Source organism: Lotus japonicus, chromosome 5 (assembly GCF_012489685.1).
Source record: "Lotus japonicus ecotype B-129 chromosome 5, LjGifu_v1.2".
Classification (NCBI taxonomy): domain Eukaryota; kingdom Viridiplantae; phylum Streptophyta; class Magnoliopsida; order Fabales; family Fabaceae; genus Lotus; species Lotus japonicus.
The window spans coordinates 49,373,813-49,445,503 of record NC_080045.1 but is presented as its reverse complement, the minus strand read 5'-3'; the positions used below and the strand labels follow the sequence as shown (position 1 = coordinate 49,445,503).

General features: G+C 36.1%; 4 protein-coding genes and 5 long non-coding RNA genes across 27 annotated transcripts in view; 4 read left to right on the top strand and 5 right to left on the bottom strand.

Annotated features, from left to right (window-relative positions):
• Positions 1-484, top strand: part of LOC130720090 (uncharacterized) — a 4,189-nt gene extending 3,705 nt beyond the window's left edge. Inside the window, exon 2 of the long non-coding RNA XR_009012920.1 lies at positions 1-484. This exon is cut by the window's left edge and continues 75 nt beyond it. This is a non-coding gene — a long non-coding RNA (uncharacterized LOC130720090).
• LOC130720089 (probable mitochondrial import inner membrane translocase subunit TIM21) overlaps positions 1-2,591 on the top strand; it is a 7,457-nt gene extending 4,866 nt beyond the window's left edge. For both annotated transcript variants that reach the window (XM_057570693.1, XM_057570692.1), the window contains exons 5-7: positions 967-1,086; positions 1,403-1,588; positions 2,174-2,591. In XM_057570693.1, coding sequence (XP_057426676.1) covers positions 967-1,086; positions 1,403-1,573 — 291 coding nt within the window. In that variant the 3' untranslated portion in view covers positions 1,574-1,588; positions 2,174-2,591. The remainder of the gene's footprint in view (positions 1-966; positions 1,087-1,402; positions 1,589-2,173) is intronic.
• A 4,295-nt stretch (positions 2,592-6,886) lies between these two features.
• On the top strand, positions 6,887-10,672 carry LOC130720136 (uncharacterized). 5 transcript variants are annotated; one of them, XR_009012950.1, is made up of 7 exons: positions 6,887-7,382; positions 7,606-7,654; positions 7,961-8,041; positions 8,542-8,580; positions 8,695-8,779; positions 9,135-9,301; positions 9,529-10,672. It is a non-coding gene; the product is annotated as an uncharacterized LOC130720136 (long non-coding RNA). The 5 variants fall into 5 exon arrangements; XR_009012948.1 differs by having other exon boundaries at positions 6,889-7,382; positions 8,695-8,756; XR_009012947.1 differs by lacking the exon at positions 8,542-8,580 and having other exon boundaries at positions 6,890-7,382.
• Positions 10,673-15,019: 4,347 nt separating this feature from the next.
• LOC130720836 (uncharacterized) lies at positions 15,020-16,509 on the bottom strand. Its single transcript, XR_009013248.1, has 3 exons — positions 15,565-16,509; positions 15,342-15,406; positions 15,020-15,172 (listed from the first exon to the last, which is right to left on the bottom strand). It is a non-coding gene; the product is annotated as an uncharacterized LOC130720836 (long non-coding RNA).
• A 6,864-nt stretch (positions 16,510-23,373) lies between these two features.
• On the bottom strand, positions 23,374-23,930 carry LOC130721304 (uncharacterized). The gene is made up of 2 exons (XR_009013405.1): positions 23,797-23,930; positions 23,374-23,704 (listed from the first exon to the last, which is right to left on the bottom strand). It is a non-coding gene; the product is annotated as an uncharacterized LOC130721304 (long non-coding RNA).
• Positions 23,931-29,336: 5,406 nt separating this feature from the next.
• On the top strand, positions 29,337-35,604 carry LOC130716795 (uncharacterized). 14 transcript variants are annotated; one of them, XM_057566800.1, is made up of 5 exons: positions 29,337-29,853; positions 30,253-30,310; positions 30,828-30,907; positions 30,970-31,056; positions 32,352-35,604. In XM_057566800.1, exons 1-5 carry the CDS (start codon positions 29,710-29,712, stop codon positions 32,382-32,384), a joined length of 402 nt encoding a protein of 133 aa, XP_057422783.1. In that variant the 5' UTR covers positions 29,337-29,709; the 3' UTR covers positions 32,385-35,604. The 14 variants fall into 14 exon arrangements, 3 of the variants coding, with proteins under 3 accessions (XP_057422783.1, XP_057422785.1, XP_057422784.1); XM_057566802.1 differs by having other exon boundaries at positions 31,968-35,604; XM_057566801.1 differs by having other exon boundaries at positions 31,446-35,604.
• On the bottom strand, positions 34,404-41,902 carry LOC130716794 (uncharacterized). Its single transcript, XM_057566799.1, has 2 exons — positions 41,542-41,902; positions 34,404-35,520 (listed from the first exon to the last, which is right to left on the bottom strand). Exons 1-2 carry the CDS (start codon positions 41,707-41,709, stop codon positions 34,978-34,980), a joined length of 711 nt encoding a protein of 236 aa, XP_057422782.1. The 5' UTR covers positions 41,710-41,902; the 3' UTR covers positions 34,404-34,977.
• Positions 41,903-47,409: 5,507 nt separating this feature from the next.
• LOC130719704 (uncharacterized) lies at positions 47,410-49,659 on the bottom strand. Its single transcript, XM_057570317.1, has one exon. It carries the CDS (start codon positions 49,657-49,659, stop codon positions 47,410-47,412), a length of 2,250 nt encoding a protein of 749 aa, XP_057426300.1.
• Position 49,660: 1 nt separating this feature from the next.
• Positions 49,661-52,061, bottom strand: LOC130718922 (uncharacterized). The gene is made up of 4 exons (XR_009012885.1): positions 51,719-52,061; positions 50,796-50,931; positions 49,841-49,960; positions 49,661-49,689 (listed from the first exon to the last, which is right to left on the bottom strand). It is a non-coding gene; the product is annotated as an uncharacterized LOC130718922 (long non-coding RNA).
• Positions 52,062-71,691: the final 19,630 nt, after the last annotated feature.

Here is a 71,691-nt window from a genome sequence, read left to right as displayed (position 1 = left end):
GTATAGGCCCAAGCTACGCGGACACAACTGCCTCCTCCAATGCCGCCAAACATGGACAGTGGCGCACTTGCTGATTTGGGCATTCACCCTGTTTGCCGCTCACAATGAGATCTGGGAGGAGATTTTATCTACCATGAAGCGTGCATAAATTTACTAACTCCAACCTTGAGGACATGGTTGAATTTTTTGTGGGAAGTATTGTTAGGGCTCTAAATTATAGTCATTGGGCCCGTTGTGTTTGGGCCTAGGTTTGATTTTATCTATCTGTATTAGTTAGTTTTAGTATGACTTGGTATTGGGTTCGTTTTTATTATTTGAGTTGGGCCTATGATGGGCCAGAGTCATTTGCTTAGTAGGGTTAGTTTAGTACAAAAAAAAAAGAATACTCTCCTTAGGTTAGAGTGTGATTTGAGTATTAGATTTGTAAAAGGGTTTCACCCTTGGAAGGGATTTTCTCTTGAAAGAAGGTTCTCATTCTTGTGAATCCATTATGTTGTTTTTCGTATCCCTTTTTCTATCTCTTTTCTCTTCTTGTTTTATTTTCCCGTTTATGTATTGAAAAAATACCAACAAATATTCCTTTTCTCCTCCTTTTACCTTGTGGCTGTTGTTAGGGTTTCTAAATTATAACAAAATGATAGATATTTTGAAGACTTGTAAGATTTTATAATTAACCATGGTGACTTTCATGTCTACCTCTTGTGTGCTAAAGTTACCAAAGTTCCATATTTAATTTGAGCATCTCACAATATACAATAAGGCACTATATCCTTACACTTTTTAGAAATTTAAATGATAGTGGAGAGAATGCTTGCATTCTTTTAATCCTGTTGGATAAATAAATTGCGAATACCAAAGCACTAAATCTAAGAATGATTCACAATTTTATTTTCATATTGAATAGTTATTGATTCTCTACCTGCTCATTGTTTTTGTTATACTTATACTGGATTTACTTTTCACCAGGTCAGAGTGAGGATTGGAAACCCAATTACAGGTTACGGTCAAGAGAGTAGAAATCGTGCTGCTCGCCAAAGAATTCCTCACAGGGTATGGACTGATGAAGACAATGTTGAGCATGTAGAGGTAATTTTTTTGGCATTCAGTCAATTTTATTTGCAGATGGCCAGATGTACACTCATTTTGTCAGAACTATTTTGAATATGCCCCTGGGGTCAACAATCTTTAAAAAAGGGGGGAGGGGGTAGGGGGTAAAGATGAGAGAGAAAATGAGAAGGGAAGGTATAGGGAACTTCATTGGGTACATTATTGTATTGTTTCAATGTGATATTCAAATTCTTAAAATTTCTTTTGTGGTGGAAGATACTTCTTCTTGGCAGTCGTCATTCCTACTGATAATATGGTTCTACTTCTCACTAAAATATGTTTGTTTGGGTTACAGGTGAATTTCTATATTCGGGGCCCTCATGGACATGGAAAAATATTCGCAGAGATGTTCAAACCAGCTGACAATGAATGGCAATTCACATACTTGATTGTTGAGATTAAAGCACCCTCTCCAGCACAACTAATTCTAGAGTCATATATTCCAGCTTACAATGCAAACAAGTAGCATAGATGAGAAAAGGTTTTATTCTGCTCCATTGATTATTCTGTCAGTAGATACCAGATAGTTATCAGTGTCTGTTTGACGTTGAGGTCGTACTTTTCTTGACACAAAATTGTTGGTGGTAACTCTCTACTGCACTCTTCTTCTCACCTCCCTCAACCCTGGATAAGAAAAAGTTAGAACATAAAGAAAATGAAGGAAGTCCGAAGTGGCAGAGCTTCATGTTAGCAACTTAATGACCTTATGTTCTGCACTTGCAATTGGCTTGTTGATCTGCTATAAATTTTAGGCATGCAATATCATTTTTTTCGACATTGCACTCAATCCTTTTCCTTCATGAATGGCCCACAATCCCAAATATTTTCACTAATGCTCTAGCTTAGATTTGCTTGTTCATGAATATTGGATTATAGATAGGCTCTGGTCAATACTTGTGTGTTGTACGGTTGTACCTGTCAATGTTGCAAAATATAGTCTGGATTGTTTTTGCTGTCAGGACTAAGGAGAAATTCGTTTTCCTTGGCGGTAATCTAATTATATTTTCATGCACATAAATGGAGCTGGATTAATAGAAAAAAAAATCTAATTGATTACTTAATGCAGGTCTTTGATATTGGTCCACTACTGGAGGCTGCATTTTTCAGCTATCAGCATTGACCACCTAAGCCGGTCCGTGTTCCAAAAGGGATGAAAATTGAGAGAAAGAAAGACAATTGAAGAAATAACATAATATGGGAACCTGGATCCCAAATCTCAGGTTCAGTTCCTTTTTTTTTTTCTTTCATTTAAAACCTGCAGATGTGAGGAACAGTTTTGGGCTAGGATCTTAGTAACGATGACCGCTGCGATTTGTTTGTCTTTCAGAGCAATTGAGAATGCCATGTACTTCTAAATAATTTATTATTATTAATGACTTCCATACAGCTTGGTTTGTGAAGCACATTGAATAGCTGGAAGTTGGATGCTAATTTGTTGAGGATGAATACGGGATTGTAGCCAAAACGAAAATTGATTTGGATCATGAGTTTTTTTTTTGTTATTTTGTTTTTAAAAAATTGAAAGATCATATAAGGTTAGCATGCACTTGATGACTTTAGACAGATGAGTGTTTGCATTGGTAAATGATTAACAGTAAGTGGAGTGTTGATAACACTTCCTTTAAACTCAAGTTGGTCATTTCAAAGTTATATATATTTTTTATTATATTAGTTCTTTGAGGTTCAGCTCTGGGTGATTTTCACTTTTCAATTTTTAATAATTAAAGTAAATTTACTTTTTTAAATTTCAGTTTCAGTTTCGTGGTTTTCAATTTTAAAAAGTAGTAAATTCACTAGTATTGCTCTGGCTGTCAAGCACTCAACAATAGAAAAATTCCCAACCTTCCCTCTCTCCTTTTTTTTCCTTCCTTTTTTTCCTCCTTTCTCTCTTCTTCCTAAGCACCAGACTCAGTAAAAACAGAGGAATGTCCTCACTTATATCTTGCATAAGAAAATGATGATACTCACCAAACTGGGAAGCTATCACATGGACACCCAACATAAATCTTAAAGAAGCCCTAACTAGTCAATCTGCTACTAAATTATGCTCTCTAGGAGCAAACACCAGCAAAATACGCCCATGAGCGGAAATGCAGGTGAATCATCTCCGCGTAAGGATTACAAGGATAATCACTCTCGATAATTACCCACCACTGTACAAATAGCCCAAAGCTTTGCTATAAGAGGGTTTGATGTGCCTAAATTGTGACAAAAACTAGATATCCAACTTTCCTCTTCATCTCTAAAAACTCCCCCACACTTAGTTGAGTTGAACTTCACCGAACCCTTGCTCTGGGATGTTGCCACTGCCGTGACACTCGTGCAATGTGGTTAGAATCGTTGTCGACCTGACATTGCTTCCCAGTACCATCTCTGAGGGATGTTGCAGCAAAATTCTGGGTAGAAATGAACATATGCCCACACATGATTTTCATCATGGGCGAGATTTTGGAAGACAAAATTATTAGAGTCCCCATCTCAAAGACCAGTGGCAAAAAGACTTAAAAGACCGGTTTAGTTCAACAGTGCCTGCAAGGAGTGCCCAATAAAATCCGTTTGTTTGATATGACGAATCCGTGTGCGTTTGGATTTCTGTAGAACTCAAACTGTATTAACGTTCAAGCCCAAATGTCAAATTCTGCTTCTCCGAACCACGTTAAAGTCAACGTGACAAATTCTAACTTCTTTATTGATGCATCAAAATACATGAAATCACGTTAACTTTGATTCTAACGCCAAAACACACATACACAAATATTTCAAAATTTTAAGAAGCCTAATTTGATTTTTCAAAAACATTGTCAGCTCATAATAATTTACTCTTTAAAAAATATTACTTTACCTTGGCAGCCCTCTTTCTTTTGTTCATGAACGAGTTTATGTCTAGGCATGAGTAATTACCCACAAAACAACGAAGGATAGAAAATATTATTTCTACTCATAAAATGAGTTTATGTCTGGACATGAGTAATTACAATTTTTTTTTATAAGTATGTGTCTGAGAGCATGTAATATAGTTTTCAACTCTACTTACAAGTTAATTAAAGTGTGGGTAATAGGTCCGCGCGAGATCTAGTTTACAGGTATCTAGAATGTAAGTATACCGAAAATAAAGTTGCTAGTATGAGGATGAACACACATATTTTCACAAAATGTGAATATGAGGACGGTTATTATAATACTCTACTATACTCAAATCATATCTATTGTCATTCCTTCATACAACATCGTGAGTTTAATATATAGTAGTGTAATAAGATTTCCGTTTAAGCTTGACCAATACTTTTCAATTGCATGTCACACTCAACATACTTTTCGTGAAATGTGATCAAGCATTGTACTACTAGCGTAATAGTCCATTAAATATAGAGAATACCAATTTAAATCACAAGTCTCATATTCATAACCTCTTTCTAAACCAAAAGAGTATCTATAGAAAATGATATAGAAATATTGGAAATTAACTTTGCTTCAAGCATAATGAAGTGTGAAAAAGTCTACTACTCCATGATGAGTGTGTTAAAAAATTAGACTTCACTATGCTCAAAATTTCAATTAATTATAATTTCAAAGAGATTCCAATATTGACACTCTCCATTAGAAAAGTATTTTAGAACAGCTAGAAGATATTTACTACCTAGCTGACATTAATAACATTAAATAGATGACATTGAGAGAAAGTGAGCACTCAATGCGAGAAAGAAAGCACTTATAAAAAATCTGTTACATGTTACCCGAAAAAATCTTGAGGATGATGTACTGATTTTACATTAGCGAGGACGAATGAAGATCAACTATGATCCCTCTTGTCCATGCAATGTCCTAAACGAAGAACCGTTCATAGTGTAGGAACTTAACTTAGGAGCCATTTTCACTCAATTCTCTACTAGTAAGAGAAATGGTACACATTCAGATAACATATGCAAGTCACAAGCTCACTAAATTTCAATTCGTTGCATACAAAACATAAAAAGGATAGAAGGGATCATAAATTTTTCAATGCAAATTCATCTTCTTGGTAAATTTGTGTGAAAACCTCTTAATGGGTATCATTTGTACATGCCCAATTGTTAATGAAACAACTACTTAGGAGGTTTTGATAAGTTTCTTCAATGGAACATCAAAGTGAAGGAAAAGAAACCAGAAAAAGAGTGGAAACACCTTGTTTAAAAAATATCGCAAATCCAAGTCTCCCAAGGAAGGTTTTATTGGCATCAAATTGGTCCATTTAATGTAGCATAGCTGGATCACAAAGATGCCGCTTTCCAAGTTTTGAATTCTCGGATCGCTTCTTTGTCAGGAAGCGAACATGATTTTTGCTGAAGCTTTTCATGGTGAGAGAGTTGAATGAACATTGACTTAGAGTGTGCAAAACAATTTGCCCAGCTTTGCCTTATACGGTTTTTCCGGAGATATTTGTGAACGATTTATTTTTCAAACGACATAAAAGACAAGATTTGAATTCTCTCATGCAGTGTTTTAAAACTCGGCTCAGTCATCGACATGGTGGGGTACTGAGTTGATGGGTCACAGGTCGGACCGGCGAGTCATTGGTTTGATTGCTTGACTCGGTGTATATGTTAAAAAATTAGAAAAAAAGTTAAAGTTAAGATCTATATGGTGGTGTAGTGGTAACAGTTTTGCATATCTTCCTTTAGGTCATGTGTTCGAGTCCGTCCCACCAATTTTTTTTGAAATAATTTCACTTTTTTGGAATTAAAATAATCGCTGGACAATTAATCAAGCCAAATTTGGCCCAATATATTAAATAAGTTGGACATCTCTACTCTAAGTCAAATTGAGCTACTTCAAGACCTATTCTCAACAGGAAAAAAAAGGAAATGAGTGGCTCGCCAGTCTGATAAAAAAATGACCAAGTCACCGAGTCAACATTGAGCTGGTTGAGTCAAACTGGTTCTCATCGGGCTGCATGAAAAATCGATCCGATGTGAAGCTGGGACCGGTCAGGTGATCGAGTCCCGATCCAACCGATCAGATTGGTCGGTCCGAGTCGAGTTTTAAAACTATGCTCTCATGTGACGTATATTGTCAAGTGGAACATTATGTTTATCTTTTTCGTCATCTTAATAATATATAAAGCCCATCCACCAAAGTGGGCAATAATGCTTTCTAATTTCCACATGTCATGTTTTTATTTGGTGTTTTCATTGAATTTCCACATGTCTATTTCTCATTGGTCCAAATCCTTAATTTTTGATTGGTCGACATTAATTACAACATTAAACAATAAATAAGTAAATACATAAATCAAACAATTTGAAATTTGGTCGAAATTAATTGGCCAGTAAACATTTCTTATGATTGTTTGACTATTTCAAGCATTGAATGTCGATTACATTTTTTTAAAAAATTAATTTACGTTGCAATTAAGCCAAACAAGAAACTTGATTTCTTTTGAGACAATTAAGCCAAACTTGACTATTTTGATTGGTCCACATTGTTTAATTTTCATTGGTCGAATTTAATGAGTCAATAAATAAATTAATAAATAAAAAAGTCATTAAATCATTCACCATAAATGTTGACATTCAAAGTTATTTTCATGTGGAAACGGTTAATAAAATTAGTAAGATACCAACCTGTTTTTTCCTTTTTTATTTTTTCCACACGTTTTTTATTTATTACTTACAATTCACCTTCATCTCAAATTTCCTTAAAAAAAAACCTTTCATCTCAAATTTGGAATCTAACCTGTCAAGAGTAATGACTTGTGTGTTGAAATTCAATATTCAAGTATAATAATAACTGGAAATAAAATTGATTTATTTCTTACAATTGACCTTCATCTCAAATTTGGAATATACCAATAATGAGAGGATTCTGCCGCTGCTGCCATAGCCGATTTATTTGATAAGCTTTGTTTGAAGTCTAAACCTACCCATAACTAGAACCCAATTCCAAGAAAAACAACTCCAAATTCATTTCACCTCCACACAGAGGAAAGAGGCGCTGAGAAAGAGAAGAAATTGTTCCTCTACCCATAGCCGATTTATCTGTTTGCATTCAATTGAAATCCATCCTCTACTGACCCTTTCCCAATCTAAAAATTGGAGATGTTGTGTATGGTATCGAAACAATAAGCAGCAATCAATTTTCATCTGGAGGGTTCCATTTCATATCAAAGGAATTAGTAGCAACCCAACCATCTCAAATCACAAAATGTTTGAAAACGCACAGGATTCCCTTGGCTGGAACGAATCCCTAACCCTCCGCTGGCTTCTATTGCGCTGGTTGTAGAGCTTCAAGCTTTGAAGGTATTTTCTGGGTTTTCTTCAAACGGGATCACGAGTTACTGAGATATTTTCTTCTATCGATTTTAACTATTGAGCTTTGTATCATTTTCTTCATCTGTTTTGTTTCAATAAAACTTGAATATTTTTTCTAAATTAAAAACAAACTGATTCATGATTTTCATTGTATATGGTTGTTCAAGAGAGAAAGTTGTTCTCTTCTAATGTAGATCTCTGGTTTATGCAGATGTTCAGAGTTGTACAGGCTTCATGTTAGGGTTTATTGGCAGAACTATGTGAGTTCAAAGAATTGTTTTCACTTCTTTTATTTGAATCCAAAGTATGTGGCCAGTAATGTGCTATATACCAATATGCACACATTCTTTATGAGGTTATAGTATCAGTAATTAGTTCATGGGTGCATGTAAATTTTCTCTTCTCACTGACTGACTGAGAAATTTTTTGGCACAGCATACTTTTGTTCTATGGTTCTGGGAAGTGTAAATGTTGACATTCTAAAGTTGTAATATATCTGTGACAATCAATATATATAATAGAATCTGTTTAGCTCATTTGAAGTTTTTAAATATTTTGTGGTGCAGTTACCCCAAATTAAAGAGTATCAAAATGTAAAGCTTATGTGGAACAAGCTTTATAATCCAGAGGATGTTAGCTGGTTCAAGGTGAGAAAACGTTATCCAGTTTCTTGAATCATTTTTGTTGCTGGTGTAACATGTAATTCAAATTATTAACTAAACCTTAATTACCATTTTATATTTTTTTATTTGAATACTAGAATTGATTGTTCTTTCTATTTGAAACCAAATTCAAATTATTAATTAACCCTTAATTACCATTTAATATTTTTTATTTGAATTCTAGAAATGAGACCTTTGTATATGAATTTCAAAATTTAACATGCAGATTTGAACCTTATCTCATTTCTCAGTTCTGATTTTCTCTCTCTATCTACCATTTTCATAAGTCATAATGCGCCTGATCTAATGAACACAGACAGAGCAAAGTCGAACCTTTGAGAGCTGACCTTTTAGGGTTATGGTTTATACATTATTTTGACACGAATTAATATATAATTTTTTGTGTATGTGTATTGTCTTCTAGATTTATTATTCTACTGCATTCTTTTTTTTCTTCAAATGAATGTACATGGATTTTCTGCTAGATCTGCTTGGAATAGCTTTAGTAAGGATAAGAAATTGAGGTATTTTTAGCTGGCTTTTAGGACTTTCAAACTTTCTAATAGATTGATAAGAATTTGTTGCAGTTACATTTCATGACTTATTTTTTTTGTGAAATTTGTTTGTGGCTTTTGTAGGTTAGCCTTCATAGAAGATTTAGTGGACCATTTGACTTTAATTGGTGAAGGTCTCAAGTGGGGTACTGACTTAGCTAAATCCAAAGTTTGTAATTCCTTTAATTGTTTCTAATGAAGTGATTTAGCTTATAAAGTTACTCACAAATGCATGAATAATTTCATTTTTTTTTATTCTAACTAGATTCAGATGTTTTTTTAACTTTTTCTTTAACCATTTCAAAATGTTGATCTTTAACCTGTGTCAGCGACTCTTCAATGGAGTGATGTAAAGCAAGAAATTCTTGAGTAATTGACATTTAAATTCCTTTTGTTTCAGTGAATTTAATCATGCTTCCTCAGCTGCTAACTGAACTTCTAGAGCTTCTAATGCTTTAAGGAAGCTGCAATTTCATTAATTTGTTTAGCAAGTTGAGTTTACTTATTATGGATTTTTCTAATAGGGAATATTCTTGGAGAAATTGCTGGTATCTTCAAGGTACTCTTGGCGTGGAAGATGAATGCAACAGTGTGTTAAAGGCCTTGGGATTTTGGGAAACAATTACTCACTCGAGAAAACATTAGTAGAGAGGCTTGAAGGCAGAGTTATCTCACTGAAATTGAACTACAGGTACATGATTTTGTTCGTTGCCCAGTAGCTTAATGTTATCTATGATGTTATGTTGGTATTTATCTATATATTACGAGCATGGATGGAGCGATGTAGAGTCAATGACTTTTAAGATGGACTGAATTATAGTCTTTGCATTGATATCTATAAATGAAGTTGCTCGAAAGTCTAAAGTTGTATTCTTGAATTTTGGTCTATAAGTCTTATTTCCTGATATCTCTTTTTAGTTAGCTTTCTACAACTGCTCCATCAAACTGCATGGCTTCAAGTGTTGATAAAGTAGCTGATCTGAATGCCTGTATAAAACAAGGTATCCATTCTTACTCTTTAATGAACAACGAAAATATTGTTGTCTCTTTTCTTCTTTTTGTAACATAAATGGCTAGATTGTATAATTTATAACTTATGGACCACTTTACATGGTGCAAGGTGTTGTTGGCAAGATAGCCATTCATTTAAACTAGACTAATACCCTTGCGATGCGCGGTTGTTGAGATGATATTATTTCTTAATAGAGTTGATAATGTTGCATTTAGCTTTATTAAAAATACAAATGAGTCATGAATATGTACATAATGCTCTAGCCTTTACGTCCCTTATCTGTATGCCAATTTTTTATCAATATAACTTGAGTTTTTCTTCATATATTTTCATAACTTTCTGATGAATTTTAATTTATAACTGAGTTTTTTTTCTATTTTTATCTGAAAACAAATATCAGAAGTGTTTATAGTTTCATGCAAATCCTTCTTTTATTTCTTAGCTTAAAATATTTTAGCTCATGGGCTTGAACGTCCATCCCAAGATGCAGAAATTGTTGAATTTCACCATATAATGTCAGATTAAGAATAACTGAGATTATGTGGGATTTTTTATATTTAACATCCAAAAGTTCAGTCTCTAGAAATCCTTTTCATCTTGCTTCTTATATAGCTGCTCCCTTTAAAAGCATGATTTTCTTACATATAATGAAATTATTTATCTCCTTAATTGCATGACTCACAACACTGATCAAACATATACTTCCAATTTTCTGGCATATAAACCTTTTTCGAAGCTCACCTGTAGACTCTAAAATCTGATCCACCAGCTGAAGTTTCTTATCATATTCTGATGACACAAGTCAAGCCTGCCAATCTCAGCAACTATGCAGGTTTTGTATATGGTTCCTATGGCACAGTCCAAGCATTTGTTCCAGCAATATTTGATGATGGATGGTATACACGCAATAAGATTGAAGTCACCTGCATGATTATTTTGTATACACACATTAAAATTGAAGTCATAAGTGACTATGTTTATCATTCAATTATCTATGCATCAATTTTTTTTGTGCATATGATACAATGCAAGTTAGTTTAATTTTTATAATTTCATATTATATGTAAGGACACTTAGGTCTAGATCCTAAACTAATTTCTATTAACTTAAAAAGATGAAGAAGATCATGTAATCAACAAATGTTTTATAGCTGCTTCCCCATATGTAAAAGTAATTGGTTTTCCATGTTTTAGATGTTTCTTAATGAATTAAAGTTTAGATCAGTTGGATCAGGACAATCATATATGAAAAAGTCTGAAGGGCCATCAAAACACACTCACAATATGAAACATTCTCATTAACCTAGAAAGGGAGGCAAATATGTCAATGTCAAAACACAAAATTGTATTTTACCACTTTAATTTACATCAATACTTTTTTTTTGATAAGCTACGGATATCACTCAAAAGTAAACATTGGTCGTAAATTTATAAGTCATGAGAATAATGTGAAGAAACTAACATTCCATATACTAAATTGATGCCTTAGAAACCAAAATTATGACCCTCAACTCTTCTCTTGAGGTAAGGAAAAGTAAATCTATGAGAAATAAGGCATGGAAGTTTCACAAGTCTCTTACTAAGCAAACATAGGAGAACATGCAAGCATCTATATTCTATATCATTTACGTATTCCTATCAGAATATGATGAAGTCCTGCAATTTGACAATAGATTTATTGTCGATGAACTTAACTATGACAAAGATGCATTAAAGGTACAATATGAAGAATTGTTTAGTATGTTTACACCTAAGCAAAAGTCTGTATATGAGAAGGTTATCACATTTGTGTTGTTAAACTCATGAGGCTTCTACTTTTTATATGGCTATAGTGGAGCCGAAAAGACTTTTGTTTGGAACACTTTATCCGCGTCACCTAGATCCAGGGGACTAATTGTGCTTAATGTTGCTTCCAGTGGCATAGCATCATTACTCTTTCCTAGAGGCATAACGGCTCATTCTAAATTTTGCATTCCATTAGATGCTACAGAGACCTCAACATGTAATATAAAGTAGGGCAGGGAAGTCTACGAGCAAAGCTTCTGCTTGAAACAAGCCTTATTATATGGGATGAAGCTCCAATGTTGAAAAAGTTTTGTTTCGAAGAAGCTGTAGACGTTACACTCCGAGATTTAATAGGTTGAAAAATGAAGACAACGTACATAAACCTTTTGGAGGAAAAGTAGTAATATATTAAGGTGATTTTAGACAAATACTACCTGTAATAACTAGAAGAAGCAGACATGGAGTTTTGGAAGCTACTATAAACTCTTCATCATTGTAGAAGCATTGCAAAGTTATGAAATTTTATAAGAACATGCGGCTAACCGCAACTAAGACAGATGATGAAGCAAAAGAAATCAAAGAGTTTGAAGATTAGATTCTTAAAATTGGAAATGGTGATCATCCTGATTCCGGAGCAGGAGAGTATAATGTTCGAATCCCGCTAGATCTGCTCATCCGAATTAGTCCTGAACCATTAATGAAATTGATTGAATATATATGTCCTGACCTTCCGCAAAAAATGAACGACCCGTAATTCTTTCAAGATAGAGCAATATTGGCCCCTACACTGGATGTTGTTGAAATGATAAACACTTACATGCTTTGCATGATAGCTGCTCCAGAACATGAATACCTGAGCTCCGACTCTTCCTTGCTATCTGAGGTGATTGATTTACCACCAAATTTTTGAACGTCAATAAAAGTTCAAGAATGCCAAATTGAAAGTTGGTACTCCAATCATGCTTTTGAGAAATATAGACCAAGCAGCAGGTTTATACAATGAAACCAGGTTAATTGTGGGTGAACTTGATGAATGTGTTATTAGTTCAACTGCTATCACGGGAACAAATGCTAATGACAAAGTGCACATTTCAAGAATGGACTTGGTTCATTTTGATTCTAAATTACCAATTAAATTCAGAATTTCTAATTGCAATATGCTTTGCGATAACCATAAACAAAAGTCAATGACAAACACTATCTCAGGTTGGGCTCTTCCTTCCGAGACCCGTCTTCACTCATAGTTATTTATATATAGCTCTCTCTAGAGTACGCTCAAGAAAGGGTCTTAAACTTTGAATACTGGATGAGTCGGACAAACATCAAACCAGTACTGCAAATGTAGTGTTTAAGGAAGTTTTTGGAAATGTTTGATTTATACAACACAATTTCATTTATTTATTTAATTTTTCTCTTCATATATTACTACAAGGTTGACTTTTTTTATAGAAAGTTAAAATTATATTAATAACAAGCTTCAAAGCAAAAGTCTCAAGCAGAGGGGTCAAACTAACCAACACCAGCGTAACAAAAAACTCGCTTAACTTATACACCATTAACTTATTTATAATTTAAAAATTGCATATATATAAAAAACTAATTTATTTATTTATAATTTAAAAATTGCATATATATAAAAACTAATTTATTTATTAAAAAAAATCAACATAAAATATAGTGCTGCGCAAAGGTTATCGCACTAGTAAATATTTAAAGGGTCCTACTTAATTGTTACATATGAAGAGAGAGATAGACATAAAAATTTCACATGATTATACATTACAGAGTTTTCACATGAGAGGATCCTGATCCTGGAAGACAAGTGGAAATACCTTGTCTCAAACAGGTTCCCAAATCCAAGTCTCAAAAGGAAGTTTTCATTGGCATCGAACTAGTCCATTTAAAGGAGAAGCATGGAGATGAATCACAAAGTTGTTACTTTCCAAGTTCTGATTTCCCGGATCGCTTCTTTGTCACGAAGCGAGCGTGTTGTAAGCTGAAGACCTGTATGTTGAGAGAATTGAATTAACCTTTACTTTAATGTCCAAAGCAATTTTCTTAGCTTTTCCTTATATTGTTTTTTTGAGAGATATTTGTGAATGTTTTGTTTTTCAAACGACAAGGAAGAAAAGTGTTGGATGTAATATTAAAGAGGTTTTACTTGTGACCTTTACATTTTTTTTTCTATCTTTATTTATGTTGGATTATGTGAGAATGAGCGGAGTAATTTCTAATCCTTAGATTCTAAGGAATCCTCTCTCATATAAAAAACCTCTCTATCAGTAGATATATAAAAGAGAAATTGACTTGAACATTACACTAATGATAATATTGATTAATTATGAATTACTTTATATTATATTGATAATTGTATTAAATATTATAAACGTCTCATACATATAGTTAAATTATTAAATATCATAATGAGTTAAATACTAATTATCAATTTCAAAAAATTCCTTGCATTAGTAGCAATAACAATCAATTATTCATGAACTTTATTTATTCAATAAATCATTGTTGTTGTTGTAAAAAGAACAATCAATTTTTTTTTTTTTTGGAAAACCAAACTCATATATTAAGAAGAACCATGTATCGGTTTTCAAAAAAAGAAGAACAATGTATCAACCAAAATACAAAGCTTCAGATACAAGCTTAGAAAGACAAAACAGAAATAAAAACTAAACATAGATAAAGGCCAAAAGATCCTAAGAAAAGCACTAGGAAATCAAGCTACAGGAAATAGAAAAAAGCTGAACGCCAAGGCTGAAAAAATGCTGGGAAAACAATCAATTATTAATGACTATTTATGGGATGGGAGGGGTAACTCACTTGGTTGAGCTAATGGTAGAAATAGATGTTAAAAAAAAGGAGGTCCAGGGTTCGAACCCTGAGGATGAGCATTTGTAATTACTAACAACTAACATCTAACATTTGCCTATAAAAAAAATTAATGACTCTTTATATTGATAAATGTATTAAATATTAATTTTTAAGCCTCTCATTCATATGATTAAAATATTAAAATTGCTTAAAATTTTAATCATCAATTAGCAAATATTCAAAAATAATAAGATTTTTTTTAACGAAAAATAATAAGATGAAATTAAGTAATACTTTCATATATAACAAACATATTAAGTAGTAAATAAAATATTTAATATCACAATTTTTTATATATATTAAAAAATGTTTTTGAAAATTTTAAATAATATTATATGTTATTAACTTTTAACTGTCATGTTTGTGCATATTATATAACTAGTATCTGAACCCGTGCGTCGCACGGATGAAATAATATGAAAAAAAGAAATAAAAATGAAGTTAAGAGCAATAAATAATGTTTTTTATATGGTCTTTTTGTTTTAACTGAGTCGAGTTACATTCGGTTATGTTTTGGTTATGTTTAAATTTTACTTTGGTTTTAGAGAAGACACTATCATACACAGAATCATGTGTGTATTATATTCATAGGTATAATCTTGCATTCGTTGATCACCATGAGTTAAAAACAAAGTAATAAAATATATGATAAATTTCACCCAAATTGACGTAACGTAGAAATCTGAAATAACCCACGTCTGAAATAGTATTTTAATTAGAGGTACAATGAACCAAATTACATAACAAATAGATTCGGAAAGATCCTTAAAATGTGAAAACCACTTAAACTGGAAAATTCATTATAAAATAAATAATAGCAATGTAAAAATGTCTTTGATTTTTTTGGATGAAGTGACATTTTTTCTTTTTCATAAGTCTCCACCTGCAAAGAATGAGACACCATAAAAAATACATCATTAACTGGTTAGGACTAAAGTTATTTATTCAAGAGAAAAACAATATATATTACTAAAATAAATTAGTACTTCAAATAAATTATCAGAATCAGTAGTAGAAATCATCTAACAGCTTTTAAGTAAAACTATTATTACCAACACAGTTATTTGTCGGGCTGAAAGACTCCATGGGTATTTTGCCACACAATATCTCTTGCAACCTTCAATCATAATATTAAACAACAAAAATAAAAGAAATCACACAATTGAATTGGAATCTCATCATTCAAGTACCAAATAGAAATAGCAACATGTTATATGATATATTGAAAGTACAAAGTAATTTCAATTGACTAAAAATATTAGATAAAGAACAAACCTCAAATATTTTCAAAGACCACCCAGTAGAGAACATTTGTTGTTGAAGTGGTAATTTCTCCTTCATCATCCAGTATTAAGATTCTTAACCCTTTTCCACTTTTGACTCTTGATACTGCTACGTAGAACTGACCATCAGTGAATACTGGTCTAGGAAGGTATAATCCTACATGACTCAAAGACTGCCCTTGACTCTTGTTGATGGTCATTGCGTAACAAACAGCCGATGGAAACTGTCGCCTTTCAAATTTGAATGGAAGACTCTAGTCTTGTGGAATCAAACTCATTCTACCAATGTAAACTTTTTTTCCGGAATTTGTTCCAGTCACAACAGTCGCACCGATCACATTTGGGCACAAATCCTCTATTAAAAGTCTAGTTCCATTACGTAATCCAAATGATTGGTCTAAGTTTCTTAGAAGCATGACAGACACCCTTTCCTTCAACACCAATTTGTGATTTGGAATTCCAGAACATTTTACTTCATGTAGAAACTCCGGGGGTTAACCATGCAGCTTCAACATCATTGTCCTCATCAGACTTGCAAGTAGAATCACAACTCAGATATTCTTTTTCTTCCCCTTCAATGCAAGATAAAATATATTGATTGACTTTTTCAACTGATTCTAATGTGGGGGCTAATATAGCTCTTTCTTGATAAAAGGTTGGATCTGTAAGATGAGAAACCATATCTGGATAAACAAACTGTATAAGTTGGAGCAACGGTTCAGATGGATCAGTAATCAAAAGATCATGAGGTACATAAGACCATTTTAAATTTCCCTATTTTTTTATGAGTTAAAGATGAATGAATATAAGACCAGGTGCATTGTTAACCTCAAATACTTCTACTTGACTAAATCTAAACTAATCCAGAAATTCAAGAGTTAGTTTTTGAAATCCACTAAAATCAAGATGAGAAGATGTTTCACGTTTTTGTTTTCAGGTTAGTATATATTCTAGAATATTGCAATTAAAGAAATTATAATCTCATATTATATTATCAGAATTTTTATTCAAAAATCAAAACTTTTGACCACTGAAGTATAGGTTTGTTACGTTTTTTTTTTCCTTTCCTTCTATATTTTGAATTTCAAATAGTATATAGGTTTATTAGGGGTGAATATTGTGAAGCTTGACTATATATTATTTCTTGAGTTTTATTAGCTTGACACATGTCCCTACAATTGTGGAAGCTGTAGATTATTAACACTTAAGCTTTCAATGAGTCTCAAACTATATATTATTAGATAACCTTAAAAAAATATTATATAATACATAAAAGAAACATAAACTATATAAGATAGGGGAATGCTAATGCACACCCACTCTTTTTTTAGAAGGAGTGCATTAGCAACACACACCTTTTTCTTTGGACAAAAAACCCAGGTTTCACTTTTTAAGTTAAGTTACTTTATAAGGGTGCTAAAGTAATTTTACAATCTATACTCTCTCTCCAATTCAGACTTTGCAGAGAAGATTCATCACATGTTCATTTATCTCTCTCACTCAACCTTTTACCATTTGCACTCCATCTCTCTCGTAGCCTCTATTATTCCTTCCACTGCCATCTTCATTCTCAATCCCTCTCCCCTAATTTTAATATTGGGTATTTACCCATTTATCAATCCCTCTCCCCCAATTGCATTCCCGTTCAACTCCATCTTCGTCTCTTCCAAGTTTCACACCCACCATCTCCATCACTATGTTGGATTGGGGGAGAAGATGCAATTGAAAATTGATACCCAGTTCTTGTATGTTGTGGGGTTGGTTTCGTGTTAGCAGTGGAACCAAATTTCATCAATTTGGCCCCAAAAAATCCACCAAGAGAAAAGAAAAAAACTTTGCCATCATCTGAGAGACGAAGGCTGGAAATATTGGAAAGATGATGAAAGGGTAATTGTACTGGTTTAGGAGAGAGAAATAATGTTTGGAAATTGGGTACGGTTGACTGGTTGAGTTAGGAAAGAGAAAAAGCTTAGATTTAGGATTAAATAAATATCAAGTTACACAAATGCCCCTAACTTAAACCATTTTAAAGAAGAGAAAGTTGGAGTTTTTTATCCAAAGAAAAAGGTGTGTGTTGCTAATGCACTCCTTCTAAAAAAAGAGTGGGTGTGCATTAGCATTCCCGTATAAGATATACATAAAAGGGTCAATCGATGGAATTTGAATTCTATTGTAGTAAGAATATTTTTTACTTATTAAGGTCAATCCCCCAATTTTCCTATAACATCAAATCTATTACTAGGTGCCGTTATAAAAAAATGGAATTTGGTAGGTAAAGGTTTCCTAATATTTCTACAATATCAAAATTCATAGAGAATAATATGTGGGCGTTAGATCTGGGATGGCTGTTATTCCTTTCAATGATGACTCTTCTGCTGCGACACTCCTGGGATATGCAAGCGTTGTGTTAGAATTGTACATTTCTTAGTTATGGAAATGGCGTTTTGGTGGTGGCGGTCGTTTGGTGGAGGACGCTTGATGTGGTTGTCTCTATTTTCGGTAGCAGGTTTGTTTCTAGAGGTGGGTTTTGGGGCGTTCCTGGTGTCTATCTTCCTCTATTTTATGGATGTTTGATGTTGCTCCGTTGTTAGTTCTGTCTAAATCGCGTGTTGCCACCTGTGGCAACGAGGTTTTTTTCTTCTTCTACGCTGTTGTTTTTTATGCTTCAGATCTTTATGAGGGCTACGACAACGGTTTGGAGGTTGTGATGGTGATGTTGTCAGTGGCGGGTTGTTTTTTTGTTTGTCCGATCTTATTGTTTTTTAGTTTTTATTTAATTTTTGATTATGTTTCTTAAGGATCTTGGTCTCCGTTCTATAGCGCTTTGTTGATATTATGTTCTTTGGTCTTTTGATATGCACAGTTGGGTTGTGTCTCTATTTTGGAAGGTTTAGTGCAGCTTGATATACCATTTTTGGTGTTTGTATTGAGGTTTTTGGTGATGTCGGTAAGGGTTGTTTATTTGACTTTAAAACATGCGATTATGCTTGTTGGGTTCGTGATGGATGATTTTTGTGGACTTTTTTACTTAGTGGTTGAATTTTTGTCAACTTTTTTTGTTCGATTAGTCACTGTACCCATGTTGAGAGAAGTTTTTTTTTCTCAACTTTCTTAATGTATCAATAAATTTTTACTTTTGGAAAAATGTAGTCAAGTTATAATTTTAGTCCCTTTAAAATATTCTCATGTGTCCTCGTCGGTCCTCCTCCATGTGTTTTTTTTTAAATTTAAAAAATGTGGCATTTTAAAATAATATTTAATTAAATCTTAATTTCCAATTGTGTAATTAATTATTTTCTTACTAAAATAAACTTAATCTTAATCCTTATGTCCTCTTTCTTCATCTTCATCCACATCCCCATATTTATGAACATTCAACCCATCAAACCCATAGTTTTTTTTTCTTCTTCAAATCTGAATCAGAGTTTTCATCACAATTTTTTAGTGTAATAAATTATTCTCTCAATTCCGACCCGGATATGATGAAGGTCAAAGGTCTCCCTAAAAATTTTCATAACCAGTTTGCATCGTGACCAAGGGTCCAAATTATAATCTACCTAACAACCGTAAGGTTGTGTTTGGATGGGGGGATTGTAGAAATTTAAGGGTTTTTAAATGTCAGGTTTCCTTGATTTTCAAATTCCATTTTTGGACAAAGTGTTGAAATTCACTCAAATGTATAATTCTTTCTTTGGGTAACGTAATTGAATTTCCTTCATTTATTATATCTTAATATAAATATTAAATTGTTATAACATAAAATTTCTTTTTAACCTTAATTAATATTATTTGAATAAATATAATAAAAAACTCGACTTAAATTCAGCCTAGAACTTATAATCGGCCCAAACTCCTAAAATTGATCCGACAATCCAAAATCAGACCAAAAACCTAAAATCAGTAGAAAAACCTAAAATCGGCCATAACACCTTAAATCGACCATAAACCACACCTGAACCCTAAAATTGACACAAACCCTAAATGTCGACCATAAACCCTACTTGAACCCTAAAATAGGACGAAAAATATGAAATTCGCCCAAAACCCTAAAATTGACACTAATCCTGACCTAAACCCTAAATTTGGCATAAAAACCTGAAATCGGCCCTAAACCCTAACATTGAGCCAAAACCCTAAATTCAACTCTAAAACAGACCCTAAAATCTGCGATTTCTGATTTGGGGGTTCAAGGCCGACTTTAGGGTTAAAGTCAGGTCTAAGGACAATTTAAGGGTTTTCGACTGATTTTAAGATTTCGACCGATTTATGGGTTTTCATTCGATTTTAGGGTTCAAGTCAGGTTTAAGGGTTTGGGCATATTTAAATTTCTTCGGTCGATTTTAAGGTTCAAGTCTGGTTTATTATCAATTTTAAGGTATTGGGCCGATTTTAGGTTGTTCGCCGGATTTTAAGGTTCAGGTCAGGTGCAGGGTCGACTTTAGGGTTTTCGGCCGATTTCAAGGTTCAAGTCGGGTAGAGTGTCAATTTTAGGGTTTTGGGTCGATTTTAGGTTTTTCAGCTGATTTTAGTGTTCATGTCCGGTTTAACGTCAATTTTAGGGTTTCAGTTGTTTTTGGGTTTTTCAGTCGATTTTATGGTTCAAGTCGGGTTTGGTGTCAATTTTAGGGTTTTACGTCGAGTTTAGGATTTTCGAACGATTTTAGGGTTTAGGGTTTTCAGCTAATTTTAGGTTTTTCTGTCAATTTTAAGGTTCAAGTCGGGTTAGTTCGATTTTAGGGTTTTGGGTCAATTTTAGGTTTTCGACTGATATTAGGGATTTTTGCTAATTTGTTCAAGTTAGGTTTATTGTAAATTTTAGGGTTTTGGGCCACTTTTAGATGTGACGGCCAATTTCATGGTTCAAGTCAGGTTTAGGGTCGATTTTAGGTTTTTAGTCGATTTTAAGGTTCAAGCCGAGTTTGGTGTAAAGTTTAGGTTTTTTAGCCAATTTTAGGTTTTTTGATCGATTTTAAGGTTCAAGTCGGGTTTGGTGTCAATTTTAGGGTTTTGGGTCGATTTTAGGTATGTCGGCTGATTTTAGGGTTTTAACCCGATTTTAGGTTTTCGGTCGATTTTAAGGTTCAATCGGGTTTAGTGTCGATTTTAGGGCTGAGTCAATTTCAGATTTTTCGGTCGATTTCAAAGTTCAAGTCGAGTTTGGTGTCAATTTTAGGGGTTTGGGTCGATTCTAGGTTTTTCGACCGATTTTATGGTTTAGGTCAGGTTTAGTGTCGATTTTAAGGGTTTACAACCGGTTTTAAGGTTCAAGTCGGGTTTAGTGTCGATTATAGCATTTTGGGTTGATTTTAGGTTTTCCGATCGATTTTAGGGTTCAGGTCGGTTTTAGGGTTTTTAGTTGATTTTTTAGGGTTTTTGCCGATTTGAAGTTTCAAGTCGGTTTAAGTGTTAATTTTAGTGTTTTGGGTCGATTTTAGGTTTTTTGACCGTTTTTACGGTTCAGGTCGAGTTTATGACCAATTTTATGGTTCAAGACACGGACATGTTAAAGAATGGGGCGTGACTTGCGTGAGAGAGACAAGCGAGGAAGAGAGACAAGGTATTTTCACAAATCCACCCTATTTGAGATGATTTTACCAAGTAAAATCAAAGTAAGAAAATCAAAAGAAAACTAAGAAAAGAAGATAAAATAAAACTTTGATTAATTTTCGTGTTATCTATTCAAGAGCAAAATGTACAATTTATAGCTAAACATAATTCTCTAGATTACCAACAAGTGACATTATCCTAATAAAGAGAATGTTCTAGAAGTTGACACCTTTGCGGGTGTAATGGTTAGAGCTCAATTCACCCACCATCAATTCACCCACCATCACCCACCTCTTCTCCCTTCTTTTAGGATTCAGAACAATTACTCCACCATGAAAATGCAAATGCTTCTTCATCTCGCTTCCCTAATTCGTCTTATACCCACGACCTAATTCCATTCAATCTGTTCGATTCCAAGCCCAACCTAGCGAAACCCAGATCGAGATTGGGTCAATTGTCCAAAAGGACGACGACCCAGATGAAGAAAAGGTGAAGATGAATGCGAACAACGGGAAAAACAAAGCCAGCAATATGTTAGGGTAGGAACTTTAGCGACTGCAAAACCTGGTAGCGGTATGGTTTCCACCCACGTGAGCTACACGGTTGTTTCGCGTTTTGCACCATAAGAGCATCAACTGTCTCATCCTCTCGACCTCCATTACACGGTTTTCTTTCAGATCAGTGGCGTTCACCCAGTTGTTGCCATCTGAGATTGGAATTCGAGGCAACATCAGAACGAGGAGGATGAACGTTGAGGAGGGAGAAGGGTTTGGGGAAGAACATTGGTGTAGGGTTTAGCTTCAAATAGAAGAGGGATCACGTTAGGGATTTGGCTCATGCGACTCTCATGGCTTTTGATCTCAATATTCCAAGCATTTACTTCATTAATTTGCGGAAGAAGAAAGGAGAAGAGGATATGAAGTTGATGATGATGACCGAAATGACATAAATTAAATTTTCTTGCAATATATATAGCAATGCTCTATGTAGTTCAATTGGTTAAGTGCATGTTTTGCTACTTTCTAGTCTTGAGTTCGAATCCTTTCCACCCTTTTTTTTTCCAATTCCATTCGCAATTTCCATGTGATAGGTCCAATAAATATAAAAAAAAGTCACATCAGCCCCCTTCGTTAGTTTTCTAACGTCAAACTGACGTAGCGGTACTCACAACACTTTTCAGTATCATTGAGGGTACAAACATAGACGAAAATAGATGAGGGGTGTCTTTTGCACAAGCCTGAAACATCAGGGGTAACAAATGCTTTTAAGCCAAAAGTTTAATGTATACAAAACGAAGAGTGCTAAGAACACTTATAAAAAAAAGTCACATCAACCCCCTTCGTTAGTTTTCTAACGTCAAACTGACGTAGTGGTACTCACAACACTTTTCAGTATCATTGAGGGTACAAACATAGACGAAAATAGATGAGGGGTGTCTTTTGCACAAGTCTGAAACATCAGGGGTAACAAATACTTTTAAGCCAAAAGTTTAATGTATACAAAACGAAGAGTGCTAAGAACACTTACTTTTACAGGGGCTGTCTAAATGATCCATGTGAAAGTTTGGGTTAAATAACTCATCATCCAATCACATTGGAAATAAGTGAGTTAGTGAGTTAACTCACTTATTTCCAATGTGATTGGATGATGAGTTATTTAACCCAAACTTTCTCATGGGTCATTTAGACAACCCCATTTTTACATTTCATTCTCAACACTTTTTTGTTAATCACTTAAAATTCATGTGAGTCTCATCAAATTAGAAGTGAGATTTATATTTTTAGTAGATTTTATATAAATTTAACCAATTAATAAGAAAGTGTTAGAAACATATAATTTTAAAGTAAGAGCTACTCTCAATATACATATAACATGTACATGGATAGTATATATTATATATATTCACACATTAAATTTCAGAAAGAGATAAGAAAAATTAAGAAATATTGAAGAATATGATAAATGATATGAAAAGGAAAAGAAGAGTTAAGTATATAAAAAGATAAGTTGAAATTGGATTAATAAGAGAAAGTAAGTGTAATATCACAAAACTAGATGTACCTAAATGAATATTATCTGCCCTATGGACAATTCACAAAACAAACATGGATACACCTTGATAAGCTATTTATTGAACAACTTCTTTCCCATCAGAAGCTAACTCTCATTAGTTTTAGTCTCAAACTTTGATTTTAATTTCATCTAAGTGTAGTTGTTAATGTTTCAGGTCTCAACTGGCCAAATAAAACGAGAATAAAAGGAAAGGACATTTAACATTATCAAATTCAAAAATAAAACAATAGTTTGGCTATTTAGCAGAGAATACTTATCAACAAAGCTGCACTTATCTCTTATATATACTCAGTGCAAACCCTTCCTGCTTCATTGATTGAGATTTGATCCTAAAAGCGGTGCTTACATGAGAAGAAGAGAGCCCAATATAGCCAAGGCCAACTTGCCGGCTATATTTGATCCTCACCGATTGTTTGCCTTCACTAATGCCGGCAAGTCATCCTTGGCTGCACTACGCTCTCTCCCTTTTCATGCAAGTTCCTCTTAGGTAGCTATCTGTGCTGCTAATTTTTCTGCAACATGAAACAACTCAGTAACTCACTATGGTGACATTACATATATACATGTAAATGATATGGTGAATTCAACTGTATTCTAAAAGTACCAAGTGGTGCTACCAACAAAAAGCCATACTAGAAAAGGGATACCGGTGGATTGCCATGCTGCCAAATTTATCCAAACCTGTTTCATTGGGCATAGTAGAGACAGAGACAGGGGACCAATTCAGGAAACTTTGGCCCACTTATTCCCTTTTTGTGACATCCATATCTATAAGGTTATGAAAGGGAAAAAGATAGGAATCTTTCATTGGTCCTTGCGTGGGTAAAGATGATGATTGTTGCTATGTCTCTTTGTGTGGTTTGTGTTGGTCCACGATCAAAATAATGTTTTATATATCTTGAAATAAATCGTCCTAAATACTAAAGATGGCATTAAATGAAAATTTATTGCATTTGATATTTTAGAAATATACAAAAAACCGTAGGAGGATGAAGTAGGAGTGTAAACTTAATGCATTTGATATATTTGAAGTGTAAAAAAATATGTAGGAGAGTACAACCTTATTCTTCCAAGAGATTTCCACATTACACTATGAGCAAACCATACAAATGGATTGAAAACACATATTTCACCAAAAATCTTTAAGGTAGAGGAGTGTTAGCAACACTTACTTAATACTTTCTTTTTAGCATTTTTTCATTGGTCGGTTGAAATTTATGTGGTGCAACTAAATTAGTAGTTAAATCCATAATTTTAGTGGGTAGCACAAGGATTTCAAACAACTGATGATAGTGTGTTAGAAAGATAGTATTAAAGTGAGTCTTAATTACTAGCATTAGTTAGATGCATGAGTCTCCTGACTTATATGTTGCTTAGCATACACATATTCATACGATGTAAATCTTCTTATTAACAATTTTTCTTTTAAGTTTGAGTTCATCTCAAGCAGACGTCTCCACATAATTGTATAACTTAATCTTCCTTAGCAGGTCACGCTGCCTATCCATATTATAATTAAACTTTCAACGTAAAGAGTTGTTACTATAGTTACACTAACTATCTACTCAAATACTATTATTCGGTAGCAAGATGCATGAAACTCTGGAAAATCTCGCTATTGAGCTTAGAACAAACCACACAATTGGATCTCCATAATAATTGAGCAACATATGAAATGAAAGAAGTTCCGTACACCTAATGGGTCGAGGATTTTGATATTGGCCCGTGAAAAGCTGGATCTCTATAAGAACGGGATGAGAGGATTATTGTTGGACGTTATATGCGACATATATATATATATATATAGTGTTCTGTACTATGGTAAGGCATTCTGGCTTTAGCTAGCAAATTGATCATATTATTTATGGATAAATTTTGTGAAAAGACGTTTCCTTTTGATTTCATTTCCATACCATTACTATACTAAAAGAACTTGGTTTGCAACAAATGAATTAGAAACCACTCTACAGAAATCATTATTTTAACATTGTCCCTTGTATCCCTCTTTGAGATATGTGATTAAATTAATGTCAGATAACTCAATTATTTACTATTTAGTGCGAACATTTGCAATACAAGGATTGGTCACTCCTGTGGACGACGGCTATTTGGGTCTCAACAATATAATGTCACATGTTCGAGAATATGTGAATAATTAAGAGACTCAGCTCGTATACCTCTTTGAGATAATAATTACATAATTTGTTGACAGTTCTGCACTAATTATAAGTGAAATTAAGATCAAGGGGTCTAACATATCAGCCAAGCGTGAGGGACCCGTTTGGCTGGTTTTCATCCTTTATGTTGAAGACACCCTTGATGGGAAGGTGTGTTCTGTCGGTTTGTTGACTGATATGCGTTTACTTTATGATGCAATTTCTTTCACGCTTTTAATAGTGCTTCTTCTGGTCGAGTTCAAGCATGTAGCAAATAGGCACAAAACTTTTTTATACCAATTGTTCAAATTATCCGCTTTCGGTGGCTTTATGAGAACAAACCAAAAAGAAAAAAATAAATTAAGGTGTGAAAGTTCAACATAATTTTAGAAAAAAGGGCGGTGGTTTGTTGGCTGCGAGAATTGATTTGACGAAAGTATATGACAAAGTTAGCTGAGATTTTCGTCATGCCACTTTGTATGATTTTAGGCTGTCCTTCTTCGTTGTTGATTTTATTATGTGGGGAGTGCAGCTCCCAATTTATTTATCCTTTGGAATGGTTTCAAGCTGGGAATTAGATTGGCACTTAAAAGTGGAGAAACTCTAAATTGCCCCTCCGTGTTTTACTCAAGGAGATAAATTTTCGGATTGATCCGTATGTTCAACTTTCGAATCGTATTAGTATTAGAACAGAACACGGGATCAATTCATTCACTTTCAGTTTCCCACAAAACTTCAACACTCGGAGCTCTCAACACTCGCGATTAGGGAAGCGACCAAGCCGCGACCAAGAATCGTCAAGCATCGTTGTTTCTGCATTAATTTTTGGTGTTTCTGCCTTTGTGACAGTATCTGCTTTGAGAGGTCCGAATCTTGAAGTTTAATATTAATCTAGTTTAGCAACTCTCGGATGTCTTAAAAAGGAGTGGGGTGGCAAATTTAATTATCAACCAGTCCGAAACTTATAGTCCTGGAGAGATCCGAAACTTATAATCCTGGATCACTCACACATGTGTTCTCAATATCAATTATTCATTTATGCTAATATACAGGTATTTCCAAAGAACAGTGCACCTCCACCAAAAAACTTCACAAACATAACAGAAGATTAATATTAGTTCTTTGCTAATTTTGTATTAAGGACTATTTGTGTAACTTTTCAAATGCTTAACTTATATTATGTATTGTTATTTTGCTTCACTTTATAAATGCTTAACTTAAATTATGGATTGTTATTTTGCTTCACTTTTCAAATACTTAACTTAGATTATGTATTGTTATTTTGCTTCACTTTTCAAAATTATGTATTGTTAATTTTGCTTAACTTGGATTATGTAACTTTTCAATTTTAAAGTCGTGTTATTTTTGCTGCAATTGGACTAAAGTTATGTTACGGAGTCCAAAACCTCAACAACTGGATTGGGGTGGAGGTTTAAGTCCCGGAAGGTAGTCCTGGCATTTTTTTAAAAAGGCTGGGGTGGCAATTCTAAAGGTTACGGTGAGAAATCTAATTCCCAGCTGCCTTCATTTGTGCTGCAAGAGGAATAAGACATGGAGATCTTTTATCTCTTTATTTCTATGTACTTTTTGCATGGTAAAACTTGGCACCTTGCATGTTTTACGAAAGAAGATATTGGCATATCTTATTATTTTTTTATGATCATGTGTCTTCCTTTTTTGTCAGATACCAAATGAACAAATGAGAGTTATTTCTGATACTTTAAAGGATTTATGTGAAGCTTCTAGATTGTGTGTTAATTTGGAGAAGCCTACAAAGTTTTGTTCAAATAATATTTGATAATTAGAGTTAGGAGAAGCTTTATGCTATTATTGGAATTACCCGCGAGCAATCTTGGAAAATATCTTCAGTTTCCCTTGCTCAAAGGAAAAACCTAGAGGAAGAATTTCGCTCTAATTATAGATAAGGTAAACACTTAATTGACTTCTTTGAAAAGCTCTTGAATAAAGCAAGAAGGGCTTCATGAGGTGGAGGAGAGAGAGACAAATGATTTTTGTGTTAAAAGACATAATTGACCTGAAATATTAAAGTATTTAATTATTTATAAAGCTGACTAAAAAAACACTGTAAAGAGTAGGTGAGGACAAAACTGGAATGTAGAAAAACCAATTACCAAGTCACTTTCTCTTCGCAATCTGGGAAGATTGAAAAAAGGTGGGTGGCCCACCATTTTCTTTCTCTATGCGCATACCGTAGAAAATAACCAAACACGCGAGGATGCTTTATTTCTTGCTTATCTCTCTCCATGCTATCTCCAACCAAACATAACGTAAAAGTATACATGTATCTACATTGATTTATTCAAAGCCCAATTTGAGCAACAAAAGAAAACCCAAAACCACTACTCCTTACGTCCTTTAATTTTTGGGTCAAATACTCTCCTTACGTCCTTAAACACTACAAGAGTCCAGAATCCATATACTACCGGTTCGTGTAATTGTTTAGGCCTTGCATGATTAGCTGCTTTAGGGCTTTGTTCCCTGTGCTTTGGGCTTGGTCCATTTTCAAATGAATACAATAATTTTTTTGCGAAAAAAAGGTTTAAAAAATAATTTCTCAAAGAAAATTAATCTTTTATTGTTACTGATATATTTAATACGGTTATTTCAAATGAATAATTTCTTCTTACTGTGTATGACATTAATCATCTCTATTTATTGAAGCATTGTCCTTAAGGCATTTTTTCCCCATCACAAAAAAAGTAACAATGCCCTTTTTTTTTGTAAATAAGGTTTCTTCGTTGTTGTTGCCTTCATTATTGTTAATTGACAATATGTGCAATGATGCAACATTGGATAGGAAAAGATTACCTCATGGAGGATAATATGAGCTACAATGTATACATGAATAAAGATCTAGATCAAATTGTGCGGAGAGAAATATAGATACAGAGGTATCAAACATGCTCATAGCTACTAGATATTTAATTTGTGGGTTCTCATGAGCTGGAATTATTAGGTTCAAGTGGATGGATAGTGAAGGCTAGTCATCTTATTCCAATGTTTAGTTTTTTTTTATATAAATAAATCAATGTTAGATCATTTATGCCAAAAAAACAGAACATAGTTCAAAGATGTATAATTTGCTAAGCCTTGTAATTGCATGATGTATAACCGATGAAAATCAACTAAGAAAAAATTAAGATCATTAATATATTCCACTGCTTCAAGGGGATCATCATCACAACCATCAATGTCCATAATAGACTCTTCAACTATGTCCTCCACCTCAACTTCTTCCTCATGACAAGATTGTCATGAGCTAGCAATTTGTGCAGTAAATTAACCTCCAAAGATGCACAATAAACTGTTCAATTATATCCTCCACCTCATCTTCTTCCTTATCGCAAGATTATTGTGAGCTACCATTCCCAATGTTTGATTTTTTTTATTCTATTTTAGAATGTTCTAAGTAATAGGATGATGCCGCAAGTACAATTGCAACTTTCCTTAGTTTATGTTTCTACCTTACTATAAATTATAATGCTTGTTATTTGATCGGGGAAACTGACCAAGCCTACCTGGAAAGAGCTAGGGAGAGAGGGGAGCGGTGGAACTTCGGCGAGGGGGGGGGGCGAGGTAATGATCTTCACGGTGCTCCGTTGTTCATCGTGTCCGGGAGGGGTCCCTGCAGTGACACTCCGACGCTCAAGTTAGAATGTGGGTTAAGATGTTGAGAAACACTACACCAGAAAAGGGCTTTTACAGCGCCCCTATTACAGCGCTTCGCCTAGCAGGCGCTGTAAAAACAAAAAGACGGAGCGGATTATAGGATTTTATAGCGGTTAAAGAATAAACCGCTGTAAAATCATTACTTATTAACAGCGGTTAATTTTGCAGCCGCTGTAGACACAAAAACGCGGAGCGGATAATAGGATTTTATAGCGGTTATGTTCTAAACCGCTGTAAATAATTGGTAAATAATTGGGTTCCACTATTTACAGCGTGTTGAGAAACACTACACCATTGGGCTCGAGTGAGCTTTTATTAAATATGTTGGTTTATCTATATAAGTATATTATATTGAATTCGTACCCCACTAACAAAACCCAGTAACTGTAAACCCTATTCTTTACCACACTTCACTCTCTCGACTCTTAACCTCTTCTCCTTCTCTGAAACGCGTCTTACCTCTGCCTCCACCGTCCTTGCCGCCGCCGGAGACGTCCTAGCCGGCGTCGGAGCCGTCCTTCCCGCTCTTGTTTTGTGTTCCTTTGTGCACGGTTCTTGCCATCTTAACCTCTGATCCATCTCTCAAAAGCTTGCTGCACCTTGTGCCTCCACCGTCCTTGCCGCCGCCTCCGTCCCTGCTGCGCCGTTGTCTCTTTGAATTCAGAAACGCAATGGAGTCTCTCTCAGGAATCAAACCCTTTACTCTCTCTCAGGAGTCTCCTGTGGGCAGCTCCTATAGACGTCTTCTATTGCCGCTCCTTCTCTTCCATTCTGTGCGCACACATCTATTCTTCTCTGTGACAGCCATCACACTTGTACGATTTCCTCTCCAAAACTGGTAACCATTGTCTTCTCTCTAATTTTCTATTTGCTTTCCTTCTCTAACCTTTTCTCTAAGGGGGCTATATGGAGTTAGGTGAATTGATGGGTGACTGGGTGTAAAATTGGGTTTATTCTATGATTAAATTATTTAATTTCTTAGATTTACCAGTTCTGTTCTTTTGTTTCTGGTGAATGGTGCATTGCTCTTTTGAGCTATTTGTGACTGATGAAATTTTTGTGACCTTTATTCATCATTGAAAGCATGTTCTTGTAATTTTTTGTAACCTTTTTTGCATCTGATGGATGTCAGGACCTCTGAGAGTATAAATTTTAAAGTTTCATTGTAAAGGAAATCGTTTAGATAATTGTAAGTAGTTTTTTTATGTTGACAGTTTTGTTGTATCAAACAAGCCAACAGATGGGAAGCGTTTTATCTGATCCCTTGGGAAGGTAATCTTTCATACCTAGTCACTACTCACTAGTTGTTTCATTCAGGTACTCCCTTAATACAAGCTTTGGCCCTGATATGTGCTTATCATATAGTAGCAGTTTTATGTATGTATCAAGAAGTGTTTCTTGTTAACTACTTCTCTAACTAAAAACAGTTTTTGAATCATTCAGGTATCAAAGTGAGCACAACTTCAAGATATATTGATTATATTCTGCCCTGAATAATGGAATCATAAATCTTGTGGACGTGGTAGTGTCTATCTTAGTTTAGTTTGTTACTTTTACCACTTTATTTGGATTTTAAATTGTACTAAATAATGAAGGTTGTGGTTCTTGGATATATCAAGATCTGATGCAGTAAAGGCTCAACATATTAAAAGAAGCTATCATACAAGTTTAAGTTCAATGATGCTTTGTTTCAGACACATTCTTATTGTTCAATGTGAATTGTATTTTATGTTCAAGACTTTCCTGCAGGGTCATGCTTGTTGTATTGATGGTTGTTCTTACTATGCAGCTTTTACTCTTGCAAGCTTCTTTGAACGCTACAAGAACTTGGACCTTGCTAGGAATTTTCAATTTCCAACCTTGAGACAGGTTATTTCTTGCTCAAGGATCATGCTTTACACCATTCAAACTAACATGTGTATCTGTTTCAGAATAGTCTTGAGACTAAGATAGAGAAGTCAAGGAAGAAACTGAAGGAGATAAATAATAGAGCTAAGAAGATTTGTGGAGTAAACAAGGTAATTTTCCTTTCTCAACTAATATCAAATTAGAGTTACTTACCATTTGCTTGATGTGTATAATGAGATTGCTTAGTTTTGTATTCTATAAACCTTCTGTGAAACTGATTTTCACGTCCTTTTCTTCTTTTGATCACACTTTGTCCTAGTCTTCAATAGCAACCCTAGGATAAATCCAGCACACCTCTTACAGTTTTTGAATTGATTATGTTAGTTAGTACTTCTTTGGTTGAGATTGGATATTACACATGAGAGATTAAATTCTAGCCTTGCTCTAATAATTGTTTCTACCTTGTTAGAATAAAAGAGATGATAATTAATACTGGTATATCCAGTTTAATATTGGTAAAGAAAATAGTTCATTTGATTGCTTCAATTGCAATTGGCAGCAAAACATGAGTACATTGGAGTGAAAGAGAAAATCATCTCTTCTAGCTTTCTCTAGTACCTGCTTTGATATTTAACCTTTCATACATTTAAAGTTTATTGTACTTTAATTGATTTTTATAGCTGTTTCATTGTAAATTTTATTTAGCATTTTGTAAATTTTTGCCCCCTCATTAAGTTTCCTAGTTTTGTTCCTGCTTGGTCATGAGTAAATACAATTTAGGATTTTTTGAAAACTAATTGGTTTTATGTTAATCTGCTAAGCTTGGTGTACTTGTAGTCATTGGAAATTAACAGGAGATTGAAAACAATAGTAGCCTTAGACTATGTTTACATACGCACAATACTCTTTTTATGATTGGAGCACTAATCCAAGGTACTGCCTGAGCAATCTATGAGACCATAATTGAATAGCTGAATGTTGATTGTCAAGTCTGTGGTTTTGCTACTCTCCTTTTATTATTTGATGCCTTATCTTTCATGCTTTCGTCTAACTTTTTTTGTTAATTGTTGTTCATAATTAGTTTGGTAGATTGGGATAATATGGATCGAAAATGGATGTTTGCGAACCGTGGTGGAACCGCTGTAATATATATTATCAAATACAGCGGTTACCGGCTGAAACCGCTGTAAAAGAAGACTCAAGTACAGCGGTTATTCTAGAGAACAGCTGTTGTAGGTCTGTATTTACAGCGGTTTTATTAAATCAACCGCTGTAAATAATGCATCTTTTACAGCGGTTAGAACCGCTGTTAAGGCTTTTACAGCGGCGAGATCTACAGCGGTTCTGGACCGCTGAAAACCGCTGTAAAAGGCCAAAAAAAACCGCTGTAAAAGCCATTTTTTGGTGTAGTGAAATGAGATAGATTAATGTGTACCTTAAGTTCTCCATGCCTTGGCTTTTATAGAGTTTGAGATTGCGCGGTTCGAGGCGGTCATGAGTGCCTAGTTCATCCTCGAGCTTCGTGCCTTTGCCTCGATTGCTGGTCCATAATTACTTAGTTGGCCGGTCGGGGTAGATCGTCTCTAGTCTTGGTTGGGTAAGGAGACGGCGCGGTTGACCCGGGGGTGATCGGTTGGAGAGTCTCCCAGAACAATAGCCCACTAGCTCTGGCCTATAAGAATTGTGGAACTTGAGCTAATAGAGTTGGAGTTCTAAGTCGGAAGTAATTACTTGGTTGGTCGGTCGGAGTTGATCGTCCTCATTATCGGTCGGGTGAGGAGACGGCGCGATCGACCCGAAGGGTGGCCGGTAGGAGTGTTTCCCATAACATTATTAATAGAAGAATCCAGAAAATTGACATTGCTCTCAGATTTTATTTTTTCTTTTATTTTCTTAACTTTTCAAATTAGATGTTTAGTTGCTTGATAGGATTTTGCTTCCAATCAAGTACATGCTTAGTATATGGATTGAAATAACTTATCCTCCTTTTTTTCCTTTCCAAGCATATTTCAAGATAAAAAAAATCAAGATAAAACATGTTAAAAAAGAAAAAAAAACTTCTAATCGCATGGCACTATTTCATTAAGGCTCTCTTTACGAGTTAGATTTTAAAGAAGAGTAATGATGTGTGGCATGAGATGATGAGTCACGACAATGCACGAGCAGTTGTAATTTTTTCCTACTCGAGCTATTTTATCATTTACTCCCCCCTATGATATCCAGTTAAGTTCACTCTCATTGGCTGAAAATTATCATTGTGCGTGGTGTGTTATAGTGGCTTCATACCATATTGAAGGAGGCTTAACTCAACCCAAAAGCTAGCTCAAGAGTTAAGGTTTGCACAACCATATATAAGCAATTGCTTGGCCACATCTCTAACCAATGTGAGACTCTAACACATATAGCAATACTGTTTGGAGAATAGGGAAGGAAAATATAAAAAGTCATATCCTTATTTGTGAGTTTTAAAAAAGGCGGAAAGGGTTTGAGAAAATTTTAAAAACTCTCCATCTCATCTTTAGATATTTTAATGTAGAGTGTGGTTCCTTTACACCTAAAATATCAGAATATCGAAACCATGAACAAAGAAATGCATGAGATAAGAGTACATTGACTACTTATTATGAGACCCTAATTCTTGACTGGAGAGGACACCAAAGACCTATGCCCTTTCATGATTCATCCCTTGGACAGATAAGGGGCAGATTCCCAAATTGGGGTATTTGTAAAATTTGTAATTTTCAAACAAAGACAAAGGGAGAACTTACCTTCACTCCCACTCTCTATTCCCCTTCCCCTCAAAATCTTTTCATTTCCTCCTTAAAAACTCATCACCAAAGCCTAAAAGACAGATGCGACAGATAATTTAATTCTATAAAATTTTATTATTTATCTTTATCATTATATGAGAGAAAGCGATGCCAACATATCTTGTAAGAATATTCATTTCTAATTATATAAAACATGTACCGAAATATGGAATTTTTTCCCACAACCCAATTATTGGATATATAAATAAGTGACATTTGACCAACCCAAGCTAGTTGGATGAAAAATAACGAATGTGTAATGATAAAGCACATATACTCTTGCTTAAAATTTTATTTGCCTATTTGCTCGGAATATTCATTCTCCTAATAAAAAAATTATAACCAAAGATTTGATGATTTAACAAGTTGTCCACTTAAATTAGCCTCGGATTAATCTGACTTGGTCCTAACAAAAGATGCTTTTATTAGTTTGGTTTTTTTATTTTGTTAATCTATTTTTGCTAGTTGTTCTAGAAATTCAGTTGCAGATTTTCTCACAAAGAACACTTCCACTTATTTTGAGTCAATTTGGGTGGAAGAGGTTGTAGAGACTGCTTTTAAATTAGTTAACTTGAATGTCCTTGTTTCTAGGCCAGTTGGCACCTGATAAAATTCAGGTTTCATTTAATAAAAAAAGCTACACGTGGTTGGCTTGTGTCTAACATTATTATTCCTTTATGTCTCTGCCGTGTTTAAGCAAACAAAACTAAAAAGCACTTCAGTGCGCGCCATAAAAGAAAAGCTCCCATTAGGAACCAAATCTAAAAGGTTAATAATGATAACCACAATCAAAGCCACATTGGAAAAGCCACTTGCATTATTTTTGAAAGCACTTCAGCAAGTGGCTTGTGATCAGAGGAAGATTATAACTATTACAAGGAACAAACACCTTTAAAACATAAAAGTATAGTAGATGATGCCCCTAATAATGAGTAGAATCTTATGTTTTCATCACTCGTCTCATTCTCTTTCTTATTAATAGAATTGTAACATATCAATTAAAAACTACTCTATATAATAAGGTTATAACTATTATATCAATATTTTTCTAATTGATATAACAGAATTCTATTGGTGATGCAAGGAATGAGACATTTAACGAGTGACATAAGATTTTAATCTTTACTAATGTTGTATTCAAATAATTCCTATCTATTTCACATTTTATAGCATGTCTCGCTTATAGTTTCTTCTTCCTCAGAATCGATCAATTCTGAAACTTGGAATCTTCTACTAAATTTGATTATGACTTCATAATCAATTGTATTGTCTCGATAGTGATCAAACGACGTAGTGATCACTCCCTTTGTCATTCTTCATCATCTTGGATCCCTTTCCACTCCCACAAACAAAGTCCAAATTGTAAAGCACAGGAATCATAGCGACACAACACAAGAAAACGAGAACCGGTCCAAAGATCCAAAGCACAAGAGGAAGTGCTGAGTAGAAAAGCCTGTTACCAACAGTGCTCAAAATGGTTCCTTTCTCCAAAAGCTCAATCAAATATTCAGGGGTCACCATGGATGGGACATCTAATGGTGTGCAAATGAGGACACTCACCTGGTTGAAGAACCTGATAGACAGGGTGTGACAGAAAAATGAGAATAAGAATATGGTTAGGAGTGTCACGTATTTGAGAGCCACCATGAACTCGCCGTGAGAGCCGTAGACGGCGTCGTTGAGAGGCTTCTTCACGCTGTAAGTGCTGCTTATGACGGCTCCCAACCCGGCGGAGAGGAGGATGGAGGTGGTGGCCATGAGAGTTGAGCCCATTATCAGATTACGGAGAGTTTGAACTGCTAGGATGTTCTTCTTTTCAATGTCCTGCCAAAAAATGCATATTGTTTTTGTGTCAATCAACCTTTAATATGGCTCATACTTAATAGAAATTAATAATTGGTTTATCTATATATGCACTATATTTCTATAACTAATATTCAATATATGTTCTTTATAATATATTCATTATGTGTTAAATTTAATTTATGGAAAAAAAACTTTTTTAACTTTTCAATCATGTTTTCCTTGGCTCACAAAGTCAACATCCACCAAAAGACTTCCAATATACCATTTAGCGGGATTTTAACTACTACAAATATAGTGGTGGTTGAAATCACGGCTACAAACATAGTATGTAGAAAGTATGTCAATGAGTTTTGTATGTTGGCATATGATTACTCCATTGAGGAGTGTTAACAATGTTCTCTTTGACACTTTTTTTTTTCTAAAATTATCTTTATAATTGGTTAAAATTAATGTAAGTCTCACAAAATTAGGAGTGAGTCCCATATAATTCAGTGAACCCTACATGAATTTTGACCAATCAGAAAAAAATGTTAAAAAGCAAATGTTTAAAAAGAGTAATTAGCATTTGCTTTATTTATAATATGTTTTTTATGTGTTAAATTAATTTATAACAAACTCTTAAGATTTGTGAATTAGATTTTCTTCATCCATAGAAAAAGTCTTTATTATTAGTTTTTTTTGTTACATAGTCTTTATAATTAGTTAATAGTTACAACCACTACCCTTTTTAAATTTTCAGGTGATAGGTCTTAATTATGTATGATATGGTCTACATTATAATCTAACTTTTTAAGAAATTTGATAGATTCACATTCACTTTTTTACATTCAAATTTATCTCATTTATCAATCATATCCTACCCCTTTTCTTCTGTTCTCTTTATCCCTCTCATTTTTCTTACTTAAACACTATTATGGTGGTCCCAAACTGTCACATAGAATTTAAGTAACTCAAACAAAATTTTCTCCAACCACGGTTGCTTATTTTACTTTTGGTTGAGTTTCACTATACCTCATATATTTATATCATTTTAAGGTCATGACACTATTTAAATTAATGAATGAAAGAGAAAATATAATTTTTTAGTCAAACAACAAAAAGTAAGAGAATAAACAACTGTTGCTTAAATATAAGCAACCAAACTGACATGTCATGTTGCTGAAATGATGCTCCAAAATAAGCAACCAAACCGACATGTCATGTTGCTTAAATGATGCTCCAAAATAAGCAATATTACGTAAGTGTTCCAACTCGATTTGGTAACCTCCATTGGAGATACTAAATTATAATGGAGGTGTGAAAATTGATGGTGGCACGTTAATGTTAGTGAAGATGATGAGAATAAAAACAAAACTAAGATAGAGATCCTTTAAGTGATGTCATCAATGTTTTACCCAACATTAATGTGGTATGTGTTAATTATGTGAACACCACCCATCTTTAGTTAGTAAATGTGCATACAAAAGAAAAAAGATTATGAATAAAATATATGTGATCTTAACCAATGTACAACCACATATGCCTCAGAGTAAATTTATTAATCTGGACATAAGACAAAAGAAAAGAATTAATCAATCAACAATATTTCAAAATGGGTGAACCACTTAATTAGCGTTAAGACAAAACCATTGTGGAATGTGGCCAGAAGCATGAATGTTGTCTTTTTTCTTTTGCTAAGATTTTTAATTCATAATCAACACAAGACCACAAAAACAAAAGTGCAATCGTCAACCCACTCTTTTCTATGAAGTTACTGAACTACTTTTTATTTAAAAGTGATGGGCCATATTTTGGAAAAGGCCCTGCATTCTCTCATAAAAGAATTGCAAAACCTAAGCCCGCCAATGTTACTAAGATTCTCTTGAAGATGCATTTTTGTATGTTTGTCTTTTTAAGATTCTAAAGATAAACCTTACAGCACAGACAGGGCCCTGAAATCCCTTTAGATAAAGCAATATCTTTAATAATAGTAAAAAACTATTCACACCCGGACTAAACCACACGCCTAGAACCATAAAAAAATAAATGAGAAATGTGAAATATAATAGGTGATATGTAAGGAAATATAGAATAAGAAATTGAGTGAAAAAAAATAAAAAATAAAACGAATATGAGTGTATCAAAAAATCCAATCTTACCTTTAGCTAGCCATGTTTGATTGTAATTATTGCAAATTCTACCTTTTTTTTTTTTTTTTACTTTCAGACCGGTTGATTTTAAAAGCAATTTTAAGCTGGTATAAAATATTCATAGTCTTTTTCTTACCTTTTTTTTTTTTTGCAAAGGATCAAGAAGTCTTTGTCCCATAAATTATGGTTTATTGCTCATGATCAACCCTATAAATTGTACGGATAAATATTATTAAACTAGTAATAATATAATATTTGGAGCACTTGGAATTTAGAGTTGAAAATATTATCAAATAAATACTTCTCCCTATAAATGTTCAACCAAAAGCCTAGACAAATACTCATATTGAAGTCCAACTTAGTTGTAATTATAAACTAAATTTTTTTAACAAGCGTTTAAATAAGTATAATAAGAAGTATTTAGGAAAAATATATGAGCACTTGATACTTAAATAGTTAATTGAAATAAATATTATATGAAAACATCTCAAATTCAATAAGATATTAACAACTAAAATGTTTTAAAATCAGACTGATCGTTGAACCTGTAATAATTCATATAAATTTAAATATATATAATTTATTAACACTGAATATTTATTTGAATAAATAATTTTTAGTCAAATTTAAAATAAAAATATAGTTTTTTTTGAGTTTTTAAAAATATGATCGGTTTTTGCTAGAATAGCACCCGTTTTGACAAATTTTAACCTGGTTTGAGTGGTTCTAACCTATTATGAATTGTACCAGTTTTTCCCTTCAAATGAACTGATCAATAACCAATTTTTGATTGGATCAGTCAAACCTGCCATCTTGCGTCATTAGATGAAACGCACTAAGGGTGAGTCACAAGTATGGCAAAAACTTGTTGTGCCTGAGGGTTCCTCTATTGATTCAGAAGAAGATATGTCTTTGTATTTGGCGGATAAGGTCTATGATGGTGGAGAAAGGATTCCTGACGCATTCCTATTCTCGGAAATCATTTCACGGGATAATGGTTTGGACGTGTTCAACAGGTCTCTGATGTTTGCCGCCATCGCTCATGTTTCTTGGGAGTCCTGCCACCTAGAATGTGGTGGTTTGCTGGCGGCTACTGGTATAATTGAGGCTTTTTATCTTGAAGATTATTGCACAAGATGTTGGGTTGGTTGGGGTGAACATGGAAATTGAGATTGCAGCTGGCGACTTTGTTTCCGAGAAGGCATGCTCCCTAGAGGGCGGTGGTTTGTTGGGGGAAGCGTTTGTTGTAAATTTCGGTACCTCTTTTATGGATTTGTTTGGGGATTCTCCTTTAATGGTGTGTGATTTGCGTTTGGAAAGAGGTGAGGGCGTGGACTTTCAGGTTTTTATTGTTGGGGAGCTACGATTCTTTGTAAACTCATATCATACTTGTTAGTTTGATCAAATGGACTTGATTTCTTTTGGGGTCATGGTTGTTTATGTAATTTTATAAGATTTTGAGGTAGAGGTAGCTATTGGTTATTACTGTGGGAATGGTGGGGAGAAGGATATTTTCAAGGAAAGTGGTGATAGTTCCACTCTTTTGCAGGTCGTGCATGGAGGTGTTGTTTCATATATCGGTTCGGAACCTAAGCACGCTGATCTTGCATGCTGTTGGTTCTTAGTACATAAAGCTACCGGGTGTGGTTGGAGAGGGTGGTGGTAGGACTGATCGTCGTCGAGTTCCCTCAGAGGTTCATCTCTTCACATGATTTTCTCTCTGTTCAGCCCTCTTTCTCATGGATTGCCTTCTGTTGAGAAGGAGCACAAATCAAATGTTGGTTTTGCAGCTAAGGGTGATGGGTTTCGATTTGCGAAAAAAGAGGACGCCCTAAGAATGTCATACCGAGAGAAAGAAAGAAAAAAGGAACTTGAAGCTATTATTTATGATGGCTCAGAACAGCCAGATTTTTCGGACTGTACGCATCCTAGGGTCGTTTCTATGGCTTTGTTTGATGCTCATCCCACTTGATTATGCTCGTAAGAGAGTTCACCAGATGTAGATGTAAGGAAAAGATGTGGGTCTTATTTGGGATGAGCCTGATGAGGAGATCATTGCGGGATGTGTGAAGCATCTAAAATTATCTTAACCCCAATATGTATATGTATGCTAGCTCTTAAGGTGTTGTTTGTTTTCTGGTTTTTTTAGGGTTTTAGGAGTTGTTGCCTATGGTTTTTGGGGTTTTGGTTTTTTTGTTTTTGTTTTTGATTTTTGTGGCGGAAACTGTTTGTCGATTTGATCTCTTTCACTTAATTAGTTTTATAGTTTTGTAGTTTTATCTTTTGTTGAGAAGACTTGTATTTCGACCCTTTTAGATTTCAAAAAAAAATTATTGTCAAAAAAACGAGATGTGAGGCGAGGGCCTATATGTGAGGCGAGGGCAAGAAAATAGAAGAAATCTCTCATTGAGACCTTATATTATGACACTATACTTGACCCTATATACAAGTTGTACTAACCTTTACTTACAAACTTAAATTTCTAACTTATGCAAAATTGAAAAAAGTTATTTTAATAATATCAACCCAAATATTTGTCAACATATTTATCGTAAAATATTTTACAAGGAGTATGTATATATATATAGTGGTAGACTGGTAGATACACTAATTTTTACACATATACTCATATTACAAACTTCAGAAAATATAATTTTAATTTAATGTATATATAAAAAATGTAATACATATATAGTTTGTCATACATGGCATAAAATAGTTGGATATCAATATAAAACTTCTTTACACTAACCGTATATATTCATTAAACTTCATAACTGTAAGACTGGTAAATCATTAAACTACCATATTTTTATAACTAGCATTTAGTGCATGTTATATGCACTATATTCTTTAGGTACTAAAGTTTTTTTCGAAGGCTACTTTTTTAGGCACTAAAGTTAATTCTTTTAACTTGGTAGATAAAGCTATAACTGTAAGCAAAGATTAATTATTGCATAATGTAGGTATTGGTACAGGGAGATGAATATAAATATGAGCTCTCTGTCATTTCTAAACCAAAATATTCCTAGGGAACTACTTTTACTTTTAATTTAATAAAGATAAACTTTCTCACAGCTCTCTGCAGCAACCTAACTAGTGAACACTGTCTCGTTGGTTGCGGGTTAATTTGATTTTATCCGGTTGGTGTTTTATTTAAGCGGTGTTTGTGTGTCTTTATCTTACTCTTATCTGAAAGAAATATTCTCATAATTTAAATGATAAATATAATTTTGCTATCGAAAAAAATTGTGAAATCTGGATGCATGCGCCTTTAGATCACACAACCAGATGACATCAAAATTAATTTGTGACAAAATCATGTACGACACAAAAGCATGTAGACAATTTTGAATCAGTCACAACCTGCTTTTTTCTCTATCCGATGTTTTTTTTTATCTTATTTTCTTATCACATCTCATAATATATTTCTTTTCGCCATTCTGTGTTTCTATATTTATATTTGGGATATCATCCAAACTTTACCATAAAAGATCATAACAAATCTATAACCTTCCATGATATTCAGGCTTCATGTATACGTACTTGTCTTGTCAATAATATCAGTTATATATGCTTTTTATCTTTTGGCTCCAACCATATGTATGAAGAAAATAAAAACTCTTCACCACGAAGCTAAGAAGTAAGAACAGAAAGTAGTTTAATTTAGAGAAGTGCCTCATTAACTTCTATTTGTTTGTGAAAATTAATACTTGAAATAGTTCAAACAGATATTATATATTCTTATGCACCAAAAAAAGAATTAGCTATAGAAATACATATTAATTATCTCCACTATATTCATGCCTTCACCAAAAATATATAAACAAAATGGGAGGTACTAAGAAAAGGAAACAATAATCAAATTCATTATAACATTTTGATGGAGAGAAGAAGAGACTATATATACCTTCAACATGGCAGGGATCCAGGAGCGTCTTCCATGAGAATTGATTCCAATAATGGTGGAAGAAGGTTGTGTGCGGACCTTATGCCATAGCCAGAAATGGTAACCAGTGATTAACAGAAATCCTGATGGTACCAGCATCACATCCAAATAATATTTCTTCCATTCCATCTTAATCTTCTGCTTCTTTGTCTCTCTCTCTCTCTGAAGAAACTTAAATGGAGTATACTTGTGTTGTTTGTGTGCTAGCTTCAGAGTTTCAGTACTTAATTAGTTTCTCTTTGCAGTGTGATCCTTGTAGATTCTTTCTCCCACAAGAATATATGTTTCGTCTGCTTTCGGACTTAGAAGTTGAGCATTTATATAGAAAATCATGTGAGTGGGATGAGGAGGACATGATCTATAAAGCAAATGAAACTCTTGGAAATGAGTGTTTCACAGTAATTATCTTTACAACAGTGAGAGAATGATGATGTAACTGGTCATACAAAGAAAATAAAGATATAGAATGAATAAAAATAATATTATACAACGGTTTTTTTTATATAATGAAAACGGTTTTTAACGGCCACAAATTGTAAAATAAAAAAAAATTTAGATATGCATTGAGGGATCAGAAAATGGGACAAACTAAAAGGGTCACAGGTGTTGTTGTAGCGTTCGTGAATCGCCCACGGAATTGAATATATATAAAATGTAAATAATTAGTACTCTTAAAATATATAAAATATACGAGTACTTTATTAATAAAATTATTTTCTTAAATAATAATTTGAAGAGGCCAGCCTAATTTGACCATTTAAAAGCGGCACAAAGCTACAAAAGTGAAATTTATGGCTATATTAAGTTTCCCCGGTTAGTTTGTCATTTTTGTTTTTGTGATGATAAAGAATAACTATGATTGACAAAAACAAATTAAAAACAAATATTAATAATTGCAAGTGAGGGTCTGTATAGTGAAACCTCGGGACACGAGTTCCCGCCATCTTTAGCTCCTTCTCGTGGTGTTGCTGTGCCTTTTCCCTGCTACCCTTGGGCCCTCAAACTGACCTCCCCTTGGGTCGACTTGTTCATTCTCAATGGCTGCCATCGCCTATGGCTATGTCAAGGGCTCTACCAAGCTCAAGAAGTTGGGTTGACAAAACTCATCTCTCATGTCATGGTGGTCCGGTATGGATGCCAATGTAACCTCAAATTAAACAAGGTAACAAATAATTCTTTAACCCACACACTTCACATTCTTACTTTGTTTAATATAGAATGAAAATCCACATTTTCGTTTTGAAATATGTTCTTACTTGATTCTGCGCTTTACACGAGTAAGAAAGAAGTTGCAGCCAGACAAGAGGTTCTAATTGTTAGCACAGTAAGCAATAGTCAATGAGTTTTTTCTAAGGGTGGCAATTCGATCCATGAACCCGCTACAAAACTCAATAGATTTTTCGAACAAAAAAAGCCTAGTGGGTTTTTGAATAAAAAAGGAATACAATAGATTTTTGGTAAAAAGAAAAGAACACAACAAGTATTTTGAAATAAAAAAAGCCTAATGGGTGAAAGATCAGAACCCTAACACCTCTATGTATCCCAAAAACAACAAATGGTTGTAACAGACGTGCCTAGTCGACGTGAACAAGTTGGGTGACTAAATACGACCCAACCCTAATATCTAAACACTAAACCTAAACACGTTGACCGACCGACCCACTCGACCTGACCTAGACCCTAAAACATGCCCTAAACTTGGCCCCAAACCGACCGTAAACCCTAAAACCGACCGTAAACCCTAAATTTGATCCTTAACCTTAAACTAAGTCCTAAGCTCGAAACCTATACCCTAAAATTGACCTTAACCCCTAAAATCGACCCAAAATCCTACAATCGACCCCAAATCTTGAAATTAACCCAAACTCTAAAATCAACGCTAAACTCTAAAATCAGACCCAAACCCTGAAATCGGCCTTAAACTCTAAAACCGACCTTAAACTCTAATCGGTAAACCCTTAATCCTAAACACAACTTGTATGAGTCGGACTCATGTTGTGTCGAGCGTGATGGCATTGGGTTCGAAGACACTACCAGAAAACAGTCATTTAGCGACGGACCAAATCGGTCGCTAAATGGGCTAAATCGGTCGCTAAAACCGTTAGCGACCGATTTTGCGACTGATTTTTGCTGGTTGGTATTTCACTCGTCGCTAAATGTTGCGACCGATTTAGCGATCGATTTAGCGACCGATATAGCGACGGACTTGTATCAACCGATGTAGCGACGGAATTTAGCGACTGAATTAGCGACAGAATTTAGCGACTGCATTAGTGACTGCATTAGTGACGGAATTTAGCGACTGCATTAGCGACGGAATTAGCGACGGAATATAGCGACGGAATTAGCGACGGTTTCAGCTATAATATAGCGACGGAATTAGCGACAGATTTAAAAAGTTAGCGATGAGTTCAGTGACGGTAATAAATATAAAATTAACAAAAATAATCAGTTTTGTGACAGATTTTTTTAGTGTTAAAAATATGAATATAACCATAATCATCATTGAATCTTCACAAAACACACAATCTTAACATATCCACCTAAATTCATCACTGAATCATCACAAAAAGTATACCATGAACTACTTAAACTAGTCTAGTAGATTACTATTACATTAAACATAGTCTATTACATTAAATATAGAAACAAAGCTTGACAAAGTTTTCATGGAAAAGCACCAAGATCCTCCTCATTCTCTGACTCATCAGTTTCTAACTCCTCTTGATTTGGGGTTGTCATTGGTGGTTGTTGCATTCTTTCTTCCATCATTTGTTTTACCATTCTTTGAGTCTCCTCCATAATAGTGTTTCTCAATTGATCAAATTCTGATCTTCTTACCCATTCAGATGATGAAGAACATGAGCCATGATATTTTTTATTGATAACAGTGGACTCCAATCCCAACCCATATATTCTACCCTTTTTCATGCCAGCCACATCACGCCACACATCTAGCTCATTTGGCGGAGGAAGATTTTGCTCAGATGCTCTTTGCGTCCTATCTTCCATTTCACGCACATATGCACCCTGTTAGCAAGAATTAATTACAATAAAATCAACCATGAATTCTCTTTTACAATACCTAACCTACATTTACCATAATTTCAAGCACAACCTTGTATGAGAAACAAAGACAAAAACACTAAAAATGTCACAAGAGCCCAACCAATCCATAAATATTTGTCTTATAGACTAGTCCAATGCAATTCATGTATACTAAATTAAAAAAGAGTTTAGCATATCATACATCTACATGCTCTGATTTCTTGTCCACAAATGTACCATCCTTGCGTTGATGTGTAGAGCGAAACAAGTCTAGTGGAGAAGGGTTGAATCCATTTTTCTTCATCTAAAACAAGTACCAAAAAATTAGGACAATATCATTTATATCTAAATTAAGAGAATACACTACAAGAGAAGAATCTTAACCAAATTGTCTCTATGTTGAGATGTTGTGATAGAGCCACCAATGTGAAGGGTCCCTCCAAATCCTTCACGATCAGATGCCCGATTTGCCTTTGCTTTGACACTTTTCTCCTTGAACTTCGGAGTTTCCCAATGCTCACATAGCCCATTCCATACATGATCTCCAAGCCACCTTGGCTTCTTCTTATCTCTATGAGCCTTACTCAAACTATCTTTCATCAGTTTTTGACCTCGAGATTCAAAGTTATTTCTAGCCCATATAGCATCAGGTGGACAAACAGAGTATTTCTTCTACAATAAATACAAGTAAAGTTAGATAAAATTGCATACATAGTGATAGCAGATCAAACTTGATAATTTACATTGAAATATACCATGAACTCTCCAAACATCATAGTTCTCCTATTTTCTGGTATCTTCCTCCATGTTGGCCATGGTTCATTATAATAACTTCGAAAGATATCAGTGATGGCATTAGCAGCAGGATGCGAAGGTAAAAACCTAAAAACACGACATGTAAACAATTAAAGGTATACTAAAAGTACTCAAAATAACTTATACAAAATAATGCATACCCTTCGCCATCAAGGTTGAATGTAGGTTTGCAATCATTTGATTCATTTTCAGATGGTGAGACATTGGTGGAATCTTGTACATTGGTGGAAGGAGTTGATTGAGTTGGTGAGACATTAGTGCAATCTTGTACCACATTAGGAGTTGGTGGGACATTGTTGGAAGGAGTTGATTGAGTTGGTGAGACATATGTAGAAGAAGTTGATTGACTTGGTAGGACATGAGTTGTCATATGTGATGACATTGCAACATGTGTTGAAGCTGAAGTTGGAATACCATTGTGAGTTAGCCCCTTTGAATGCTTTTTAGATGATTTTCCTCTTAGAGTTTTGGTTTTGCCTCGATCTTTGTCAGACATCTGCATTATTTGTAAAGGATAGAGCATTAGTATATTTAAGGAAAAATTATACGAGCTATAATATTACAATTAAAATAAGTACAATTTGTTACCTCACATAAGAAAAACATAATGTCACATTCTAATTATCATCATTTGAAGATGTATATTCATTCTCATTCTCATCCTCATCCTCATTCTCATCCTCATCCTCATCCTCATCCTCATCCTCATCCACTTCCTCATATAAAGCTTCATCATCTCTCAAGTGACCATCTAGCTCTTCATTTGAAACTGGGTCCACATGAGTTGTTGTATCTTGAAATGCAACCTCCAATGCATACCGATCATCAACTGTACCCATTGGTTTGATTTTAGTAACAACCCACCAATCAACCTTTTCTTTTATGTGTTTTGGGTAAGGCATGTAGTACACTTGAATCGCATTTGTTGTAAATATGAAAGGGTCATATTTTGAATACCTTCTAGAACGATGAACCTCCACAATGTCATATTCTTTATTAACCTTCATCCCACGATTGATGACAGAATCAAACCATTCACAGTTAAATAACACTAATTGTTTGATTGGTTCACCTGGGTACTCTAGCCGCAAAATCTCTTTAAGGACACCATAATATTAGTGTTCATCCTCTTCATCATCACCCTCAACACAAACTCCAGAATTGATGGTTTTCTTATTGACAGTCCACTCTTCTGTATGAAACTTAAAACCATTGACAAAGTAAATAGGCCAAGTCTCCACCTTTTTCTTAGGACCCCATGCTAAGTGGTGTAATAACTGATCTACTACCAAGTTATTTCTATCATGAACCTATCATTAAGCATAAACTCATTAGAATTTATATTACACAAACATAGGTTTAACTTGTGCAATATTAACTTAAAAAAACACGACACTTACATACGATCGAAACCAAGTTGGAAACTCAGATGCAGTAAGACCATAAATATCAGCTTGAGAGATATTTGGAAAGGTTGCCACCAAGTGTTGCTCAAAGAATCTAACAATGGTCACTATATTATTTAATGTTTCAATCATTATGACTAAAAGAATGATCAAAATACAAATAAACTTACGTACTTTATATATGGTTTAACTTCGTCACAGTTAAGTAGGATATGCAAATGGGCAGCATGTAATTCCATATCATTTAAATACCGACTCTTACAAGTTCCATGCGATCGGCCGGGATGATTGAAGATAGATAAATTTCGTTCAACTGCATCGACCTGGCCTCCATCATCATTTTGACCAACTCTATTTCTCGTTGATTGAACATGAGACTCAAAGTAGTATGAACAAAAATGAGAAGTCTCTTGGCATAAATATGCCTCACAAATAGACCCTTCTACCCGTGATTTGTTTTTAACCATTCGTTTCAACCTCCCCAAGTACCTAAAGTGACAAAATATCATTAACCAATAATTACTAATAAATTAATGTGTACAATAAACGATGCAAGTAATTACCTCTCAAATGGATACATCCATCGATATTGAATGGGACCTCCTGCTATTGCTTCATAAGGAAGATGGATATGCAAATGCTCCATTGAATTAAAGAAACCAGGTGGAAAGATTCTTTCCAACTTACATGTTGTAATGATAATATTTTCTCTCATCCGCCTCAGATCATTCAATTGCAATGTACTTGAGCACAAATCCTTGAAGAACTTGCTCAACTTAGCTAAAGGTCTCCAAACTTGAAGTCGTAATGCACTAAAAGCAATTGGTAACAAACGCTCCATAAAGATATGACAATGATGACTTTTCATTCCAAGAAACTTCCCATCCTTCATGGTTACACATCTACTCAAATTTGAAGCATATCCATCGGGCATTTTCAACTCACTAACCCATTTACACACCGCCATGTTTTGCTCCTTCGAAAGAATAAATTTTGCTTTAGGCTTTAAAGGTTTTCCACCGAGGTTCTCTACTAATTCCAATTCTCTCCGTCTACAATACTCTTTCAAATCCCTTCTTGCCTTAACATTATCTTTGGTCTTGCCTTTGATGTCCATCACTGTATTAAAGACATTATCAAAAACATTTTTCTCAATATGCATCATATCAAGATTATGCCTTATTAAGTTGTCCTTCCAATATGGTAACTCCCAAAAGATGTTTTGTTTTGTCCAATTATGAAAGACACCATATCCAGGACAAATACAAGGTTGAGTCTTCGTTATTTTTGGCATTTCAGAAACTTCTTCCCACACTTCATCCCCCGATAGCCTTCGTGGAGCTTTGGACGTCACAACTCGATTCTTGAGAAATGCATCCTTATTTTTCCTATATTCATGATTTGTTGGCAAAAATTGACGATGAAAATCAAACCAAGAACATTTACCGCCATGTTTCAGATAGAAAGCCTTTGATTGATTCATGCAATATGGACAAGCTAATTTTCCTGCGGTACTCCAACCCGACAACATACCATTTGCAGGAAAATCATTAACAGTCCACATTAATGCTGCTTTCATGATAAAATTCTGCTTTTTTGAAATGTCATATGTCACCACACCTTCATTCCATAACAATTTTAACTCATCTATCAATGGCTGCAAATACACATCAATTTTCTCTTTTGGATTATCAGGCCCAGGAATAATCAATGTCAAAAACATGTAAGGAGTAGTCATGCAAAGTTCAGGAGGAAGATTATAAGGGGTAACAATTACCGGCCAACAAGAATAAGGTTTAGCTCCATTACCAAATGGCATAAAGCCATCAGAACATAATCCTAATCTCACATTTCTAGGTTCCTTTGCAAAATCAAGATGCTTACCATCAAAGTATTTCCATGCTTTTCCATCTGATGGATGACACATCACTCCTGGTTTTCGTTTATTTTCATAATGCCACCTCATGTGTAGAGCAGAACTCATTGAAGCATACAATCTCTTAAGCCTGGGAATGAGGGGTAAATAGTGCATTCTCTTCACAGGAACTTCTTTGTAATTATCTCTACCAACCTTTTTTCTATGATAACGAGGTCCGCCACAAAACTTGCAATGCTTTAATTTCATATCTTCATCAGTGTAGAACAACATACAACCTTTGTCGCAACAATCTATTTTTTTTGCTGTAAGACCAAGCTTGGACACTATCTTCTTTGCCCTATAATAATCTTCAGGAATAATATTACCTTCAGGATGTGTCTCTTTCATGAGAGCCATATACTCATTGAAAGATCGTTGGGAAATGTTTCCATCTGATTTGATTGTCAATAATCTAACAACAGTAAACAATTCTGTATGATTAGTACAACCTGACCACAATGGCTTTTGGGCTGCATGTAGTAAATCATAAAACTCTTGAGCATCTTTATTTGGAGACTCCTCTATTTGTTGATTAGGATGCATTCTAAATTGTGGATCAAACGCATCGTAAACCATGTTTTCAAATCTATGACCCTCTTGTGCAGTGCCACTAGTACTTGGACAAGTATTAAATGTTGTGCATAAAATTGGATCACTTTCTCCATGACATGTCCAATACCAATAATCTGATATAAATCCCCACCTACAAAGATGAACTTCAACCTCTATGAGATCTAAGTACTTGAAATTTCTACATCTAGTGCAAGGACATCTAATCTCTCCACTAGTCAAGTCTGCTGATTTTTGGCATGCAAGAGCAATAAATTCATTTAGTCCATTCAAAAATGCACTTGTATGCTCCCTTTGGCTAGGTATGGTTCTATTATACATCCAACCGCGAATTTGACGGGTGTCCATATTCTGTCATATAATCAAGCATTGAATATTATATACAACATATTTACACTCCAACTAACAACCATTGATGACATTTGTCCATACAACATTCAATCCATGACAACACAAACAAACTAGCATTACACATCCAATGTTAAGAACTTAAATAACATACCTTAGGCAAAAGATCAAAGTATTTGACTTAAGAGCATCAACAAGTGACCATTTGCGGGAGAAATTTAAAAACCATGTAAAAGAGTTTGCAACTCATTCATACTCTCATCCACCAAAAAACCTGTAAACACAAGCATAGTTTAGAGGAAAGAGAACTTATCCCATCATTGAAGACTATATGCATGGTTCCCTATTTTTCCTTTTAACCAAACTCACTAAGTTAGTGCTTATTAAAATATTTACTTTATGTATTAGAACCAATGAGAATCTGAGATATTACAAACTTACAAAAAAGCAAGAAAATGAAATAATATGAATGTTCAATCCAAGTCCCCAACTAACTGCAAGTTTTATTTGATAAGCAAAGATGATATAACACATTATCACCTTCCCAAAAACCATATTAGTTTTTTTTATAAGCCCCAAAAACCAGATTAGTGAAAAAGAAAGAAAAAGAAAGAAAACTAGGTCGATGGCACACTACAATCAGAACAGAAAGAGAATTGGGGCGATGGCACACTACACCCAAAGCAAGAAAAAGAAAGAAAAACTCTAGAAAATCCATTTGCATATAGTATTATCATAGAATCAGGAGAAGCAAGTTCATTCATATATGTTGTACATCATACATTCACTCTTACACTTGGCTAAAGAAAATTCAAGACAAATACTTGAAGAGAAAAAATGCTTTCATTTCCTCTCTAGCTCTTTATTGTTAGTTTTATGCTGCTATTATGAATTAACTTCAATTTCTATTTTTCTATAGCAGCTATCAGTCCTGGACTTCCTTAGAAGCCATCTTGCACATAAACCAGAACAAGCTACCAAACAATTTAACATGGATGTTCCATGTAAATGTTTGTAGTTTGTAGTTTAATACTAAATATGATCGATTAATATATGAATTATACTTGTCAATTGTGATATATATGTAAAAATAAACATAACTATTGTACCTTTATATCACTTGCCCTCTCTCTATCTTTCCTTCTTATATTACTTGCCGACAACAGATTCTATTTCTTTCCTCCATTCACCTTTGGGAAGTTACTTGGAGTCAATTTCAGCAGTGAATTAATGAATATCCAGCACCTAGACATCCATCCAAAATTGTAAAGTTAAGAAACCAATATTAGCTTCCGGAAAAACTTCCCCATTTTCAGAATAACTTTCACACTTGACTACATCAATTTAAGCAAGTAGCAAACCTTTGTCAATAGTTGAGAAAAAGGAAACAGTGAGAATTTATTGTTATATAATCATACACATCATAATGTTTATGAGAAACTAATTGAAGCATGTACTTGTTGGGTGTGACATCAACATCACGTTCCATCATTTTTCAGGGTCAATGCTTTCTTTAATGAACATATTCAATCTAGAAGCAAACACATCAACCTAACCATAACACCAATTGTGTAACTGCTAGAAAGCCAGCACCCTTACCTTATATGAAAGACAATCCCATGGTCATTATGCCTCTGCTTCCAAAGGGAAGTGTCCATGTACTGCATTAACCCAATAGGAATCAAACCCAATACTGTCAGTTTGAAGCTAAAAAACCAAAAACAAAACAAAAAATAGATTAGTTAATCTAGCAACAAACTGTCTATTTGAAGTTAAATCTAAAAGAAATTATGGTAAAATCCAATAAAACTTATGGCCTTACAAACTTTGGAACACCCATAAAAACGTGACCAAACCATCCTGTAACAACACCAGCAATGGAACAAAACCAGAATTCCTCCTCCACATACCATTCATAAAAAGAGAAAATTGCAGTTTTCAGAAAAAATCAGAGGCTTCCATAGCAATTAAAAGAAAAAACATAGCACAGAAGATGGAAAATTGCAGGAAAAATATCGGTTACAAACCAAACCTTGATAATGGCAGCGGAAGGTGCGGCGCGCCGTGGGATGCAGTCGCGCTGGAGCGGACGGGCTCGGTGAAGAAGAAGCAGAACCCACACGAGCTTGAGTGATGGAAGCGATGGTGAAGACGAAGCAGTAGAAGGAAGGTGTGTTTTGATTGATTGAAGCACGGTGAGGTGAAAACGAAGCAGAGCAGAAGGAAGGTGTGGTTTGATGATGGAAGCACGGTGGAGAGGAACCCTAACGATGGAGGTATGAGCGATGAAGAGGAACCCTAACGATGGAGGTGCGCGCCGTCGAGAAGAGAGTGAGCGAGAGAGAGTAGAGAAGCAGAGGGTATGATTTGGTAGATTGACACTTAGTTTTGATAACATTAGGGTTACATTTTATTAATTAATATATATATTAAACGCAAACAAAACTAAGGAAGTTAAATAGCTCAACTGGCAAGTCAGTAACTATGATTGTTGTGGATCCTGGGTTCGAATCCAAGGTATAACATTTTTTCAAAAGGATACTTTGTGAATTATATTTATTATAATTTTTAGCGACGGAAAATCCGGTCGCTAATTCGACCGTCGCTAAATCAGTCGCTACTAGCGACCGCTAAATTAGCCGTCGCTAAATCAGTCGCTAATAGTGACGGATATATCAGTCGCTAAATAATCAGTTGCTAATACCGTCGCTACTTTATTTATTATTTTTGCTATACTTTTTAGCGACGGTAAAGTCGGTCGCTAATACAACTGTAGCTAAATCGGTCGCTAATAGCGACGGATAGTTCGGTCGCTAACACAATCTGTCGCTAGTTCAGTCGCAACATCGCTTTATTATTTTTATTCTACAAATTTAGCGACAGAAATGTCGGTCGCTAAATATTCCGTCGCTAATTCAGTCGCTAATAAGTCAAACTTGAATTTTGACCAAAATATCATGGATTCCGTCGCAAACTCGGTCGCTATTTGTGACTGAAATATTTCGGTCGCTAAATCCGTCGCTAAACAGCGATTTTCTGGTAGTGAGAATCAACGGGTCTGGAGGGTCGGTGGCAGTCAAGAGGGTCGGTATGAGGTCAAGCAAGTCGGCGACAGGTCATGTGAGTCGAAGTCTGATCGAGCATGTCGACGTCAGGCCTAAAGAGGCGCTGGCGGGTAGTTCGGCGTTGGCGCGAGTAGGTCGACGTTAGATCTTGCGAGTCGTGAGAGGTCAGGTAATCTGCTCCAAATTAAGAGGGTCGACATTGGGTAGGTCGAGTCGGTGTCTGTTTGGGTAAGTCAAAATCATGTTGGGTGGGTAGGCTCCAAGGCGGTCTAGAATCGGGTAGCAAAATGGATGTGCTGGGTCGATCTTAGGGTTTATAGTTAGTTTTATGTTACATGTCGAATTTTAAGATCAATTTTGGGTTTAGGGTCAATTTTAGGATTTAGGACTGATTTTAGAGTTTATGGGTAATTTTAGGGTTTAGGGTCAATTTTAGAGTTTAGAGTCGATTTTAGGGTTTGGAGTTGATTTTAAGGTCTAGGGATGATTAATTCTAAGGTTCAAGGTGGGTTGGCGTTTGTTCAGGTTGGTCACTGTCGGGTCGTTTGATGTCGGATCCAACGAGCCGGTAATAGGTCGAGCGAGTATGCTCTGAGTCGAGCAGGTCAACATCGGGTAGGGCGTGTCGGCAACTATGGCAATCCTTCACACCACATAACTTTGTTATAGTTTAAATTTGTGTCATCACCCTTACGAAGGTCTAACTGAATTGCCAATATCACTACCCCAACCGTTGTTGGTTTCTAAATGATTTTACTTAATGGTGTTTGGATAAGAAATTTATACTGACAAAATTTTTATTTTGTTAGAAGTTAAAACTTTTGATACTGACAAAATTTAACTTTAAATTCAGGACTGCATTATATATAAACTTAATTTATCATTCAAATTAATAAAACCATTTTTTAAACTCACGTTTAAGATATGATACCAAAACATAAATTAATTCTTTTAAAATTAAACTTTTTCGTTTGGAATCAATTTTTTAACATCAATTATTTTCAATCCATCTTTTAAACAAACGGATTCGAAATGACAAAAGATTCTGCCTACGTCGTCTACACTATTAATGGCCGTGGCATTACATATTACATATATATAATGGAGCACAAGTTAATTATTTTTATCAGTTTATTAATATAAATAGTTAAAAGGTTTTTATGGTGTGTATGAGGAGAGAATAAATGAAAGGACTCGTTTAGCATGTTAAAGTCATAATAAGAACTTTAATTAGTTGGTTTACATATGATCAAAAGATTAACTTCTCAAGAAAATCAGCAGGAATATTTCCTTGTCTCAAAAAATGAGAGAGAAAACTGATAAAGAATTCCCCAATAAGCTGCAAATATTTTTTTTTTGGATGGAACAGAGAAGTTGTATTAAGAAGAACTCGGAGGAAAATCTGAAAGAATACAAGATTGAACGTTTAAACCAAGTCTCATCCCCATGCATCAACGAAAATTTAGCAAGAGTATGCGCAATATTATTTGCTTCTTTATAAACATGAGAGAAAATAACAAAATTAAAACATGAAACCAAAGCTCTAATTTCCTGCACCGCAGCAACCCCCGATATGTGGTACTAGCACCACCATTCTGAAGTTCCAAAATAACCTTATTGCAACCCAATTCCACTACAAAATTCTTGCATGGATAGCCAAAGCTAGTCGCAACTCCTCAAGAATCCCCATTGCCTATGCCACATCCACACCTTGCTGCACCAGTAAACATTTCGTGAGGGCAGCCATCACCACGCCCTGATTGTCGCGAATAAGAACAGTAACACCCCATCTGCCATCCCCACAAAGCTGCATATGAATTAATCTTCAACGTCTCAACACAAGGAGGAGCCCAACTCCGATTAGTTGTCCCCCCATCCCGAACGCTCCACATCCCCACCATCGTGTAGAACACTAGTCCTCCTAGCATTTTGGATTTCATTCAACTCCTACAATGCAAACTGAGCAACTCTAGCCATGTTCGAGGTAGATCGATGACTCAAAACAGAGATGATTGCTGGCCCTCCATATGTGGTAAAGCACACCATGCATACAAGCTATGCAACGAAATTGGGTGCCATTTGGATAAGCATCTAAGCAATCGTCCCATGATAATCCCATGGCTGATAAGAACCAGACCCCTCTACTCCAAGGGAAATCACGAAATGCATGCTCCAAAGTTTCATTGTGGGAAACACACCGAGGGAAATTATGAACACACACAACGCCCTTATTCCACACCCTCATCCTAACTGGTACAATACGCTTCAGAATCCGCCACGAAAAATGAACTACCCGCGGAGGAACAACCAATTTCCACAACTTTCCCCACAAGGACTGACCACCTGAATTCGAGGCACTGTTCTCAGCATTCCAAACACGGATGCAATGATATGTTGTTCGAACTATGTAGAATCCATTGTAGCCCATACTAGCTTGTTATTCCCCGACACATTCAACAAAGGAAGTTCCAAAATCTGTACAGCTTCAAAAGGTAGAAACAGTTTATTAACCAAACTTGAATTTCAACCACTATTATCCCTATCAATAAGCTCAAAAAAAGTGGTAATCTCTTCGGTGTGTGGTTTCAAGGACTAAACTTCAAAGCCATTATGCATAAGTAGCCACTTATCCTCCCAAATCCGAATGTCACACCCATTGCCACCTTCCAAAAACAACCCTTCTTCAGGACCCAAGAAGCTTGTTGGATGCTCCTCCAGGTGAAGCTAGATAGCCCACGCGAGGATGCTAGCTTGAAGAAAAGAGGATCTAGGGAAATGCCTTGCCTTTAGACATTTTGCTAACAGAGAGTCCGGATTCTGAATAATACGCCATCCCAGCTTTTTGGGGAATCTTTTCTCTTCGTCGAACCTTCGAGATGCCACAGAGGCTTGTGGGGTGGTGAGGGACTGTGTCTCGGTTGGGATGAGGGAGTTGTTAGCTGGCGATTTTTCTAGAGATGAGGTTTTAGCTGTTCTAAAGCAGATGAAGCCGACAGCTGCTCTAGGACCAAATGGTTTGTCTGCCCTTTTTTATCTTAGGTATTGGTCTATTATTGGGGATGATATTACACGGGAAGTCCTTGTTGTTCTGAATGATGGGGCCGGAGGACCCTAGGAAGTGCAATGAGACATTTTTCTATTTAATTCTTGAGGTGAAGAATCCTGTGCACACCAGTGAATTCCGGCCTTTTTCCTTATGCAATGTATTCTTTAAGCTTATCACGAAAACTATTGCAAATAAGATGAAGTTGGTCTTGCCTGACATCGTAAATCCTTTTCAATGCGCTTTCGTGCATGGTAGATTGACTACGGATAATGCCTTGATTGCTTTTGATACCTTTCATTACATGCGGAAGAAGAAGCGGGAAGAAAAGTCTGGTATGTCTTAAGCTTGACATGTCCAAAGCTTGTGACCGTGTAGAGTGGAGTTTCCTTCAGTCGGTTTTGGCCTCCATGGGTTTCCCCTACCACTCACTGATACAATTATGAGGTGTGTGACTACTCCCAGTTTCTCGATGTTACTTAATGGTCGTCTGGGGGTTCCTTTTAGGCGACTAGAGGTCTCCGACAAGGGGACCATCTCTCCCTAATTGTTTATCTTGTGTGCAGAATTCTTCTCTGGACTAATTATCCAGGCTCAGGAGCATGGTGCAATTCATGGGGTTCACATTTCTTTGGGTGCCCTGGATATTTCACATCTCTTCTTTGTAGATGACAGTTTTGTGTTCATCCAGGAAAATGTTTAGGAAGCTGATGCTATGGTGCAGATTCTGAATGATAGAGTGTGATTGCCTTATAAGCATGTTTGAGACACAACTATGCTTACACATATCACCCATAACAATTACGAATTTACAATAACCTCAAAATTCATAGAAGAGGAGAATAGCTCACATTATGGAACATAAATTAAGCGATTTTAAGAATCTATAGGTGGCGTAGTTGACAAAGCCAAATCTACAAAATATTGGCATAAAAAATGGTGTATCACGTGAGATAGTGTTTAAGAACCTAAAGTTCTCAAGCTTCATGAAGGTTTTGGCCGAGACACAGGACTGAGCTCAGGGCTACGTTGAGGCACTTGACTAGACGTGGGGTAGGAGCGTTGGCGAAGGCATGAGGCAGAAGCGCAAGGCGGCAAGTGTGAGGGTGAGAGTGAAATTGAGAGGGGTTAGGGTTTAAGATTGTTTATAAAGACAAGTTAGCATAGTATTCATCAACATTTAGCGCCAGCCTAACCAACGCTAAATTATAAGCCTTTACAATTTGTCAGGTCAATTTCAAATTAGAAGTTGCATTTAAAATGGTGGTTCACTCCATTTCCACCTCTCTTTATTTATATCTCTATCATCTTATCATCTATCACATCTCATACTTTCTCTTTCTTACTTTGTCTTTTCTCTCTATCTCTCTCCTCATTCTACCTCCCTCCACCTTAAAGAGAGGTGTGAAGGAAATATTATTCTCACTTATAATATTAATAAGTAAGAAATAGTATTAGTATTTTAATGATACTAATATTTTGAGGGGTTGTGTAAATGACACTAGATAAATTAAGTTTAAGTTAAATCACTCTAATCCTAGGTGGATTAATGACATTAAAGATAAATGAGTTAGAAATTTCGATCATATTTATATATTTAGCAGTTGTGGAAACGCTTTAGCTCTTAGTTATGAGTGTCGTGCAATCATTCTGCGGCGATTTTGCCAAACTGTTGGAATAACCGCTAGATGACACATAGTGGCAGTATAATAGTATTCGAACCGCCATAGAATGTGATGCTCGACATCTCTCTTTCGAAAATTTAAAACCGCCACGAAATGCTTACATAAATTTTTAGCTTCTTTAATTTGGAACGGTAACTTCTCCCACCAACGATCATGTGGTCGGTAATGATGAAATTTTTGTGACACCTATAAACACTCAGTAAAAGTCTGTGAGTATTCGTGAATTTTCTTGTTGTAATAAAACTGTTTAGAAACTTGTGATTGAACTTTTGATTTATCTTAGAACTATTTGTTACATGTCTTTTGTTTTGTTGTATTGAAAAAGTTGGGATAGAAATTGGCACCGCACTACACCCTCTCAATATGTTGAGAACTCTCAACACCTTCTCTCCTCCATCTCATATTCAACACAACTCTCAACACCACTACACCCTCTCAACTTCCCTCTCAACACCACAATTGTACTTGGTCTTATAGGGAGATGCTGCCGCGATATAGTCAAAATAGCCCCTAAATTTTTTTTTATATGATTTTAGGGATATGAGCTCATCGTTTTTCTCATCCCTTTTACAACTACTTCAAATATGCAAGGTATCTATGAAGTTAGCCAAATCTCATGCGGATCTAATGACAAAGAAGGTGAAGATTTTCTTTAAACATAAGCCACGAATCATTGAGGTAGAGATTGACCCTATACATATACTTCGCTGCTTTTATCTATATATAGTATATAAACATTTTCTAGCTATTGAGGTTTGATGAGTTACTATTTTTTGAGGTTTGATTTCAACTTAATTAGGTAAAGTCAATTGAGATCGAGTGACATAGATCCGCAGTACTTTATATTAGTTTCCATTAATCAACAACTACGCATGAGACTCGTTTTGCTTATTGGTGGATGATGCAGTCAGCTAAGTTATGAATTGAAGTTATAATATTCTTTTTCAGTGGGAGGGGGAGTTTGAATTGGAAATGAATTCTATTAACATTAGCTATTTTAATACGGATTACGAAATATTTGGGGCATGTTTGTTTAAAGTTTTCAAAATAATTTTTCAATTTTTAAAAACTGAAAATATGTTTGATACGACTTTTGTTTTCAAAAATTGTTTCTGAAAACAGTTCTTATTTTCAGTTTTTAAAACTAAAAAACCAAAACAGCTAAAAGATGTTTTCAGTTTCTATTTTTAGTTTTCAGATATCAATTTTTTAAATGTTGGAAAACATGTCATTCAAACTGTTTTCTTATTCTGAAAATTGTTTTTGAAAATTGTTTTAAAAACTGAAAACAAAAACTGCAATCTTGAATTGTTTTATTTATTTATTATTACACATTATAATAATTCATTTATGAAAATTTGGATTTGAAATGAACTTTACAATTTTATTTATATTAATTACCACTCATGAATAAAATGCTATATTTGAATTAACTTTTACAATATTTCAGTTGTTCGTCAAAGAAAAAACTTTTACAATGTTTATTTTCTACTTCAAAATTCATTTGCCGAAAAATTGATTCAACTTAATTTTTATTAGCTTAGTTTGAGCTATATTATTTTAATTTTTTCAAAGTTAAAAAGCTTAATTTTTATTAGCTTAGTTTGAGCTATATTATTTTTATTTTAAGCTTTACATGATTAAATTAAATGACCTAACTATGTATAGAAAAAAAAAGATATTAAATGACCTAACTCTTAAAAATGGACTTCGCGGACATCTTTGTTTAACATGATTTATATATGGATAAGCTCTTTTGAAGTAAATTATAACCTTTAGAATAAACAAAGTCTTACGAGAGAGACAAAACTAGTGGATCACATATGAGCTCTGCTACGGTTTCTAACTCTCCAAGCGATGCGGCTGGTATGTCACCGGAGGAGCGGGACCTCCACCGGCGTAGTACCTTCAAGGCAAAGGCTACTCCCGAGAGTGGCCTGGCAAGGAAACATATTTCCTATAAAGACATTTGCTCCGGTATAAATGGGAAGTACTCATCTCAGGAGGAGGAGGAGGAACCTCTGAACTACGAGGGATCTGACACGGAGGAGGAGGACGAGGATGTGGAGGAAGAGAATACCGAGATGGAGGAACGAGAGCAAGACCCCTTGTGCCCAGTGATTAAGATCACGAAGAAGGAATTGATGGAGGCAAGAAGGCCCTGGAGGAATGCGATTATTGTACAGCTCTTGGGGAAGAAAGTAGGGTTGGGCTTCATGAGGACAAGGCTGATGAACCTATGGCAACCCCTAGGCAATATGGAAGTGATTGCGTTGGCTCATGGCTACTTTGTGATCCGGTTCAGAAACAGGGAGGATTACCAACACGCTTTTTATGGAGGCCCTTGGGTCATCTTAGGACATTATCTGGTGGTGCAGCAATGGAAACCAGAGTTCATTCTGTCCAATGCTGAAGTAACCAAGGTGGCGGTTTGGGTGCGCATACCTGATTTTCCTGTGGAGTTCTACGGGAAGAACTTTCTATGGAGGATTGGTGAATCGCTAGGACGCATGGTGAAGATTGATGCGCATTCATTGCGTCAAGAGCAGGAAAATGGAATGGTGCAAGGTGGCGCAAGCAGAGGAAGTTTTGTCCGACTTTGCGTTGAGGTGGACTTGAGTAAGACGCTGGTTGCTAAATTTGAATTTCATGACCTGACTTACAGGGTGGAGTATGAAGGACTCAATCAGATTTGTTTCCACTGTGGTCGCTTCGGGCATCGCCTTGACACGTGCTCACTACTGGTGGCCTTGTCGACGGCTCCTGGACCGACGGTGAAGGAGGACGACCCAGGGAGACATGAGAAGGATAAGGAGCCTTTTGGAGATTGGATGCTCGTGAAACGCCAGCAGAGGAGGGCCAAGGCGTCACCGACTGCCAAGGTGGTGCAGCATCGTGGTCGAGGGAACCCTAACGGGAAATCCGGGACACGATTTAATGTGTTAATAATGGAGGATGCCGTAACAAAGGGATCTGGCAGTAAAGAAGCTGGTAATCAGGATGGAATTCCAGAAGTTATTGCCATTAATGATGAGCAACCCGTGTTGGGGCCATAGATGGTAGACCCAGATCCCAAGGGCTTGGAAACAGGAAGGAATAAAGTTGGTACGCACGGAAGGCAAGGAGATATTCCCTCCTTGGAGGCGGGATCATGCAGAATGCAAGATGATGTTAATAAGGAAATGATTAGTGGGACCGAGAATACCGTTAGCTCCAAGGCGGCGGCGGGAGATTCGAACACCGGACCGAGGTCAGGGCTGAGTCAGCTTGCTGGGCCCCACCATGGAGTTATTTTGGCAAAACAAGGAACCACAAGTATTGCTTCAATCCTCGAGGAGGTCCCTCACCCACGTGAGGTGTCAATAATGACTAAAGAAAGCAAGGTTGGTACAGTGATGGGTGGAATTTTGGGCTCGAAACAAAACCAAAGTTCTTCTAATGTTTTTGTTAGACCACCTGAAGAGTTGCCAAGGACTACTACTATAGCTCCTATTGCTGATAATGTCTATGGCGGTTCGGAAGATAATTTCCGACGTGAACGTGAGAGAAGTCTGTCTCCAGGGGCTTCCAAGAGATCCAGTTAATGAGCCCACCATCTCTCCGATCAATGGTTATTATGTTAGGTTTCGAAGACTTTTGTATCTTCTCTTGGAATGTTAGAGGAGCTGTTAGTGCTAACGCTAAACTAGCTCTCAAAGATTACATTCGTTTGAATAAACCGGATATTGTTATCCTTGTTGAGACCCCCTGCCAATTCCACAGGGCCCGACGTTTCTGGAAGGCTCAGGGGTTTTCACCTGGGTGTATTGTAGAGGCTAACAGGCATAGTGGTGGCATATGGGTTCTGGTTCATCAGGCTACACAAGTCAGTGTGAGATTGGTGGATTCCATGGCTCAGGTTGCTACTTTTGATATTGAAGTGGGTGCTTTCTCCTGGACTTGTTCTGCAGTCTATGCTAGCCCAAATCCAGTGCTGAGAGATGTCTTCTGGGTCACTTAAAGCAGCTCAGAGCTAGGATTTCGAAGCCTTGGATGGTAGTAGGTGATTTCAATGAAGTTTTGTACCCCTCAGAGGTGCGGGGAGGTGTTCATCATGCCAGATCTCTTTTGTTTGCAGGTGCTCTCGAGGCTTGTGATATGATGGATCTTGAGGCACAAGGAGGAAAGTTTACTTGGCACAGGAAAGAGAGAGGGGTGCTGAAGATTTCCAAACGTTTAGATCGAGAAATTGGTGACTAATCTTGGAGAATGACCTTCCCCGAAGCCTATGTTGAGGTGCTCACTAGAGTTTATTCTGATCACAATCCTCTCCTTGTCCGCTGCCATGCACCATCCTCGAGCCCTAGGGAGAGACCCTTCCGTTTTATTGCGGCTTGGGCGGAGCACGAGGGTTTTCGCCAGGTGGTGGCTAATGCTTGGCAAGGCCCTGGGGGTGGAGAGCTTCGAGGGAGGTTGGCTCGTGTCCAGGCTGATTCTCTGAGGTTTAATACTCAAACCTTTGGGAACATTTTTCGGAGAAAGCGTCATATTGAGGGGAGGCTCAAAGGAGTTCAGCGGGATCTAGATCATGAGGTGCGTCCTAGTATGGTGAGGCTGGAGTATCAATTGCAAGAAGAGTACCGTGAAATTCTTAGACAAGAAGAGATCTTGTGGTACCGAAAATCCCGTGAATAATGGGTGAAGTTTGGTGACCAAAATACTTCATTTTTTCATGCACAAACCATTATGAGGAGGAAGAGAAATAAGGTTCATAGGTTGCGGTTAAGGGATAATACATGGTGCTCGGATGAGGAGATTCTTAGAGCTGAAACACAGGATTTCTTCAAGGAGCTATTTGGGGCGGAAGAAGAGGTTCATCCGTGTGATTATATGAGGTATGGTATGCCCCATATTCCTCAAGATTGCAACAAGGCTCTTTTAGAACCAATTTCGAAGGAGGAAGTGAGGCGTGCTCTTTTCTCTATGAAGTCCTTTAAGGCCCCGGGGCCGGATGGGTTCCAACCAGTGTTTTTCAAACGCTATTGGGACATTGTGGGGGGATGATATTTGGAGGATGGTCTGCAATGCGTTTCATTCAGGTTCTATTGATCCTTCCTTGACTGAGATCTTGATTGTTTTGATCCCAAAGGTAGATATTCCTACTCAAATGAAGGAGTTTCGGCCCATAAGTTTATGCAATGTGGTGTACAAAATCATAACTAAGGTGCTTGTGGCTAGAATCCGGCCCTTTCTTGATGATTTTATTGGTCCTCTTCAATCAAGTTTTGTTCTAGGGAGAGGTACTACAGATAATGCGATCTTATAGCTCATGAGGTGGTGCACTACCTTAATCGTTCTAATGCCAAGAAAGGCTCCTTGGCTCTAAAAATTGACTTGGAAAAGGCCTATGATAAAGTTTCTTGGAGGTTCTTGGAAGATACACTTCGAGACTTCAATTTTCCTGACTCTATTGTGAGGTTGATCATGATGTGTGTGTCCTCTTCTAAGTTGGCTCTTCTTTGGAATGGTGCCCGTTTACCTTGGTTTGCCCCAAAAAGGGGTCTTCACCAAGGTGATCCCATGTCCCCGTATCTCTTTGTCATGTGTATGGAGAAATTATCAGTTCGTATTCAGAAGGCTGTGAATGATACCTTGTGGCATCCTATCCATCTTTCCCGTGGTGGCCCCCCTATCTCACCTTTTTTTTCGCTGATGATGTTTTGCTTTTCTGTAAAGCAAATACCAAACAGGTTCAAGTGGTGGCTCAAATTCTTGATGAATTCGGAGAAGCCTCAGGTTTAAGGGTAAATGTTGCGAAATCTAAAGCTATTTGCTCTAGAGGTGTGCCTGCAGCATTAAAGAGGGAAATCACTTCTGTTTGCCCTATTCCTATTACCCGGAACATTGGGAAGTACCTAGGGTTTAACTTGGCAAGTGGGAGACCGACTCATGAGCAGTTTACACACGTTCTTGATCAAGTGGCTCGTCGACTAGCCTCTTGGAAAAGTAGGCTCCTGAACACAGCAGGGAGAATATGTTTGGCAAAGTCCGTGTTATCTGCTATACCTACTTATTCTATGCAGGTAGTTTGTTTACCTAATCGGACCATATCCTGTCTTAATAAAGTGACCAGGTCTTTCATATGGTCTAACAACTCAAGGGGTAAAGGGTGGCATCGGGTGTCATGGCGGACGATGATTTTGCCTAGAAGTTTGGGTGGAGTGGGTATGCGTGATGCTCGACATGCGAACACGTCTTTAATGGGGAAGCTGGTCTGGGATCTAGTCCAGGATAGTGAGAAACTTTGGGCCCGTGTTTTGGCGCATAAGTACTTGGCTGGTGTATCGGTTTTGGAAGCTCGTGCTGGACAGTGCTCCTCTTCCTTCTCGAAAGGATTATTGAAGGCGCGAGATGCTTTGAGAGACGAATTTGCGTTCAACCTTGGCAATGGGGATACCTCTTTGTGGTTTGCGGACTGTAGCGGATTTGGGGCCCTGGGAAAGCAGACTCCTTTCATCCATATTTCTGATTCTGCTCTCACCCTCTCAGATATGGTTAGTCACGGGTCTTGGGATGTCTCGAGACTGTCTACTGAGATACCTCATGCATTTATGACTCGCTTGCAGGAGATAAACCCAGTGGTGCGAAGGAATATTGATGATCACTGGATTTGGAAAGGTAATAGACAAGGGGTGTATCATGTGTCAGATGGATACGCTTGGTTGAGTAATGGTACGCTGCAGGCGGCAGCAAGTGATGATTGGTTGTGGGTTTGGAAGCTAATGGCACCGGAGAAGGTTCGTGTGTTTTTTTAGTTTGTGTTGCATGAGGTCTTGCAGGTGAATAGCCATCAGTTTCGTTGTCATTTGGCAGCTTCCCCGGTTTGTCCTCGTTGCTCGCATGATTTGGAAGACATCCTTCACTGCCTGCGGGATTGCCCCTTCTCCCGGGAGGTCTGGAATCGTCTTGGTGCATTACGGTGGCCAGGCTTTGCAGCGAACTCAGTGCAAACTTGGATGCGGTTACAAGCTCAGGGCCAGCATGTGTCTTTGTTTATTGCTGCTGTTTGGGGAGTTTGGAGATGGAGAAACATTATGATCCTAGGGGATGATGATTGGTCTATTGAAGGGGTTGTTCGTTGGATTCTTCAGGAAAGCAAAGAGTATGCTCAATGGTTAGGGAAAGAGGATGGTCTAGATTTTGAGAGTGGACCAGTTCGGTGGACATTGCCAGCGTAGGGAGTTTTTAAACTCAATACTGATGGTTCCTTTCATGATAATCCTAGCTGCGTGGGTTTTGGAAGCTTAGTGAGAGATTCTAATGGTAGATGGGTCACAGGCTTCATGGCGGGGATGAGTGGAGGTGATGCTTTACAGCAGAACTTCAGTCCCTAAGGTTGGGTTTATGTCTGGCGTGGGATTATGGTTTGCGCAAGGGTACGTGTGAGGTGGATTGTAAGGAGCTTGTGGAGACCTTGCAAGGGAACAAGTTGGAGTTCCATGAACTCGCCTCAGAATTTTTTGAGGTTAGGCATCTGTTAAATAGGGATTGGGATGTTCACCTTTTGCACATTCTTAAGAGTGCAAATGATGCTGCTGATTGTCTTGCTGGTTTAGGTGCTATTCGTCAATGTGGTTTTCTTCGTTTGGATGCTCTGCCTGTGGAGGTTGTTTCCTTTTTAGCTAGGGATTTGTTAGCCCTGTAGCTTTCTTTTCTGTTTGTTTAAATTTCTGATGTACCAAAAAAAACAAAGTCTGGAAACCGAACAGAACAGGACAGAACAGAACGGAACAGAACAGAACGAGATGGAACAGAACAATAATGTTCAGTGCATTGTGTTTGGTAAACATACAACGGACAAGTCTGAACCATAAAGTTAATTACACATATACTCCTATTATATTTAATGTTTTATTAAGCTTTAAAATTGTTTTCAACAGAATAATATTTTCAATTTTTCATATATGTTATATATTATATATTTTTTTATACAAATGAACATATAATAATTGGACTTATTAGAAACTTTTGAGAAATTTTTCCAAAGCAGCAAAAGAAACTTTTGAGAAGTTAAAAAACATTTGAGAAGGAAAAGAAATCAAGATCAGGTTGTTATTTTCCCTGCCTATCAAATTTTTTGTTAAACAAAACATTGTGTTAGAACATGTTGCCATGCATTTTGTCAAAACAACCGATTGTCGAAGCAGATGTCGTGGCATCTGACCTCGTGAAGCTAGGGCATCAGTCCTCAGCTTGTGTTTCTGTTGTGGGCCCTCTGAAGATTTACTGAAGATATGTTTTTGAGTTACTTGAGGAGCAAGTAGCTATTCCAGAAGGGTTTATGTGTTGGGTTGTTATTTGTTGAAACAATCTTTGTTAAAAGATTGGTTTCTATCTTTACTTGTGCAATAAGAAACCGAATCTATCAATATTGCGTTTTGAATTGCTGTTACTGCAATCTGTTTCTTAAGCTCGTGCCAACCCTAAAGCCCATGCTACCGCTGCTGAAGTCTATAAAAGGATGAAGACCTAAAACATGAAGGCGTCGAAGCTGATAGAGTGAGATCGAGTGTTTTAGGATTTGTTAATTGTGCTTTGTCTTTGTTGGTTGTGAATCTGTCTTTGCTCACTGATTCTATAAAGCAAAGAGAGATTCTGTGTGTTTGATTGCGTTCAAACTCTACTTGTTTATTGTGTTCACCAATCACTGTGGCAGTGATTGAGAGAAAGTGAGAGGGGCTCTCATACTTAGGTTGAGATTCTAAGTAGAAATACACTAGGTAGATTAGGAAGTGAACTATGAACTGAGTTGTTCATGAGTGTCTGTAATTCCTGAATCTTGAGATAGTGGATTTCCTTTCTTTGGGTGCAAACCCTCCAGACGTAGGTGAAAGTTTTCACTGAACTGGGTTAACAATTACTGTGTGTTATTGTTTCTGTTGTTAAGTTTTGTTTTACTGTTAAGCGGTTGTCGAACCTCTTGTCCCAGCATCATGCAGGACAATCGTATCAGAGGGAACCTGAATTACAATTGGCATCAGAGCAGGCACCTTGTTCTGGTTGGGTGAGCTCTAGGGAGTTTTATTCAAGTTCTCATGGATAACAAGGAGGGAGGATCAGTCAATAGGCCACCCATTCTGGATGGTACTAACTATGACTACTGGAAGGTTCGCATGACAGCCTTTCTCAAATCAATTGACAACAAGACTTGGAAAGCTATTGTCAAGGGTTGGAAGCACCCCACTAAGGCTGAGGTTGAAGGTACCTCTACTACTGTTGTGGAAAAACCTGAAGAAGAATGGACCAGTGTTGAAGATGATGCTGCTCTTGGAAATTCAAAGGCTCTAAATGCTATCTTCAATGGAGTTGACAAGAATATGTTTAGGCTGATCAATACGTGTACTGTGGCAAAGGATGCTTGGGAAATTCTGAAAACTACACATGAAGGAACTACTCGAGTAAGGATGTCAAGGCTTCAGATGCTTGCTACTCAGTTTGAAAATTTGATGATGACTGAAGAAGAGACTATTTCAGAATTCCACATGCGTGTCCGTGACTTGTCTAATGCTTCATTTGCTTTGGGAGAACCTATGTCAGATGAGAAGCTTGTAAGGAAGATCTTGAGATCTCTTCCTCAGAAGTTTGCTATGAAAGTCACTGCAATTGAGGAGGCTCAAGACATTGAGAACATGAAGGTTGATGAACTTATTGGTTCTTTGCAGACATTTGAGTTGAAACTGAGTGGAAAATCTGAGAAGAAGAATAAGAGTATTGCTTTTGTGTCAAACACTGATGAAGGTGATGATGAAGATTGTGAGGGTGAAAATATTTCTGAGGCTCTGGCCATGCTAGCAAGAAAATTCAACAGAGCATTGAGAAAGATTGACAAAAGAACCAGGCCTAATGTCCAGGACATGAAGTTCGATAACAAACCCAAATTTTCTAATTCACAGAGGAAGACCAAAGAAGAAGAAAGATCTGGTCAGAATAAATGAGTGCAGTGTCATGAATGTGAAGGATATGGTCACATCAGGTCTGAATGCGCCACTTATCTAAAGAAGCAGAAGAAAGGTATGATGGTAACTTGGTCAGATGAAGACACTGAAGATGAGGAGGAGATATCTGCAAACAAAGTCAATGTTTTCTCTGGAACCGTCTATGAGTCTGATACAAGTGATGAGGACATTACAGATGAGGAACTGGCTGAGACTTACAAGCTGCTACACATCAAGTGGGAAGAAGCATGTAAACTTGTGAGAGAAAAGCAAAGTGAGATAGAACAACTTGTCTCTCAGAATGAAAGGCTGAAAGAGCTTAGCACAAAGCTGAAGGAAGATCTGGAGGAATGGCAAAGTAAGTTTAATAATGCTGACGTTATGGAAAAGGCTAATCTAGTGTTGATTAATGCAGGACTTCAAGAGGAAGTGGCTACTCTGACAAGAAAGCTTGAAGCTACTCACAAATCTGTTAGAATGTTGAACTGTGGTTCTGATATGCTTGATGAAATTCTGAAAGAAACTAGCAAGCAAGGAGGGAGTTTGAAGGGAATTGGCTTTGACTATAGAACAGCAAACAAAGAAAATCAGAAAGGTTCAAAGAAATTTGTGTCTGCTGCAAAACAAACTGAATTCAAGAAGCCCAGAAATTATCAGGTGTCAGATTCATTGCCTCGGCATGTACCTCTACATGTGAAACCCCAGCTTAAGCTTGATAAAACTGTACCTTGGAAGTGTCACTACTGTGGTAAGAATGGTCATATAAAGCCCTACTGTTACAGGTTATATGGTTATCCTCAGATGTACGATAAAAAGCCTGTTCAGATGAGGAAGCAATGGAAGCCCAAGGGTGAAGTCAGATGTCAGGTAGCCTACACGTCTTTCAGAGCATCATCAAAGGAAGATTGGTATTTTGATAGTGGTTGTTCAAAGCACATGACAGGAAACAAGAGCTTCTTGCAAGACATCAGAAGTCACTCCACCAACTATGTTACTTTTGGAGATGGAGCTAAAGGAAAGATCAAGGGAGTAGGAAATCTTGTTAGCACAGAATCTCCTAACTTGAACAATGTGTTACTTGTAAATGGTTTAACAGCCAACTTAATCAGCATAAGTCAACTGTGTGATCAAGGATATGATGTGAAGTTCAATAAGATAGAATGTGTTGTGACCACTGATGATGAGAGAGTTGTGATGAGAGGAGTCAGATCAAAAGACAACTGTTATATGTGGACATCAGAAGATAAAGCTCATGTTTCCAGATGTTTGTTAACTAAAGAAGATGAGGTGAATGTATGGCATCAAAGACTAGGACATCTCAACTACAGGAGCATGCAAAAGATTCTTGCAGATGAAGCAATAAGAGGATTGCCCAATTTGAGCTTGGGAGAAGGAAAGCTATGTGGAGAATGTCAGATTGGTAAGCAAACCAAGGTGCCACACAAGATGCTCCAGCATCAGACCACGACAAAGGTTTTGGAATTGCTTCACATGGATCTCATGGGTCCCATGCAGGTTGAAAGCTTGGGAGGAAAAAGGTATGTGTTTGTCTGTGTAGATGATTTTTCAAGGTATACATGGGTTGAATTTATGAGAGAAAAATCAGATACTTTTGAAATATTCAAGAATCTATGTATGAGACTTCAGAATGAGAAGGACTGTGTGATTGTGAGAATCAGAAGTGATCATGGAAGGGAGTTTGAGAATTCAAAATTCTTGGAGTTCTGTGGAACAGAAGGTATTAGCCATGAATTTTCTGCCCCCATCACTCCACAGCAGAATGGAATAGTTGAAAGGAAAAATAGAACTCTTCAGGAATCAGCTAGAGTAATGTTACATGCTAAGAAGATTCCACACCAGTTCTGGGCTGAAGCTATGAGTACTGCCTGTTACATACATAATAGAGTCACCATCAGGGCAGGGACATCCTCCACACAGTATGAGCTATGGAAAGGTAGAAAACCGTCTGTAAAATACTTTCACATATTTGGAAGTAAATGTTATATCCTTGCAGATCGTGATCCTAAGAGGAAGCTTGATCCTAGAAGTGATGAAGGAATTTTCATGGGATATTCTATGAATAGCAAAGCTTATAGAGTTTTTAACTCTCGCACAAGGACCATGATGGAATCTGTGAATGTGACTGTAGATGATGAACCAAGAAAGAAGGAAGAAGAAGTTCTGAATGAAGATGATGATGGTACTGATGTTCCAGCCGATGCTCCAGCAACCGCCCTCGACAATGAGTCAGAAACAAGTGCTGATGAAAAGGAAGACAAAGATATCACATCAAACAAAGCTCCATCAATCAGGGTTCAGAAGAATCATCCTCAAGAAAACATTATTGGTAACCTTCAAGAAGGGGTGACTACCAGATCCAGAATTATAATTGCTCACAGTTGTTTCATCTCTAAGATAGAACCCAAGAATGTCAATGAAGCTCTCACTGATGAATACTGGATAAATGCTATGCAAGAGGAGCTAGAGCAGTTCAGAAGAAATGAAGTGTGGGAGTTAGTTCCTAGACCTGAAGAAGTAAACATCATTGGTACTAAGTGGATCTTCAAGAACAAATCAGATGAAACTGGAACTGTCACAAGGAATAAAGCAAGGCTAGTTGCTCAAGGATATACTCAGATAGAATGAGTTGATTTTGATGAAACCTTTGCTCCTGTAGCTAGACTGGAATCTATAAGACTCTTGTTAGGTGTAGCTTGTCTCTTGAATTTCAGACTATATCAGATGGATGTGAAGAGTGCTTTTCTGAATGGCTATTTGAATGAAGAAGTCTATGTTGAACAACCTAAAGGATTTACAGATCCGCATCATCCAGATCATGTGTACAAGTTGAGGAAGGCCTTGTATGGTTTGAAGCAAGCACCTAGGGCTTGGTATGAAAGGTTAACTGAATTTCTTGTAAGCAATGGTTACAGCAAGGGAGGAATTGATAAAACTCTGTTTGTGAAGAATGGCAAAGGTAAGCTCATGATAGCACAGATTTATGTGGATGACATTGTCTTTGGAGGAATGTCAACCTCAATGGTGGAGCACTTCGTCCAACAAATGAAATCTGAATTTGAGATGAGCCTAGTTGGTGAATTGAATTATTTTCTGGGACTACAAGTCAAACAAATGGAGGATTCTATGTTCATATCACAGAGTAAGTATGCTAAAGGGTTAGTCAAGAAGTTTGGCCTTGAAAAGGCTGGTCACAAGAGAACTCCTGCTGCTACACACATCAAACTTTCCAAGGATGAGCAGGGGGAAGATGTTGATCAAAGTCTCTATAGAAGCATGATTGGAAGCTTGTTGTATCTCACTGCTAGCAGACCAGACATCACATTTGCTGTCGGAGTTTGTGCTAGATATCAAGCAGCTCCTAAAGCAAGTCATCTGCTTCAAGTCAAGAGAATTATCAAGTACATCAATGGCACAAGTGACTATGGTATTCTCTATACTCATGATACAAATTCCTCCTTAGTTGGATTCTGTGATGCAGATTGGGCAGGTAGTGCAGATGATCGAAAGAGCACATCTGGTGGATGTTTCTTCTTAGGGAATAATTTGATTTCATGGTTTAGCAAGAAGCAGAATTGTGTCTCATTGTCTACAGCTGAAGCAGAATATATTGCAGCAGGAAGTAGTTGTACACAACTCATATGGATGAAGCAAATGCTGAAAGAGTATGATGTTGAACAGGATGTCATGACATTGTACTGCGACAATCTCAGTGCAATTAATATTTCTAAGAATCCCATACAGCATAGCAGGACCAAGCATATTGACATTAGACATCATTTTATTAGAGACTTGGTGGAGGATAAGATTGTTAACTTGGATCATGTTACAACTGACAAGCAATTGGCTGATATTTTCACAAAACCCCTTGATGCAATCACTTTTGAAAAATTAAGAGGAAGTCTAGGGGTTTGTCTTTCTGATGCATAGCAATTAGCGTGCCCCAGTATGTTAACGGCTAGTTTATTCTTGGTCATCATTAACTGCCGTTGTGACATCAGCAGAGAGAAAGTTACTTCATGGTTCACTTATCCTATAACTACCTCCAACGGGCAAATTGTGTTCTCTCAACCGCTTGTGCATCTATCTTCTTCAAGATTTATCATCTCTCATTTGCAATTCTGTTTCGTTGTTCTGTACTCTGTTTGTAATTGCTCTCGATTCATCATGTCTCAAAGTTCAGGAAAGAAGGAATATGTCAAGGCCAAGTTTGAAAGAAC

What these genes read in the sequence shown, in the direction of transcription:
- LOC130716795 (XM_057566800.1), top strand. Translation starts at nt 29,710, where the DNA reads ATGGAGTCTCTCTCAGGAATCAAACCCTTTACTCTCTCTCAGGAGTCT. An exon ending in CTGTGACAGCCATCACACTT is followed by an intron (nt 29,854 to 30,252) that starts GTACGATTTCCT and finishes TTATGTTGACAG; the next exon opens with TTTTGTTGTATCAAACAAGC. An exon ending in TTATCTGATCCCTTGGGAAG is followed by an intron (nt 30,311 to 30,827) that starts GTAATCTTTCAT and finishes CTTACTATGCAG; the next exon opens with CTTTTACTCTTGCAAGCTTC.
- LOC130716794 (XM_057566799.1), bottom strand. Translation starts at nt 41,709, where the DNA reads ATGGAATGGAAGAAATATTATTTGGATGTGATGCTGGTACCATCAGGA. An exon ending in GGATCCCTGCCATGTTGAAG is followed by an intron (nt 35,521 to 41,541) that starts GTATATATAGTC and finishes ATTTTTTGGCAG; the next exon opens with GACATTGAAAAGAAGAACAT.
- LOC130719704 (XM_057570317.1), bottom strand. Translation starts at nt 49,659, where the DNA reads ATGTATAATAGAACCATACCTAGCCAAAGGGAGCATACAAGTGCATTT.